Here is a 72089-nt window from a genome sequence, read left to right as displayed (position 1 = left end):
CTTTCTCACTTTAGCAAACACGGCTTCCAGGTCCTCAATACACTTATCCCTCTCATTGATATTCATATCTTTAGGTTCCACCTGTAGATATGAGTAGAAATATTGTTGAACAGTATTTAAATACATTTAATTGAAATATGACTTTAATTACATTTTGATACATTTGTAATTTAGAATTTGTATTGGACTGGAAAGGAAACAAATACAATTTTTATCGCATAGCCGTAATCACATAGCCTGCAGGCCTAATGATGTAAAAATGTGCCCCCAAACATCAAATGTTCAACAGAAATAACAGGACCTGACACACTAAGGTACCGTAGACCCATTCAAATTGTGCTATTGGAATAATAAATTCCAATGCATTCAGTCATTTTAGCTAGTGTTGATTTTGATTCTCGCCACAATTATACTAATAATCAGTGTTACAACTCAGCATGCAAAGTCACCGAACAGTCGACTGTTAATTCTATAGTAAGGAGAATGTAAAACAAACAAACAAAAAACCCACCAACAGTATTTTTTTTTCCTGTAACTGACAAAGATTGCATATGCTAAATGTATGTGTCCTAAATATATTCTAAATACATTTACATTAGTGTTTTTAATTAATTTCTCGAACATTTGTTGAAATGCATTTGTAATTTATATTCAAAGACATTTCAGTGTACTTAAGTACAAGCATTCAATTAGCATCACTGTTCACCATAGCTGTTTTTCCATTTTTTGTGGCTTTTGTCCATTGCCACAGTATGGCTTTAAATCATTTGTCTTGGTTCTACTTTACTTACTATGGCTGATTGAGTTCTCTGAGTAGTGAAGTCCTTCTTCATTAAACGCTTTGGTCTAGTATCTGTTTAAAAAGTAACAGAAAATGTCTTATTAGCATTGTATAGATACTTAGAACACTGCTACGTAGATCTCTCTCTCTCAGACAGACACACACACACACAGTTCATCCAAGAAGTCATCCTCTATTCTGGAAGGGTTCTGGGCTCGTGTTTTTTTGTTTTTCTTTTTCCCATATTTACCAAATATCCCGTGCTTTTCCTTTTCATATTTCTCAGAAGGAACATGTTCCTTGCGTCTTGGATTGCAATTGTAACTACCGCACTGACCCATAATAAATTTAGTGTACCCGTTATCTGTGATCTGTAGTCTAAAAATGGGTCACAGAAATTGTTCATTTGAAAAATCTGTTCTTTGACTACATCATAATCGCTTATGATGTAGTCAAAGAACAGATTTTTCAAATGAACAATTTCTGCATTATGACATCACACGCCACCCACTGAAATAAAAGCTGAGGATGTCATTGCAGAGGTAGGAGGAGCCAGAGTAGAATATTACAGAATATTACATTGCTTGAATAGTGGCTCTGTCTGCCCTGGGGGTATTATTGAAACCCAAAGGCTGAAAGGATGGGGAGAGAGAGAGAGAGAGAGCGAGCGAGTGAGCATGTGTGAACATATTCTTGTCACGGTACGCCCCCCCCCCAAACGTCTCCCCGTGTGTGTTTGCTTGTGTGTGTGTGTGTGTGTGTGTATTCATCCTTGTGGCCATGCTCCCTTGTGTTTCACGGCTGCCCTTCATTGTGTTGTTATTGTTTGCGTATATAAGTCCTTTGTGTAAACGTTAACGTTGTCAGTGTTTGATCCCACGATAGCCTTAGTGCTACGTTGTCTTCCATGTCTCTAAATAAACATCGTTGTATGCATCATTGCTCCTCTTTTGTATCCTGCCAAGCCTCCCTGTGTTACAATTATGATAAAATTTGATAAAATACTAGATCATAGATTGCAGTCTGAAGTACTTATGACCTGCTGAGAGTTAGCCTGATTTGACTTAGCCTGTTCCTAACCTTTGTTTAGTATGTTGCATAAAAGCTCATGGAAATATTTCAGATGTAATATACATGTAACTGACCTAGTAGAGCAAAATTACAGAATTGTAAGGAGGAAGTGACGTTCTTGGGGCATATCATTAAAGGGGGAAATACACACAAGCTGTCTCAAAACCGACCACAAGCCATAATTTCGCTACCTAAACCATAGTGGCATACTCCCCTCTTACTGTTTTAGTCCCACACGCATTACACCGAATACTGCAGGACCAAAGAGTGTCACACTTATCAGCCCAATGGTAGCTGAGATACCACACCACCCTCTTAGATATGCCTAATATAACTGTCAAAAGGTGTATAACACTGAACCCAGCTACACTCCTTCCTACGGAGGAGGATGGAGATCCACAAGACTGCACAGCAGTCTTAGCTGAAGTATATATACCGCGGGTTGATCTCTTTGAAGAAGCCATAAGTAACCCAGACCTATGCCTCTATGTGGATGGGTCAGCATGCAGGGACGACACAGGGGTCAATAGGGAAGCATACGCTGTAGTAACAGATCATGAAATACTTAAAACAGAAGTATTACCATCCTCCTATTCAGCGCAGGCTGCTGAACTAGTAGCACTGATGGAAGCATGCAAACTAGCTGCAGACAAAACTGTTAATGATTTTGGAGCCATATGGAAACATAGGCAATTCCTGACAAGCTCGGGTAAATATATTAGACATCACCATCTTGCTAGAAGCCATTTCGCTGCCAAAGACAATTGCAGTTGTTAAGTGTGCAGCTCACAGGACTACAGAAGACCAAATCAGCAAGGGGAATACTTTTGCAGATAGAGTAGCAAAGGCAGCTGCAACTAAAACCGCTGTGCAAGCAATACAGGAAACCGCTGCTACCCCGCAGGCCACATTACGGGAAATTCAGTCAGGGGCTACCGCCACTGAAGGCACCAGGTGGAGACAACTAGAACCTCCTGTTAACAACCCACGCTGCTGTCAAAATAGAAGGACGAGGAACCTGGGTACATCACACACACCGTAAGAAGGCTCCGACACCAGCCCCAACTCCAAGCAGCAGCACCCAAACAGACTAGGTCAGAACTGTGTTGAGTAGGGTGTTAAAGGCAAGGCCTACCCTTTCGACACTCGGAACCGTCAAGAGACGGTAGAGAAAATCAGACACAGCTAACACAGTCAGAACATAGACTGAATATTAATATGGATGAAGAATCCCATGACTTATGAGAAGACTTGTTACCATTTCAGGGTCCCAACGCCACTGAAGCAGAATGATTAGCAGCTAAATGCCAACAAAATACAGCGTGTATGTCAGCCCTTGTGCATGCCCAACATATCGAGCAAGAGTACCTGGTGTGCCAGCACACCAGTGTTCCAAGGACTGTAATCCCTCTGAAAAACGCAGACGTAGGAGAAGTGAATATGACAATCTCTATGTGCCAGATTATTAACCAGACCTCAAACTGTCCCAGTCCCACTAACCCCGCACCACCGAAAATGATGCTGCATGTGGCAGCTAGTAAGGGTCAGATATTTGTATAGCAGATGAAGCAGCAGGTGCCGGAAGTCTGGTCCAGATGCATCGATTATGTGCAGGTGCACAGCAATGGCACTTGCAGTGACTCCAATAGCAGTTCCCTGTGGAATTGCTCCATGACAACCCTGCAGGGGTATTGGAATGTAATGTGGGTCGGTGGTTCGGTGGCCTATGGCGAATTGCCACAGAACTGGACTGGTTGTTGTTATCCAGCTGTAGTGCGCCCAAGGACGCAGGTGTATACACTTCCCCATGCCAAGCAGCACAGGGTGAGGAGAGACATAACCAGCACAGACTATTGTGGTAGAATTCTGAGGGACCCATGGACCACTCCGGGTGAAACCATTGGTTGGTCCCTTTTCCTGGGCGGTGGCACAGTAGCAGCCCTGCAAAAGATCAATGGCTTAGCTTATCAGTTACTGCAAGTAGTTAATGACACCTTAGCAGCAATAGGTGCCTTAAAGATAGAACAACAAGTGATAAGGGCAGCAGTGCTTCAACATAGAATGGTATTAAATCTCCTAACCATGAAGGAAGGAGGAGTGTGCAAAATGATTAACACTTCCTGCTGTTTTTACATTCCAGATCTCAGCGCTAATATTACTGATTATATGAATCTTATGTGATCTGCCTTCACTCCGCAGCCTACAGTTCCAGTAGCGGCTGTAGCGTTGCCCATTCTGCTACTCATTCTTCTTCTTTTTCTTCTTCTTCTGTGTTTACCTCCTTTTTTGTCATTGTGTGTCAGACGTCTTTCTAGTGTGTTCACCATGCCAGCGTTCAGCGGCCATGCCAATGACCAACCCCAGCTCTTTGAAGACATTCTGCTCCCCAAGATGGGCGGTGCTGGTGATCCACATGAAGACATTGTAGTGCTATTTGCTGAATAAATGTGTGATAATGTGTGATATAGGGGGGAAATGTTGTGGAAATTTACCTTACTTCATTTTGTGGAAATTTACTTTGCTTTATTTTACTTTGCTTTATGTTTCTATAGTCACAGCATAACAGTCTGCAGATAAGCGTGTGAGTCAGGGACACCAGCTGCTCACATACCGTTCTAACCATAGAGATAGAAGAAGCCTTCAGCGCTCAGGCTGACCAAAACATGAATTAGCCGATACTCTGTAGGAGTCGTTTTTCTTTTTTTTCTCTTTCTTCTGTTCTCTGTATAAGGGGAGGGGGACCGTACTGCGCGTCAGTCCTCTTACTCTGTTATACAGGGGACAGAACTCAATAAAATTTTACTCTTTACTACTCAATGCATAAAGCTGTCTATGTTTGATGTGCTCTCATTTTCCCACCACATCCATTTAGCAGTACTTCTGAATAACCGAAATGGCTTAAAACAGCTGAGGGGATGTTTGAAACTGAGTGATAAGATGTTCAGCAATTTATATATGATAATACAAGGCAGTAAATTAAATTTAGCTGAACTGGACAATAGTACCTGGCATGAAAAGTATGTCGTAGAGAGAGTAACAAAAAACTCAACCTCTCACCTCGCGCTCTGAGATGTCTCCGTCACTGTCTGTAGTGTCCTCTAGGATACTGCTGCCCTCACTAAAGTGTGTCACCCTGACCGGGTCAAACATCTCTTGAACATAATAACTACACAATGGAAAATCAGCTTCAAGTGCTGCACTGAGCAAGAGTGCACTGTAAATGGCCAGATATAAATGGCAATGTCAGTAGTAAATTTATATATGCAGTCATGGAACAGGACCTAGCTGTAGAGCACAGCTTTAAGGTGCATATTATGATGTGCTCTTACCAATCATCCTCCTGGCTGTGTCTTGCTCTTTTGGCCAAATGTTTCTCTTCCAAAGCAGACAGACCAGACTTGCTGCATATTACTCCGTGCACTATAAATAAACCACATGTATAATGCCTTGTAAACAATGGAACAAGGGAAATTTGAATTGTGACTACTCTGTTAAAGGGGCGGATAAGGCAACCCACCCAAACCCCCCGAAAGCTGTTCTGTTATCTCTAATTGCTATGCAATAGTCCTGTGATTAACTCAAAGGCTGGAGAAGTTTCACCTTTCTCTACTTGAATCCTGAAGGCTGTTCGGTTCTGTCGCCCACAATCCATCCTGTGTAATTAAACATTCACATCATAACTCGACCCCGTGCAATAGGGCAAACTCACTCGGATGGGGGAAAGGATTACAGCTTACCTGCACTGCTGCCGCAACTGCGACCATTCCAACAACATTCACATACATTCCAGCAACATCCTATTATAGGACACAGTGGGCTTAAGTACACCCATTTAATAGCATGTTGGACCTTCTTTGGCCTCCAGAACTGCAGCAATTCTTTCTGGCATAGTTTCCACTATGTGCTGAAAATACTCTGCAGGAATCTTGGTCCAATCTTCATAGGATATTTTCTCTCAAATTACATGGAGGGAATGACATGTTCTAAACTGCCTGTTATACTCTTACAGCCGCTTTGAAATACAAAGAAAACATATTTATCTTCCACTCCACTCAAGGATGGCCACACTTGGAATTTCCCTTGGCACATTTAAAACATTGTGTGAGCCAGATAGCTTCTGTTTTCAACCTTCCAATGCTCTGAGTATTAGTGTTCCATGCATATGAGATGCTTCAACACGTCCATGCGTGTTGTAAAGAAACAGAGTGTAAGCAGTATTAATGAAAGTGCATCTCTACCTCAAACTCACCAGTGTAACAATTACAGTTTGTGAAATCTAATTTTAAATGGCGATCAGCCTTCTTAACAAATCTCCAATAACAAATAAGCAGAACTCACCTTGTTAAGTGTTTGTGTTTGTGTGTGTGTGTGTGTGTGTGTGTGTGTGTGTGTGTGTGTGTGTGTGTGTGTGTGTGTGTGTGTGTAGTTTTAAGCATAGCAAGGCACTTCAGGGTTGCCAGGTGGAGCCTTCCTGAAGACCCTGATACTGAAACAGCATTAAAAGCTGCAATGGCACTGTAGTTGTATTTATCTGCACTAATACAGCTTTGAACTATTGCACTCTTACATACAGTAAGTTTCTGTGTACCGGTGTACATTTCTGTGTACCTTTAGTAAATAAAGGGATTCTATTCTAATATTACAAGTGCTAGAAGTGCTGAAACTCCAAACAGTGAAGAAACCAGTGGAGCTTAATGACTGGTCAGATGAAGAGAGTGAAGTGAGGAGTTTCCTTCAGTGTCTGCCATGCCCCAGCTGAGGTGAGTGTGAAGCTTTTATTAGTACTATAGGAGTTGTGTTTAACTTTGAAACTGATGGTGTCACAGCCATTTGTGGCCGAGAGTCTAGAAGAGCATAATTGGCTGTACTCTTAGGGAGAGAGGGAGTGGCATACGCTCTCTCTCCTGTCAATTACAGAGACACCGTGCAATCAAGGGCGTCTATAAGTTCACGCGTCAGAAGGGGGAGGAAAAGACTATTTTCTGAGTACTTAGAATAACATTCCGTATTTTTTGGAGAAAGTTTTCTAGAGTGTTTTCATGTAGAGAGAGAAATGAGTGGCTAAAATGTCAGAAACATTAAGGAGACAAATGGGGAATACTATAACAGCTCTTTCCATGTGTTAGTGACACCAGCGTTCCCTCTTTTCCCAGATGGTAAAAAAGAGCCCTGACTATTGCAAACTTCATTTTTTTGTAGAACAAAGAGAAAGATAAATAACTCGCTTTATGGCCTTTTTCCACTCATGCATACCAAGTCCAGTATGCATCCAAACATTGTCAGAATAGTAGGAGTGCAGACTTTGAAAAATGGTCTTGTCAGGTAAACTCAGTAGCTTTGTACCTGGTTGTCTGGTTAGGATTTGGAGCTTTCACCGCTGCGGCCCGGGTTCGATTCCCGGTCAGGGAAAAGCCTCTTTTTATGCTCATATAAAATGACAGATTCTGCATTAAAACATAAAGTTTGTGTGAGTTGGAGTTGAGCCGACAGCCTAAGGATGACAGTTTTAACTTCTACTCTACCAACTGAGTTATTGAAAGCGACATGCAAGTAATCCCACATGTCCAAACACCAGTATGTTGGCAAGAAACACAGCCAGTTTTGGATGTTTCAATTGTTAAGTTCATTTGACACAAAGAAGAAAGATCGTATTGTATAAGTTGTTCAGCTACAAACAGATATATCTTTTGATGACATTTGGAATCATACTGGACTTTGTGTACATGATTGGAGAAAGGCCATAAATGGTTAGAATAACATTCAGTGCTTTTGGAGAAAAGTTTCGAGAGTTTTGTCATGTAGTGAGAGAAATGAGTGGCTGAAATATCAGGCATTAAAAGTGCAATTTGCACTCATGGAAAGAAAATTGCTTTCATGTGGACCGCATTGAGATATCGATCTGCCTGTGGAACATAACACCTCTTAAGAGGCTAGATTTGTGCTCTCAAGCTGCGATGGTGGTCTTCTCATGGCTTCTAAAAGAAGAGGCTGTGGTCAGGGTGGAGTGAGTCTTTGATAACCAAGATTGTTGTTGTTTTGGCCTTCGAATAGACAATGGCATTACCCAGTGTCAGGTCTTTCTCAGTAAACTGCAGAGAATGATATAGAGGGCAAGAAATGGTCAAGCACAGTTTTATTGGGTGTGTGTCTGTAAAAAACACTACAGCTCTCTGATACATTTTTGGTTCAAGATTTAATCATCATGCAAATGATTGTGATTAATGCTTTGTCTGTTTAATTCAAATATTATACTATAAACCTAATATTTTAATAGGGTTGGCAACTTTCTAGTTCCGATTACTACATGTGTGTGAAGTACAGGTGCTGTAGCTATACGGTATACAATTGTCCACAGTAGCCTAATTATAATATATACAACCAAAAATCCATCTAAAATAAACACCAGAAACCTGGACTAAGGGTAATGTACATAAGTACATTAAATCTAGGTAGGACTGCTCAATAGCTAGGATAACAGCAGAACAATTGTCCCGCCGTATAAGCAAAATGAGAGCCTGCTAAGGCCGCCAAGAGGGTGCCAAAGACCATGTATTTATTTCTATTTGTTTTTTACCTATGTTATGTCAGTGGCAGCTCAGATTTCTGCATAGGGCCCCACACAGGCTTGGGCCAGCCCTGGTATCACAGTGTCGTGCACTGGAAAACCATCAAGCCTGTTGACTATGCTACCAGTGTTGTTCATGTAACTGTGCAAATAAACTGCAAACACAATTACTTTTAGAAGTATCATCCAGTTTCTTTTCACAATTGCCAAAATGTAATGAATCACAGCCAGTGTTCTAAAACAGACCTGGAATGTATTCCTGGTTGATGTGCCCTGTTTCTAGTTACAAAAAAAAAAAAAAAAAAAAAAATTGGTGGATGAATTTTCAACGAAAGTGCTTCACTCAGCAGCCATTAATGATTCTTATATCCAGTATGAATAAATTGAAATTCCTATCCTTGTATCAGGTGCAGCAATTATGTGTAACAATTGTGAAGCAAAAAAGCAATAGCAAAATTTTAATATAATTATATAGGTAATATAGAACATGATCTAATGATATTAATTAGGCTATGCAAATAACACAACTACTTCGGTAGCAGATCATTCATGCCTGTTGAATAGGCAGTTTTCTGCTTTGCAGATACTTGAAATCTTTTACTAATCTTTCCCCAAATCCAGTAGGAGCTGCCTTTTACATTAACATGCCAGGATACACACTGACTGGATGTTTAATCTTTCTAATGGGTAAGCTATATTCTTATAGTCAAGAAAGATATTTTTTAATTATTAATCAGTTAAGGAAGTCAAGCTATTGCATTTTGCTGAGATGAAGGAATATTGCATAACCCTGTACTGGCCAAATAATTAGATTTGATGTTCTATTTTGTGGATTAATCCCATAACTGAATTATTCACATGGTTTTATAGCCATGGTTAATACTTGCTGTCAAAATGCTGAGGTTCATAACAACCTCTTTCCTTCATAAGGAAGCTTCCTGTTTTTGAAACAGGTAGTTTCAGCATACTAGCTCTTACTGCTCTCTATCTGTTTAACAAATGTTTTGTTGGATTTAACTACTTTCTACCTGGAAACTGGCAACTTCCATGGAAAACTATTTTATCATCACAAACTATATCTAAGGAACTACCACAAACATAAGTAATGTTAACATTTTGCTTTTTCATCATGACTTATGTTCTGCTTCAGAGCACTGAATGCAGCATGTTTATTCTTCGTCATTAGTGGCAGTTTTATCTGTGAGAAGTGTAGATGAATTGCTAGTCTGACAGACAGTACGCATCCAGACAGCAAGGCGAAAGGGTGACGTTACGGCAAAGTAGACGAGCTTCCACCAGCTCATGGGACCACTACACATCCCCAACATTAAGTAACAAAATCCCAGAGACCTTCTGCCTGTACTGGCCAGACTTCAGATCAGAAGGTGAGAGAATACAGTCATGTGTTGTGTGGCTCAGATTGTTCACACAGTTAGTAACAGTCCAAACACTTTAATTATACTGTACAGCATGAGACCTGGAAATGTGTGTATGTGTGTGTGTGTGTCTTCTCCCCAGGCTGAGCTCCAGCTTTGTAATGTCCATCATCAGAGAGATCTATCAGACTGGCTCTGCTCACTGTGTGTCCAGCTTGTTGAGTTCAGCAGAGAACTGCATCAACCTGAACAGCAGAGAGCTGGACTCTGTCCACTGTGCTGCCCTGCGCTTCACCCTCCAGCACTGCACAGCAGTCTCTCTCAGCCTGCTTTTCACCTCCATACCAAAGGCGGAGTTGGAGAGCATTGAGCCACTGCTCTAACACGACTCCCGTCTCAGGCTTGAACTTTTCTCACAATCAGAATTTTAAGACAGAACTGGTCTGTTTAGGGAGTGTTATATAAACGTTTATGTACGTTTATGTGTTTTTCACGAGTTTCCTCAAAAGTCATTTTGTGCCAGCATCATTTAGGTTTTATTGAGACTCCTGTCAGGTAATCAGCAATATCCATGGATATTTACCTAGAATAAAATGACTTTCTGGAGGAAATTGGTAAATTTAAGTGAAATATTTATATTAATCCGAAATTAACTGCCCAGCCACTGTCTGTGTGTGTTTTATTTTCTCCGTGTTGACAGGAGACACACAGACACACACACCTACTGACTCTGAGCACTGAGGACTGCAAAGTTGTCTCCATGGTCATCCAGAGAGTGAGCTCTCTCACACACACACACACAGCTCACTCTACATGGCTGTGAGGGCAACTCTTCCCCATTTTACACACAGTCACCCTTCAGTAAGCCAATGACTCAACACCACACAAACTAGGGAAACATTCTGGAAAAGGGAAAATAATTTTATCATCTGAAACAAAATGTGTGTAAATAGCATTAATGTTAGTAGTTATGTGAGTGTGTTAGTGTTTTGTGACTCTACATGTTGGAGAATGTTGAGTGTGTTCAGCTGCAATAAAGCCATGCTGCTCCAGTTCCTGTCTCTTCTCTGTGTGGGGACTGATATGGCCTGTAGGTCACTGGCGCTGTTTCTGGAACATTCTGAAGGGCTGTCAGAACTGGACCTTAACCACTGTCAGCTCACTGACCACTGCCTGCAGCTGCTGTTCCCACACCAGCACAAAGCCCACATCCTGGAGTGAGTGGACAAGCGGGAGGAGGAATGTGTAGAGAGTCTTGATTGTTGAGTGCACAGTGAACACTAACATAGATATAACACATTTTACTCTTTTTCTCACAATTTAACACAAAATCCGGCATGTGACTGAACATAGAAGCTGTGTGTGTTCATTGTAAAGCATTGTATGTTCCTTGAAAGGCTCTATATAAATGTAACTTTGCTCATTCAGTCATATCCTGTGTTCCTTCAAGGACTTATTTTTTTCAAAAGCAAACAGCAAAAAGCTTGATTTTCTTGGTGATTTTATTTGGAAATGACGACCTCTCTCACTGGCTGACTGGTTCACTGATCACTGCCTGTACTTGGCAAGATGGACCTCTGTGGTCTACAAAATATCCAGACTGCTTGTAGAAACACATGTTCTCATTAAAAAGAGAAATAAGGCATAACAGACTCTTTATGATTTACAGTGTCATGCCTGATAGATAACAAGTCATGTGTACAAGAACTGAAATAAATGATATTTTGTTTAAAATGTCAGAATGCATAATTATCTGGCCATTAATGACTCAGGTCCACTGACACAAATATACTATTTATTTCTTTGCTTATTCATTGATTTGCTAATTCAATCATTCGTTTATTCATTCATTCGTTCATTACTTTAATTCATTGATATATAAATCTACAGGTATTTGTACTACACGGTGATTTAGTAGAGGGAGGTGTGTTTGGGAATCCTGAACAATGTGGTAATTATAATCCATCTAATTTCAACCTCAGTCACAATGACATCACTGATGTGTCAGCAAAGAGGATCTATGATACTTTCTCCACCAACAACAATATTCACACTGTGAGGTAACTGTGTGTGTGTGTGTTTAGGCATTTAAAATAAGGCTGTATTTATTTGAGTTTAAAATTTCAAATTTAAAAGCCTATTTTGATTTTATAGGCTCTTCAACAACAGAATTACAGGCATACAAATCTTCCTCTCAGACAAGTGCTTTGAAGTCTGGTGATGTTGATGTGTTGTTGGCACTGTAATGATGAGATTTGATTTTTCTAGATTATTGGGACTATCCAAATTATATTTTTGTTTTAAGTGAAAAAATGTAATGATTAAAAAACAAATTTTAGTTATCTTATACATTTTAAGATTACATATAAAAATCAAATACTCAAAATTTATTTATAAAGTACTTTTTAAAATTGTATTTTATTTTATTTTATTTACAACAGGTGCTATTACAAAGCAGCTTTTCAAATGTCCAAGTCCAAGCCCCCAGTAAGCAAGCCAAGGGTGACAGTGGCAAGGAAAAGCTCCCTAGAGCATGAGGAAGAAACGTTGAGAGGAACCAAGACTCAAAGGGGGTCCCATCCTCCTCTGGCTGTTTAAAGAGAGACATAAATAAAAAAATAAAATAAGCATTTAATGTTTAGTCCAACTTTCTGGAGGTTCTAGACTTGTGTGCATGTGTCCGAGACCCAAGTCACAAGAGAACGTCCATTAAGGGCAAAAGAGAGTAGCTGCTTGGGGTGGAGGTGGTGTGGGCTACAACAGGGGACATCAGGGGATGATGGGAGTAGCCAAGGCATCTGAGACAGGATGAGGCTCAGTAACATCACAACATCAGGGGTAGGTGTACCTCGGCAGAGTCCACTATCAGTCCAGTGTATTAGAGCAATGATGTTTGATTCCTACTCAAAGAACATGTGATATTTCCAACATTCACTTTAGGTATCAATGAAGTTGTGACATCAAGCAAAGGAGGACAGTGAGACATGAGTAGACAAGCACAAGTTGGACCTATTAGGGACAATGAAACAAAACCTGAAGACAAGAAAACAGAAATGAAAGCCTGAGTGAGCTGAACTGAACTGAATCAAACTCCTACCGCTATATGGACCTAGCTCTGTAATATAGTTGAAACTGTAAGTTGCTATAGATAAGCGTGTCTGCCAGATGTCTGCTCACATTAAGCAGTGCAGTTGTGCAGTGTGAACATGACATCTGTCTTTTACAGCAAAATCTAATTATTTTATTATTCTTTAAATGTCTTTAAATGTCTTCATGGTCTAGCAACTCATAATGGCATTAGCACTTGAAGGCAAAAAAAAACAAAAAAAACAAAACAAAAACAACAGCAAAACAAAAACATCTCAAAACACACTTATTGCATTGAGTTCTGTTTAGATGACTTTTGATTTTATATTAACACATCTACTGTTATCTAGTTACCTTTTCCTTTTATCATTATATATGTCATTTTATTTTTTATCCTTTGGGCAATTAGTCTCTTCTCAATGTGTTTTATTTTTTGTGTGCAGAGAGAAGGGGTAAGAAGATGGATATACAGAGGTCTGTACTAGCCGTGCTGTCAAAGGTTAGGGGAAATTAAATAAATAAATGTCCCAAAATGTTTTTTTTAAATAGTTTAGTATCCAACATTTTAAATTCTAACATTTATGGTGACCCCCAGCAGTGATCAGTGGTAGCTCAGTGGTTAAGATACTTGACATGTAGTCAGAAGCTTACCGGTTCCAGCCCTACTGCTGCCAAGTTGCCACTGTTGGTTATCTGAGCAAGGCCCTTAACCCTCAATTGCTCAAGTTATACTCACTCGTAAGTCACTTTGGATATAAGTATCAGGTAAAGGTATGGTTATGTTTTTTATAATCTTGTCGACACAAATGTCATATTCAACCAGAATATGTAAAACACACTGTCAAATCGTGTTTATAAAAATACGTTTCAGTTTTAATTAATTTCTATAACTTCATGTCACTTATGTTGATATGGTTGTTGGCTCAGACAACAATGGCCACAAGAGGGAGACAAAGAGCTTCCCTAGTAATCAATGAAAACAGGCATACCCTGTAACTGTATGCTATACTATTCTTTTATTTTATATTTTTCCTTGATGTCCACTTACAATGTCTGCATGGCTTTATGTCTAATCTATTTTACACAAATATTTTCCAACCTGTTTATCTTGTAGAATTAAATAGGACATGTATTACATTACGAATAAAGAATTCTGCGCTGCATACACTTAGACATCGGTAATATAACTTGCAGTTATATAACTTCTAGTGAAAATCCTTGAAGCAGTCAACACCATCATCTGAGTGAGCTCCATTTAACCCTCTGAAGTTAAACAAAGAATTGCAGCTAAATGTGTGAACATTATCACATGTGTCAGTTCATAACAAGTTAAGCTTCATAATAAGTCACGAAGTCAAGAAAACTCATACCTAAGCATTACTTTGTTTGATAAGTTTATGGATGTATTTGAGTATAACCAGGTCATTTGCCTGTTTTTATGTATTGATCTGTATTGCTCCAAAAAACTACTCACGTCTTCCAATGTTCTTGATCCCCACTTCTAAGAAATAGTAAATGGACTAATCCTAGTTGTGGATAAGTATAAGACTAAACAGCTGTGAACTAATTCCACACGAGGGGAGTCATCACTGGAAAGGTGTTCTGGTGCGAGGCGTGCAGTGGTCCCAGTGGCCCATGCTCATGTGACCATGTTTTTAAGCCCTGTTTTAGTTTAGTCTTGTTGCTATTTATTGTAAGTCCAGCTGCTGTTTGTTAATCGAGGCTTCCGTGCATGTGAATATAAGCCTGAATGTTTATCCTCGCCCCAATGTTATAGCCTGCATCCCTGGTTTGTCTTCGTGCACTTTTCTTTACTTTAGTTTATCGTGAATTCTCGGACTCTCCATGTTAATAATTTGACCCTGGACTTTGGATTTGCCCCTAATAAATCTCACTCTTTTCCACACAATGCGTCCGCCTCCTTACCGCTCATCGTTACACTTCCCCAACCTGCTATATTTACATTAAAACTCCGTCAACAGCAGTCTTTAACGTTGAGGGGTTTTTTAATCTGTGTAAAATTACATAATTTCTGCTGTTTCAGAAGTGAAGGATTTGCGTGCTCTAAATTTTCATCATGCCAATGCACAGAGGTTTTGGTATGGAGATTTTATCCCGATCTATAGGAGCAAGTGTGATGGACTATAACGTTGACGAGAAAGAAACCATCCGTTTCCCCGCCGTTTATGTCCATAGATGCTGCTATTACCAAAACTAGTACTGCGCTGATTCTTAGAGGACAGTTGATTTGACCGGATGTCGCAGCAGTACGGCCGACTACTCCTGATCATAACGTATTCATGACAACTCAGCCCTTTTTACGACTGAGGTGCTCACACGACAACGCGTGATCTTGCACCTTTTATGTGTTTTAAGAAAAACGCTCAGTGTTTTAAAGTGCAGCAGCGAATTTTCCTCTAACGCGTTACTAAGCTCTGTGAGCAGAGTAATTTCTCCCATTGTGTTGAAATGAACAGGTGTCTGTTAAACTCATTCATGAGCGTATTTTAACGCGCGTTCAATATCGTCCGAGCTGTAATCTTTTGAATTCTGTAACCATGCGGCGTCATACGTATAACATTCTAGTCGCGTGGTGTGATAGCAACTGCTAGTCAGAATAAACAAGACAAACAGTAGTAGAAACATTTAAAAAAGATACGATTAAAAAAGTGAGATGCATTTTTGGCAGAACAGCGTTCATCCTTTTGAAGTTAGTTGCAGCAATTCTCCCACTTTAGAGCCGACCTACATTGTAAGACATCCTCCTGTTGAGCTGGATATCAGTGTGTTAAGCAGGTTTCTGTTTTGTAGGAGGACGGTAAGCAGCTGGAAGATTCCACCGTGTCAGCGCATCGTAGAGTGAGTTATCAACACAGCTGGCGACTGTTACAACTAACACACCACTTTAAATTTTGATATGAGCCCTTTTTAGATAGAGATTGCCTTTTAGGGATTGGAATGAGGCTCTGCAACATCTCAGATTGAAAAAGAAAGAAAGAACGCAGAGAAGAACAATAACTATATATATATATATATATACTCTTTGTCGGCTGAAGATACCGAATACACATTGCTGGGTCATATGTCTCTGTATGTTCCAAATGGGAATCCATAAGGTGGAGGAGGAGTTGAGCAAAGAGACCCTGGGTGAATGTCGGAGAAAGACATGGGAGGACAACCGACGGAAGGCTGCACGTGTGGGGCGGTGTCTTGGAGGTCTAGACCTCGAGCTAGCAGTGCGAGAACTGCAGAGGGAGAATGTGGAGATCAAAGCTGAACTGAGAAGGCTGAGAGCACAGCTTGAGAAAGTAGGAAAAGAGAAACACTTAGTTACACTGCAGTGCACATCCAATGAAGCAATGTTCTGCTATACACAGCAGATGGTTTTAGACTGAAATAAGGAACTATAATTAAAGTCCAGGTAAATAGTGAGCATAAATGTATTAGGGCATATCAACAAATGGATTGCCTATGGCACTACAATATCACTTACATTATATTTTTGATAGTATATCAAAGTGTGTGCACATGCATGTATTTAATAGTGATGCTAAATTAAATGCTTTTTCACAGTTGGAAAGCCCAAGGCCCAGTTTCCCCCTGGAGTCTCCCAAACCACGAGACAACAGGTTTCCCTCACTCTCCCTCAGACAGCCTACCAGATTTGCACCTGGTGAGCCCCACTGGTTCCAAGAAGCCCCATCATCCAGACCCTACAGGCCTTGCCGTCCACTACTGCCTCACTCAGATGTGAGGCCAGCACCAAATGCACAGGAGAAACAGTTCAAGGAGAAAAAGACACATGGGAAGAAGAAACTGAAACGTCATCAAAAAGACATAGAGCAGACATCGAAAGAAGCGAATGGAGCCTCGGAAGCAAGAACATGTGAGAAGAAGAGATTTCGAATTAGGATTGTATGGAAAGGATTTAAAGGAATTAAGTCTTTCTTTCAAAAATAGCTGTATGGTATAGAATTTCATGTCCTTTCCATATTAACATAACTTTACTCCTTTACTGCATGCAATAAGCCTGCCAAAATAATTTTCCAGGCATTTTTCATAGATATTTAATTGATTTATAATATGAATGTCTTACTTCTCATTTCAAAATGTGCTTATTAGTTCATGTCTGTTTTATAATGTAAATAAAGATATTTTCTTAAATAGGTGCAAAGTCTGGCATCATCTTAATAGGTACAGTTGCATCATTTAAGTCCATTTAAGTTCCAAGTAAGATCATGTCATGATTTATTGACAAAATATTAAAAATGTATAGTTTTGAAAGGATTAACAGCTCAACATTTATTCAGTAAGAGGTTCAGGAGTAGAAAAAATGTTAAGAAGCCCCCTAGTCCCCCAGTCCCAGAGTCACATGCGAGGTTTAACCATCAAATATTAAAACCCTGAGAAATGTTCAGTCTGAGATCTGAATGAATAGTTTAAGGAAGATATTTGTCCAACCGTCCATGTTCTGTCACAAAAATGGGGTTGCGGTCTGGACCTCCTTGACACCAAGAATCGTACAACCGTTTCCCTTTGTAGATGATGAATCTGCCCAACAACATTCCCAGTGATGTGGACGGTTATCTGTTCCCTCCCAATTCCACCTGTAGTCTGCTACATAATCTTACAGGATTTGTCATGGAACAGTGACAAATCCTGTCTCATCTACATTGTAGATATTCTGGGGTTTTGTTGTGAAATCTGTGAGATAAGCATATCAAAGCAGTGGGTGAATATTCCAGTATCAGATGAGGTCCTCACTGTAGCCACAGGAAACTGTTCTGATTTGTGAATGGTCTGCTCAGGATGATCTCACATAAAATAATAAAATCATTTTCTCCCATTGGGGAAAGGGCTCTCAATTCCACTAGCCAGATTATAATCCAGAACAAGATGTAAAACATCTGTTTCAGTAAAGCTCCAACCCCAGTCACACATGACCTGCCAGGATTGTAAGAACACATGGACACATTTGCCTAAGCCATTTTATGATCACATCGTAACTTCATATTTGTCATTCATTTATTCCATCAAACAGCATTTATTTTGCATATCATAATTTCTTACTTGCAGCCAGTACAGTGAAAACTGATGCAAGTTTGTACTTGAAGGAACTCCTCATTAAAACACTCTAAGGTCATCTTAAATGGAGTGTAGTGGGCTTAAATGGTTTCAAAGCGACTAATGGTGAAAATAGACAATGTGTTCATTTTTAAATAAAAGATATATTTACATGCATGGAGCCTAAATATTACGTGGACTAAGAATCATATTATTATTTTGCCCACATACAGAAATATTAATTTATTCTAATTCAAGGATTGCTTGTTGCCTATGGTTGGCATGCTTTTTGTAGTGCTGTATCATTTAAACCCACCTTTTAAAGAATCAAATTTTTGAAAATATTCAGATGTCCAGAAACTAGATGTCTGCTTATTTGTTAATATGTTAATGTAATTAGAAAACTGTGTACACACGTGGTAATGTTTAAATATAGGTGTATCTGCCAGTGAAGTTTATGCTTTGACCTTTAGATTAGCTGTAATGCTGAGACAGGCAGGGCAAGACACAAGCGTGTTGTCGAACTTTGTTTATTAGGAGGAGCAGAAACATTATCCAAGAGCATGTTACCAGAATACATGATAAACAAAAAACAAAGTGAGGCTAACCAGGAAGAAGAAAACATAGAGGTAAAAGTAAGATAACACAGATATTAAGAACACGGGAACGGAGAACAATATGGAAAACGAACAGGCAGAGAAAGAATACATATGGTAGAACTCCAGTGTAGTGATGGGATGTTAGATACTGAGGCATCAAAGCTCACTATTGCAAAGCACATTGATTCAACACTGTATTGAAGATTGTATCAAAGTTACTATTAGCATATGACTAATGAGGTCTAAGCATCAAACGTCGTCTAAACACTGGATGAAGTGGCACTGTTTCACGGGTCTGGCACTGTCCTATAACTTGCAGGCTATAAGAGACTGTAAAATCTCCAGACATCTTTTTCCCACAAAATTTGAAATATGGAAAATATGGAAGCAAATCTTTCCATATGAGGATAAATAACATAAATTGATCAAGTACCATTTCTTAATACACAGAAATTAAAGCATTAAAATCTCATTTGACATAATATAAATGCAGTTACCAAAAAGTGGCTGAAAATAAGCAGGAAACTGGGCGTGTTATAAAAACTTATATACATTTACATACACTTATATATTCATTTATGTGTGTTTTGGAAAGTTTCCAAGATGTCATTTTGTGCCAGCATTGTTTAGGTTTTATTGAGACTCCTGTGTCAGGTAATCAACATATTACAGTCCATGGTAATTGGTAAATTCGGGTGAAATATTTATATTAATCTGAAATTAACTGCCCTGCCACTGTGTGTGTGTTTGTGTGTGTGTGTGTGTGTGTGTGTGTGTGTGTGTGTGTGTGTGTGTGTGTGTGTGTGTGTGTGTGTGTGTTTTGTTTTCTCAGTGTTGACAGGCTGCTGCTGAGGCTGCTCCACTGCTACAGTGTCTCTGACCTCCAGCAGGGGGCAGCAGCAGCAGATCTGCTCTCTGCTCTGCAGCACACTGGACTTCTTCTGCAGCTCTGCTCTGGACCTGACAGCAAACACACAGACACACACTCTGACTCTGAGCACTGAGGACTGCGCAGTCGTCTCCATGGTCATCCAGAGAGCTCACACATACATACCTACATACACACACACAGCTCACTCTGCATGACTGTGAGATAGAGGAGGCTGGAGTGGAGTTACTCTTCCCCATTTTACACACAGTCACCCTGCAGTAAGCCACTGACAAACAATTTAACACAATATCCAGCATGTGACTGAATGTAGAAACTGTTTGTGTTCATTGGAAAGCATTGTATGTTCTTTGAAAGGCTCTATATAAATGTAACTTTGCTCATTCAGTCATATCTTGTGTTCTGTCAAGGACATTTTTTTGAAAAAAAACAGCAAAAAGCCTGACTTTCTTGGTGATTTTATTTCTCTTACTGGCTGCCTGGTTCACTGATCACTGCCTGTCCTTGGCAGGATGGATATTGTGTGTCTCTGAAAATGTATTAATATTATTAGTATGTGCCTAACGCTCCTCTCTATTCCAAAGCTGACCCGATTTCCATAATTCTCGTATTGCATAAGACATTTATTTCCATTATATGTTTTAGCAATCAGGTGGTCATTTTTCTTTTCAACAGTTATTGGCGGGATCCAATAGATCCAAAGTCAAACGAGTACGCACATCATGTGTTGAACCCATCCATAGTATTTTTCTGCTTATCTAATATGCCAATATTTGCTTGTAACCATCCCACCAAGTCCTAAGAACACCCAAACCTAAATGCTTAGTAACTACAGTAAAGCTTGTGTCAGTGTCTTAATTTATATTCTGCATTAGTTCATCAAATGGTTATTTATTGAGAGTGAGTCTGTATTTTGTATTTGAAAAAAAAATAAAACTGTCAGCATTAAGCAGCTTTGTTGTCTGGTTTGAAGGCTGTGGTTGTGCTATTTTTCTGGCCTTTCTGGTCAACTAATTTCTGTACCCAGTCATTCCATCAAGGGAGGTGTGTTGCTATTGAAATGTCTAAATTCCTTCATCTAGGGAATTCATGACATACATTAGAATTACATTTATTATAGCTGCAGGTGGCAATTAAAGGGTCCAATCATTTTATCACATCTGCACAACTTGGTTGCTGATGACATGCCATATTAAGTTCACCAGCCTTTGTGGTTGGTTTTGACATTTTGTTTCCAGGAATGTTGTATTTTGAAACCAATCTCTCAATTTTCTCTGCTGAATTGCTTTATATAAACATTATTTTTCTGATTCGACATGATTAAGAAATATAGTTCCCCCACAAGGTCAGTTCACCCCAAATGTACTTGCATTCACAGTATGTTCATATACACCATTGAAGTTTGGTGATAATCTAACACTCTATGGCTAAGTTTTAGCCTATTAATAAAAATCCTGCTCTTGGGGATTGATAGTTAAATACACATATTTTTGATCATTATTTACAAGAAGATCTGCATTTTTTACATTTAAAAGGTATCTCTAGATCAAAAGGTCACTGACTTGTTTGAAAGGTGCATTTGCCCAACTAATTTAGGTATCAAAAATCAGGCTAAAAAAAGATTTACAAAACGTATTGAACTTTTTTTATGAAATAGTCACAAAGTATTGCACTGTATAAACTGCATTTCTCATGCACAATTGGTACACAATGGGATTGACTCATTTTTCTTTTTTTAAATACCTTTTCATATGTCAGAGGGGCTGTTGGCAAAAATGTCCTATAATTGCCATGCTAGCTCAAAGTCCATAAATCAATACTCATGTCAAGTTTCATAAGAATTACTCAAAGAAGTCTTAATTTTTTTTCAGCTGTTTTGAATGAATCAGTACACCTTGGAAGGATTGATAGGTATGTAGGGGCCATATACCATACAAATATCAACATGTTTCAGTCTCATCAATATTTTGATACCAAATTTGTGAAGATTGGAGAAAGGTCCTACGACTAGTGTGTTACAGTTCATCAGCAACATAAAAAGTAGTAGGATATTTAAATTTAAAGTAATTTCTACAAGAATCAACGTTATAGCAGTCCACTGAAGCCAGTTCTATGATTAGCCAATTACTTGAAAAACATTAGCCAATGTTTGAGTCATCCTTAGGAATCCTTCAGCTTGCTTACAGAAGCAGTATGCAAAATTTCATCTTGATCAGAAGAGCAGTCGTTGAGAAACAGTTATTTGCAATATTATAATGCCCCATATTGACAAAACTGCTACATTTGGTAAGCTACCTCAAAGTCAATACTGGTATAAGTCTTTTAAATTTCATGAAATCTGAACATGTCCTTCAGGAGTGACAGCTAGTTAAAGTTAAAGTTAAAGCCTGACCTTTGTACTACTAATTTGTACTACTAATATTAGACTGGAATAGGACAACTGTATTTTTTATGTCAGGTTTTTGTTTAAATAATTATTGAGATTCAGACTCTTGCAAATATTTTGACACCAATTTCACTCAGATTGTGTGAAAATCCTAGGACAGGTTTGAAATTAGCAAAAAGAAATTAAAAAACAAACAAACAAAAAAGTGAAATCTAATGGGCAGAGCCTATCTGAATTCACGAGAAGCCAAGGAAGAATAAAATAAAAAATAAATAATATTATTTCTATATTCACCTCTGTCTTTTCTTTTGAACATCTGCAAATGTTAAATATAGTTTTGTCTGCAGTTCATAAAGGAAAAAGCAAAAATACATTAGAGTCAGAACTTGTTTCTTTGTCACACAGTTTTATTATTTTTTTTGAATTATTGCATTGTCTTTTAGCACACGTTGGCAAATGTGTCCATCCTCTTGTCGATTGTCCTTGGACTTGTCCTCGGCCTCACACAGCCAGGTGAAAAAGGCTGTCACGGAATTGAGGGCCACACCTTTGCCTCTTGTTGTGCTTGGACAGCAGCTGCTGGTGCACCTTCCTCTGCTCCTCCTGCTCCTCAAGTTTGGCCTCCTTATGAATCTGCTCAATGGTCTTGGGCCCGTGGTCAGCTCGCCGCGACACCCAGTTATTCTAGAAAAGCAAAATCAGCAGATGCATACTTTTGCATCACCATGCGCTGGAATGGCAAACACAAACACAGGCAGAGTCTCTAACCAGTCGCAGGTCAATGACGTCCTGGAGCAGGAACCGAATGCGTGAAGAACCCCTCCTCTCCTTCACTGTCTTTTCTATATATTTAAAGTAATGATCCATTTTTGGCTGAGAGAGAGAGAGAGAGAGAGAGAGAGAGAGAGAGTGTAAGAGAAACGTCGACAAATTTCAGATATTCTTCACCTTTCGATTCGATCAGGTGTGCTCTCAGCTGAACTCATGTCGCAAGACGTTTATGACTCTTATGTAAACCCTGCTGCCTTGCACGTTGGTCAGTGCTGTAAAGCAGTTCACTGCCACTGTGGGTGTAGCTGTGCTGTCATCAGCTGCGCTTGGCTTTGGGGAATCCAGGGTGCAGCAGCAGGAGGCGGCAAACGTGGAGGAGGCTGTGAGAGCAAAACCTTCTAACAGCTGACCAGTCCTGAATAAAAGCCTTTCATTTTGTCAGCTGCAGTAGGAGCAGAGCTAACAACCACACTAACAACTTCACTAACAACATGAACTTGGACACTTTCAAAATCATTGCCAAGGCCTAATAATACACTGATATCAGCACAGCATGCTAGTCGCACTATAGATGATGATCCTAATTAGTTGGCTACCCTGTAGTCAGAGTGCAGGCAACAGGCAAGCAACAGAAAACACTGACGGCAAAACTTTTATAAACAACATTTCAACATGCTTGTTTTTTGGTTAAAAGCGTGCATGGAAAAAAAAACCACAATAAAAAAGACCAGGAAACTTGAACACAAATAACTGTCACACTAGTTGGTGACTGAACTGTCAACATCACAACTGCCATTCCTACTAGAGACAAAATTGACAGTCAATATACAATATCCAAAACTTCTTCATCCAGTTTCGATGTGTAAAGTACTTGTTGTGAAAAACGCAACACAGACCAAATCTGGACAAAATCCGCACAGTCGCTGCACTGCACACTAGCACTCATCTACACATGCGCCGTAAACCTTTACATGACATATTAAAGATAAACCGATGCAAGTGCTGAGCATCTGCTGAGAATATTAAATCAACCCAGACCAGGCCCGCGGCCTGCTTACCCTGGCCTTCTCCAAGTCCAGGTCTTTGCCGATGGCTGTGAGGAGGTGGCACAGACGCTCCAGGCTCTCCTCGCTGTGGTTCATGAACAGCTTGACCACACAGTCGTGCATGATGGCCTCTGACAGCATGTGCAGCTTGAACAGCTCCCCGATGAACTTGATGTTACCGATGGACCTCCTGTGGGCCTTGTCCTTCGCCTCCTCCAGATCCTCCTCCAGCCTCTCCCGCTCGCTGGCCTTGCGAGGAGTAACCAGAACAAAGACAAAAGCAAGAAACAGCGCGTTTGGACCCGATAACGACCAGGCCGCCTCCCAGCACTGCTGCCGATTTCAGTCCCCTTTCTCCTGATCTGTGGGTTGGTGAGTCGGGTAAACTAGACAGGAGTGCTGCTTACTGAAGTGGCCGCTTCCAGCTGGTGCCGCAGCTTCTCCAAAACATCATCGTTGACCTTGTCCTTCTCAAACTCCTTCTGACAGCGGTTCAGCAGCAGCTTTTGGAAACCCACAGTGCTGGTGGGCTTGTCTGCCATGGGCACTTTTAACTACACAGGAAAGACATGTAGGAGAAACACTTGGGTATAAGACAGTGTTGAGAGTTCTGTTACTAAATAGAAGCTGATTAAAGCTCCATGTCAGTTTAGAGTGGTTCAAACAGAGTTCACTTCTGTGTGGCATTTGCCTTTGTATGGAACTTCAGCAGCAATGTATGGGAACATGTTACTCACCATAGCCAGGCAGCTGCACATATTGCCATAGACCATAGAGAAGCTGGGCTCATCGATGGCTTTTTCAAAAACCAGATCAACCACGCCTTTGAGGCGCTCCTCTGTGTCGATGGTGAGGTCCATCACCTGCTTCATCAGCTGGTTAAACATCTGCGGTGTCAGTTTGTTCAGGATACTGCGCACCTTCTGGAAAAGCTCCTGGAGAGGAAAACAGACTACCGACTAAGCTTTCCATTACAAAGATCCCAATCTTTTGTTAAATTCAGCAGTTCTTCCACATAATGACTAACTCCTCACTTTCACCAAATATTTACTCTGCCATTTGGAACTTCGTCATGAACAAAAATCACTCAACTTTGCTATATAGACCGATAAAGGCATCATACATCAATCACACTTTCCGAGAAGTGTAGCACTGGCAGCAAACAGTTTATCAAATCTTATCAACTAAAACCCCTCATGTGCTCCAAATTCAAATTAAAAGAAAACCCATTAGAACCAGCTACAAGAATTTAAGATTTAATCAACATATAACTCCTACAAAAAAAAAAATATATATATATACATAATAACCAAATCTGATCCAATAATAACCCTACCGACCAGACAATGCAATGAAGATCTGTCAATCTCTCCAAATGCTGAATTGCACACAAATTTGCAAGAATATTTTTAACACAACCATTGGGTGTTAACCTATAATATATACAAGATCATCCACAGAATACACTACAATATCTACAATACTCTCTCACCAAAATCAACACCACAATCAACACAAGGAACAACAAGCACACAAGATCTGGTCCTAAGTATCATCACACCCCCTGTTTACACTAGAAACCAATGTCCCCCTGCATAGCTACATTCCTGCACACTCCCCGCACACCCACCCAATTAAACAACGACTCTATAATTTAAATATCCAATTCTTGAAGAGCATATCGCAAATAAAATTAAGTAGCTTTCAAGCCAACCATAACAGGCTGTGACTCTGAAATCTGAAAACAGGGCATGGCGGAGTGAGGTGCTGACCTGAGTTTTCTGGGTCTCGGGGTTCTGGGTGTTCTCCCTTTTCATGCCAGGCTTCCAGGCATTCTCGGCCTTCTTCAGCTGCACCTCGTCGTTCATGGACACGTTGGTGATGATCTTGCGGGGAGGCAGCCGTCTCGGGCCTACACTGAGCAGCTGAAGCAACAAATGGGTGCTCTTTATTATGGGCGGTAACATTGTCACAAAGACCTCGGTCACAAAAGATGACCAGGCGCTCATTTATTTGTGACAGAAGAGAAGGGATGAGCGGAGAGACCCACCGGTGCACCCCTGCCTCCAGGAATTGCCCTGCTGAAGTCTGCAGAGGCTGGGTTGAAGCCTGGGTCTCTGGCGATAAGGCGAGGGCCCACCTGCTGCAGGGGCAGCTTGTTTTGTTTGATCTAGAAAAGAACAGAGTCAAGTCGAAGTCCATCAGCCCCTCTCCATGGAATGGTTTTAAAGCTCCCCTAAGGCCAATGTTTTAGCAGGCTTACCTTGTCCAGTACCACATCAGAGATGGGAGGAAGCCCCTCTGGCTTCTGCATGCAGGCAGGCATGAACTGGAAGGCCAACAGGAAGTCTCTATCATACTGCCTCTTCCCATCCTTCAGCTCTGGCTCTGCATGCAGAGAGGGGTACAGTGAGCACCTGGAGAGAGGAATCACCTCTCTGTCAGGACACTGGGCCTGCCCCACAGGAGTGTCCTCTTTTGGCTTCTTCCAGGTGTTGGATAAACTAATAGCTGTAAAACATAACAAATCGGTCTGGTGTCTTTTTAGTGTCCTAACATAGCATGTCATGCATGTGGTTATTTACCTTGACTCAAGCTTTGCCTAAGCTTGGACTGTAAGATGGACTCCACTTTATCCTCCAGCAAGACCTCTGGCTCCTTCCCAGTCTCTTTCAGCTCTGCCCCAGTGGAGGCTCCACAGGCCTGGACTGCCTCTATAACAGCCTGGCCTGGGAGAGTGAGGCCTGAAGGAGCAGCAGTGCTGGAAGGCAATGAGGGCGTCAGCGTGCCTGAGGCAACCGCCTCTCCGGCTGCTGGACTTGCAGCCTTCGCCGGACAGTGGGCCTCCAGGGCCAGGCTGACACTGACATTCCCCTGCTCTGCTACCTGGCTGTTCAGCTGCTGGGATTTGAGGTAGAAAATGCGAGGATAATGAGGGTGTGGACATAAAAACTAGCAAAAGACAGAAAAGATGGAGAGAGAGAGATAGAGAGAGAGAGAGAAAGAAAGAGAGAGAGAGAGAGAGAGATACTGCACACACATGCAGAAGAAGGGGAATGGCAATGAGGGTGGGGGGGTGAGCACAGCACAGCACAGCACAGCACAGCACAGCACAGCATAATTAGAGAAGTGAGTAGAGAAAGAGACAAAGAGAGAGAGAGGAAATGAGAAAGCACAAGAGGGCAAAAGATCCAGCCGCAAAGGCACAAAATGTGTGTGTGTGTGGAGGAGGGGGGGGGGGGGGTGAAGACACAAAGACAGCAAGAGATAGCAGACAAGCATGGGGTGCTTAAATAAATGGGCAGGAGAAATAGAGAAAGAGAGGAAAGAGGAACACTGTTAACATTTAGGGAAAGAGGACACAAAGTAAGTGCAACATCGCAGTAGTGAGTGTTCTCTTTACAGAGAGGCCTTTCCTCAGAGGAGCTGAGGTGCTCAGGGTTTGGCTGAATCCTTCTTACAGGGCCTTTACGTGGGCTGTCTGTGTAGAGGGAACACGAGGGAAGATCAGGAGGATTCGAGTGGCTGTGAGGGAGAACTAAGATGGAGGCAGACGAAAGAATAGGCACGGCAAGTCGGAACATCAAAACACATCTGAGAAGCCTTCTTAAATCAGAACAGCCACAATCACACAAGCTACTGGAACCAGTCAAATATGACGGAGGAGGGTCAACGGTGTGACCGAATCACTGAAGAAGGAAGAGAGAATGGCCGGAAATCAAACTACACCATCAGATTTTGTTGCTGATTGTATGATGCTTTTAATAGGACAAGACAATGAAAGCCAGCCAAACAACCAAACAATCAACTCAGAGCTCATTATGAGGGAGGACTAGATGAGAGAGTACTTTGACCTGTGGAGTGGATCACGCGAAGCAGCGGCCTGCAGCCGATCAGGGGCTCGGGCTGCGGGACTGAATGGCTTACCTGTGGAGCAGTAGGGGTAGTGCAGGGACGTCCCACTGGTGGGCTTGTGCTCTGGCTAATGCCTACTCCTGACATGATCTCCTCTGTGATATCCTTGCCATCCTGGTTAGGGTCTCGGATACGGATCTTAGCGAACAGCAAGTTATTGCATCTATTAAGTCAATCTACAATTAAATTAATTTCACCTCTGAGGCATGGGGAATACTCACTGTTTTCTTTACCCTCTTAGTGGGTGGAGGCTGCTGAGCTGTATGCACTATTATAGATGGAGATTTGGTGTATATGGTCTGACCAGGATAGTATGAAGGCCCTGCCACTAGTGGTGACCAAAAAAAAGCACTGGTTTCAGTTAGAGAGCAAAAGAAAAACCAGTTTCAGCCAGCGGGAATACCCAGAAGAAAGGTCTCTTTATCGGTGAGAGCACGCGTGTGGGTTTCCCAGGTGGGGGTAGAGAAAGGGAAGTCCAAACTCACCATATGCTAGTGGGCAGTCTGCAGGAAAGAGCCCAGGGTAGAATGTACTGGGTCCTGTGGGCTGGACGGAGTACTGCTGGGGATGTCCCACGTAGGGAAGGCCACTGTGGTGATACTGAGAATGAAACAGAACAGCAGAAGTAAAGGGCCTAGCACCAGACATGGCCATTCATATAGGACACTCCTAAAAGAGATATTCGAAGCAGTAAACAAACAAAAAATACAAAAACATTTAGTTTTTACACTGAAAAAAAACTAAACTAGAACTTCTCATTTCTGCTTCCAAGATAAAACATATTTTTATCTACACATTTTAGGAGCAGTTTATTTATTGCTGGCCAACCTGTTTATAGACAGATTTTCAACCCATTTGCTACACTGTGTACATATTTGCACAGGCGCTTTTCTCTGCTCTGGGTACCTGAGGCACGTAGTACTGGAGTACGTAGTACTGGCCGGTCTGGGATGAGGTGAAGGGCATGGGTGTCAGGAACATCATGATGGGCTGGCTGGACACGGGTCGAAAGGAAGCGCTGTTACTTGGAATGGCAGGCTGGGCTGTCTGCATCTGAGGGATCTGGAAAAGCTGGGAGAGGAGAGGAGTGGAGAGTGAGGGTCACAGAGCAGCGTGGCGTATGCCGCAGCAGCCGGCTCAGACGCTCGGAGTGAAGACTTTAGTCAAGAGTTGAGTCGTGGACTCTACAGCAGTTGTACTGGGAATGTTGAGGAGATATATACATAAAAAAAAAAAGTTTAAAATTTTCAAGGGATTTTGAATGTCCTATTATGCTAGGCATGCAAGATACAAAAAGAAAATCTTTCAAGAGTCTGTTTCACATGCATGGCACTAATACAAGGGTGAATGAACTAGCATGAAAAATTAAACAATTACAATGATGGATGCAGCTAATTAGCCATTATTGCAGGAGAGAGGATATATATGTAAAAGACAACTAATCTTGAATGTAAATTTGTACTGATAACCTGAGTCTATCAAAGCCAATGCTGACAAAATATGACATGAGCTAGAATTCAGAATGTGACAAACCCCCATCCCAGTTGGCTTTGATGCTCAGAATGGGAACATAGTGAGGGAATTCCTTCTACATGAGAAACGGTAAAATGAGCCTAAGAGGTGATTCTCACATACTGTCTCCCACCGAGCTGTTGCCATCTTAACATTTTCTGGACATAAAATCCTCCCTCCAGCAGTTATGCATGCAGGCAGAAATGAACCTTTGTATGGGCTCCTGGGTAATGGAGCAGCCATACCATGTCCAAAACAGATTATTAAAAAGCACTGGAGTCCAAAGGAAATAAAAAGAAACAGACTAAAAAAGACTAAACATAAAAGACTAAACATAGGTGCTGGCATCCTCCGAACTGGGGAGCAGAGTGGAGCGCAGGTGCACCACTGAGCTACTGGAATGTCTTTCAATGCATTTTTTGAAGACTGCAAAATTACCTGAATGGATCTCAATCCTCCCTTGAATATTGAAGCAGGAACGAGAGAGAAGCTAGTGGAAGAACGCACTAATGGGTGTAAAGGGTCAGAGAGACTGTAACACACTCAGATACACTGGCACACACAATTTAAACAAATCTTTAAACAAATTTAAACCAAAACAAGTTTGTTTGTTTTTTTTAAATGACGGAATTGAACACTGTTGTTACAGTGGAATTGTGAGGTCAGAGGCAGAGCAAATGTGTTCCACTAACCTTCCTGGCCCTTTAAGTGCACTACTGCAGATAGACTGAAAACAAATTTCACCTAAATAAAATCACACTGCAACACTGAAAACATAAACACAGACAAGCACTGAATGAGTGGTAAAGGGCATTAAAGCCTAAGTATTACATGGAGATCACCGCTCACATTTTCAATTCTTTCCTTTGACAAAACAACTCACATCAACAGCCAAGGCACTGCACTGCCTTTCTAAAAGGAGATGGCAGATGGCACTATCAATTAGCTTCACTCAAAAATGGGAGAAAACAAGGAATGCGGCATGTTATGCGCTCGTGCACATAGTTCGGTCACACGTCTCTGCTATGGTCTTCCAACGTACACTGCCCTTGATATGAGGCAATATGGCCACCTACTGTAAGCTCAACCTTGGGTCACGATATCATGCAGAGCCTTCATAATACCCTATGCTTCTGTGCATGTGCTAGTCGGATTCAAGCTCAAATATCGTCTCTCTCAGCTAGCACAGCCCGGCCTCATCTGTCTACAAAACTTCCAAGAGGTCTCCGGTACACTAGACAAATGTTGCTGTTTTGTATTCACAGAGAACATTTATCCAAGTATGTGTACAGGTCAAAAAGTTGGGATGCGGCTGGGAGACAGGAATCCATCTGCCTCTGAGATTGATGTGTGAGTTGGGGAGGGGAGTGCAGTGGCTAGAACACTAAACTTGGCGAGGTTTTACCACAGGCACACAGAGGAGCATGCAGCATACAGTGGGAGGTGCTGCGCTGCGGCGGCGGACATTAGCTGCTGGTGGGCAGGATGAGAGAGCAAACTGGGGGTGGAGGAGGGTGGGGGGAGCCAGGCAGAGACTGTGGGGGCAGGATGCGTGCAGACGCATGTCACATGCTGCAGGAATCTGGACCATGTTGCTGACAAGTTCATTGAATGTTTTGAAGCCAACTACAGCACATGCATGTCTGTGTTGTATCTGGGCTTGGTGGATTAGGGTCAAGGAAGACTTATTTTTAGCTGAAGATGTCTTTCAATAGCAACACACTTAACTGCAGATAACCATATTTACTGCTAAACTTTGGCTGACATCTCAAGTGAGGCGCACTTCATACAGAATGAATACAAGAGTTAATTTACTGTCTTGTGCAGTTCAATATAACAAGCTCATGGTTCATTGCAGGTGGAGCCACCGTCCTTGTTGATTGAAAACCTTAAGAAGCAGAAGCAACAGTCCTATTCCAAGCTAGAGAAAAAAGGCACAGGACTCTCACACAGCAGACTCTGAAATGGAGGATCTCTCACATTAAGGTATGGCTATGCAGCCTTGAATTTTTATCTCCAGACATTCTTGTGTGGTTCCTAGATTTTTCCCACTTTCCAGTCCTTTTCTCAAGTACACTTTAAATAGAAAATAAAGTAATTAATTGAAGGGAATAGCCGGTGCCATCTTTATTCTGAGCTCAATGTTGCATACAGACGAGGTATTGACCACAGAATGTCTAACAGTCTCAGGTGGGTTCAATATTTATACATTTTCATCAAGTTACAAAACCATTTTTTATTAAAATTGTATCTTTAGGTGGTATCCTGGCCTCAATCCTGGACTTGCCACAGAGGCCATATTTGGTCATTCTCACTTCCTGCTTACTTCTGAAGCCTAATTTGGTCTTTTACAATTCCTGCCATCATATTATTTACATTAATAATTTCATTTTATTACCTCACTTGAGTACACCTCTGGCTGGATATTGAACCACTTGGTTGTAATCCTAAATGAATCATGAATGATACAATCAAAGGATCACTGCTTGAAGCCAAGCAAAAAAGTTTGATTTTTCACATTCACAGACATGAAGAACCAGCAGGACGAATCAAGACTCATGTGAACTGTGTGGGAAAGTAGACTTTGCACATACTGTAGAACAAAACCGCTTTGATGAAGTTGTAAGCAAAGAGCTATTAAGAACATAAGCCTGTGTAAATCCTGATAAGCAATTGTAGTTCAGAAGTGTTTGAATATGTGTATTGTTTGTTTGTATTTTCACAGGCCAAAAACAAGTACTGATTAGCAAGATTTACTACCTCCCAGTACACCATTTCTTTTTACTGCCTGAGTAGATGTTGATGGAAGTCAAAAGGGCAACAGAAGCAACAGCCATCTGGTGGTTGCTTCCAGACTACCAGATCAGCTTGATATTCTCTATTGCCTCTCTCTGGCAGAATACCCACCAGGTCATTCCACATTTGCAGTTTTGGTGATGCTCTTTGCTTTGGCTTCAGTGTCATTTTGGTGGGCTTCTTTGGGTGGGATGATTCCCCCGCTGAGAGTGTGCGGGCTGTTGTGGAGAGAGGATGTGTCTCCAGAGTCACATCCAGACCCACATATGGCCACCGCAACCAGAAAAGCACAGGCGAGGAAGGCAAGGCTTCTGAGAGCTACCAGCCAAGCAGGTGTGGACAGAAAAGAGGTGCTCTGTAGCAAAGAGAAAGGAAGCTGATTGCTTGGTATGTAAAAGGACAGAAACCTGGAAGCTGGTGTGGATAGTATGAAACCCACCAAAAATGAAAACAACAGCTTCATTTGGAAAGAAAACAAAACAAAAAAAAACCAAAAAAACCCACAAAATGCAGCAAGAGAGAACAGGTCTTTGCTTATCTTAGATAAATCAATGTTTGAAATAATCAATGCTTTAAAAAGCATGGTAGCCAGGAACAAAAAAGTAACCAAAAGTATTCAAGTATCCATTTTTTTATATCAATTTTTATCTCTGACAAGGAAGATGTGGAGGGGAACCTGGGAGCCTGTTGGACAGGGTAATGAACTGGATTGCAGGCTCAAACACTGTATGCACTTATATGCACTTGAAGGACAGTGTTCACTACCAGTTCCGTGTACGCCTTTTTTTCTATCGTCACTTTGCATCAACTGGGAAGGAGCAACTGTCATTCACACCCAACAGGAATGCAGCTAGATGTGATCTTGAGAATTCTTGGCTATAGAATCGCCAAAAACTATCTTAAGCACTTTAGCACCATTCTAAGACAACCATTGACAATAATTACTCACCTTAATGAATTCTTTGTCTGCATCTTGGCTGCATCTGAGCTGGTGGTTGAAAAGCAGGGCCCGCAGCTGTCGGTTCTGGTGCTGGATGTCATACTGCTTAGCTGTCTGACAGGCCCGCACAACTCGTAGGTCTGTTCAAGGTGGCACTTGTACACCTCAATTTCCATCGTAATTGTCCTGTACAACCATTAAAAAATTTGACAGAAGTTAAAAAACAGCAGAACGGTTTGTTACAACTGGAAAAAAATAAATAAGAAAATATTGTTTGTTGTTGTACATGAAAGTCAGAGAGCCATGAGGATAAGCCCTCTTGTCCAAAGTTCTGATCAGCAGTTATGACCTCCTAACACTGCAATCAAAATGCACAGGCAAAAGATGCGTTACTGAAAAAACACTCTGCAGATCTGGATTTCATGTCACCACAGTCAAAGTTGAAGGCTTTGTTCGGTGAAAAGAAAACAAATATATCAAAGTTGACGTTATACTCAGTAAGAACTCAGTACAGTAAGAAACTGCAAAATACTCAGAAAACTCTGTGCATGAGTCAGTGGCTCAATAGTCCAACTAAAATCAGCCAGGACCACAGTTTAGTTGGGTTAAACATGAGTCAACTAAATCCTTAGTCAGAGAATGATATTCTGTCTTTGCTGCTTACATGATCAGCTTCTTTCAAATAGCCATGTAAACTTAGTTATTTAGGAATAATATCAAACTACATGTGGGCCATCAGATCCTGTTTGCCCTTGAAGACCCACTCACAATCTTTGCCCAAGTCCAGCACTGGACATGCATTACCTTGCACAGTTTCACAGCTCTGGCACTGCAATCAACAATGCATACGTCTTAACTAAGAAGGCAACAGTTCAAATGGAAAACCTACTTCCTCTCTGGGAGTGAAGGAAGCCAGCTGCTTGATCTTCAGTGTCTGGTTGAGTCTTGGATGCATCAAGCACAGGGACACCAGCTGATACCCCATGGTTGAGGTGCTCCATATATTGTGCAAGGATCGGTTCGTTATAATCACCATTCTGCATTTTTTAACAGCAGCAACAGCATAAAATGGTTCAGGTAAGGGTGCATCATTGGAAGACTTTCACTAAAATATGTCCTCACCATGTCTCAAATACAGCAATACCTCTTAGAAGCCATTGTACTGCACACAGAATGGACAGTCTCAGCAGTTTCTGTTCTCATATGGAACCTCAGTGTTTTGATTACAGAACCAGCAATTCACAATGACATGAACTGGTTTCTTCCCATTGAATAGGGAGTTTATATATATAACTGAATTTGATCAAACTATAGCAATGATTGTGAGCAAGGAGCTTTCATTTTACAGCCTAAAAATGAAAGTGGCAAATAAATGTATGTTACAAATAAACCAAACTTGAAACGTTATATGAATAGCTTCATGTTGAATATACACAGTTAATCAGTCATTACAAACTACATTCTATTAATACAGAATGTTTATGAAAGTTAATTTAATCTAATTAACAATAAATGAACAGTCGAATATTGTAGTTCAAACAGTCCGATAGCTGTAGTAATGGCTTAACTCATTTTGCTTATTTAGAGAGAACGATACATTTGAAAACCCACAGGTTTGTGAATTTGGGTCTCTAAATCATACAAAAGTAGGTTTTCTATTGCTGAACAGTTAGCTAGCTAACAAACTACCAGCACCTAAACGATCAAAGTTGAAAGCTGAACAATGAAATGGTTCCACAAGGAATGGTTTATAGCCCCGAGTTTCACACTCGCTGACCTCAACTGTTAGCTAGCTAACTAGCGTATCGCTGTGATAAAGCGATACAATCTTTAGCAATGAGGACATGAATAAAGTATCCTTTACAATTTTCACAATATTGTGAAATTTAATTTGCTGGCATTGGAGGTTATTAAATATTCACAATATCAATAATAATTCCTTGGCTCACAGAATCAGACATTACATTTTTGCTGTTATGGCAGCTGTTATAAAGATCATATTTATACAGAACCCTGTTCAGTTAGTGCTAGTATTGAGGAACCATTGCATAACTAATAGCGGTACAGAGACAGAAACATCATGTGTTCAGATGAATAACTGGATGTGTGTGAGACAGTCTGTGAGAGGTTTGCATTTGTGTGTTGCATGACTATGAGTGGGAAAACCATATAAAGGTAAAAACATTACCTCTGCAACAAGGATCTCTTCTATTTGAAGGAAAGGTTTAAGTTAGACACAGTCTCAACAGAGTAAGTTAAATCTGTCTGTGTTAAGACCAGTTGACATATCAGTGGTTTATCACTGATTATGTCTGCCACTGAGATACCACAAATTAAGCTTTCCAGATTCCAAGACATACAGTTGTGCAGTGTGAGCCATACATCAATTTGAAAACTTCAAAAGTCACGTAATGTGTGCATGGCATAAGCGTATTAGCAGGTCCCGAAAACATTTGCTATCAGAAAGGATTTCATCATAGAAAAAAAACTACAAATTCTAGACTTGAGAATGTGAGCATCAATCCCACTAACACTCACATACTAAAAGAGCACTCTACCACTTGACCTAGTTCTCCTAGAGTGGGACTTGTTTGCAGATCGGACAAAAGCTGAAGACACAGTGGAATGGCAATTCTCTAGGAGATCATACCAAATCCTGCATCCACCCTAAATATTTCATCTAGCTGTGAAGTCAAAAAAGCTTATTCCTGAAATGACAGGAATAGTTCTTGCAGATTCTGATATGCTATGCAAACACTATAAAATGTGAGCTATGTTAGATCTGGCAGCCATTGGCTCTAACTGTCTCTTTTTATTGAGTTAAGCAATGCTTACAGAATAACTTTCTATGGCTTCAAATACTTCCAAGAATTAAACCTTGCAGAGCTCTGTAGCTAGACACATTGTCTCTGTAGGTTTGACATGTTCATTTGACAAACTAGCTAAAATAGCATCTTTTGGTTTGAATAAATTGCCCCTTAGACCCAGACAAAAAATTGCTCAAAATCTTTCTGCTTATTCATGCAGCAATGACACAGATTTCCAAAGAAAGAGGACGTATGGTTAAAGCTAGAAAAAAATGCCTACTCTGTGCTCAGGCAGAAAATCTGATATTTTAAATATGTCCCTAAAAGGTTTATATTCCTTGGCTCACAGAATCAGACATTACATTTTTGTTGTTATGGCAGATTTCATGGTGTAATAGACAGCACTATGTAACTCGCAGCAATAAAGCTCAGTGGACTTTGCAATTGATGATTTCGTCACTGTGTACAACTGCACTGAATTGCTCTTTAACAAAAGCTTCTCCACATTTGCTTTTGAAGTTTAATTCAAAAGTTGGCTACAGAATAACCATTTGTCAGAGGGAACAATAAGTGTCAACTTTCACCTATGCTCGGTCGAAAAAGTGGCCGTAATCTCGTTGACACCAAGTCTACAATTTCATGGAAAGGTTCCCTTCAGTGCTGCACCAAAAACTGCGAAATGAACGGAGAAAGGCCGATTAGCTCAGTTGGTCAGAGCGTGGTGCTAATAACGCGAAGGTCATGGGTTCGATCCCCATATGGGCCATGTGGGTTTTGTTTGATGAATGACCCCTTGTCAACAAACCACCTGTTTGAACTTGTGTTGCTTATAACATTGCTTGTAAATCACAATCTGCTAAGACATGTTCCAAGTACATGAGAGTGTGTTCTTGATTACAAAACTTTGCCCATGGATTTGTGCTTGTTTACAAATCTTGGACAATGCAGAGAAAAGTATGAAATCAGAGGGACTCTGGCATTAGTGTAAGGCTCTCGATCGCTGTGTGAATAGGTCAAAGAAGCAATTCCAGAGGCATGCAGACAACCTGCATCCTCCCCATCAAATTATAGCCAGTTAGGTGTCTGGCAGTGCCAGGGAGTTCAAATCCTTTAGTCTGAAATGTGTTGGGATATGATTATGCCTGCCACTGAGGTCTGACAGCTCCACAGTTGCCTTGTGAAAAGAATACAGTATAGACCGGCACCCACATACATTACTGTACACATCAGAGATCAGCGCAGGAATATCAGTTTGTAAACCCGCCAAATCTGCCCCCACAGGCTCCCTGAGTTCTACTAATCGCTCCAACACCTTGTTTCAACCTCAGTTTCTTTTTTTTTGAAGCGCATGAGGCAGCTTCAGCTATTTCCACAGGCAATCATATTAGATGTGCCATCAGTAACCAGACATGTGACTTTATTTTATTCCCCATTCTTCCATAAGAGAGGATTTCACACAGGCCAAATTTTCAGCCGTATGCGCCTGCAGGAATTTCACAACACCAAGTAGTGTAGACTTCAGAAATGTGTTGTCATCTATAAAATGGCAGGTCACAGCCAAGAAGGCATCCACATTAAGAGATGTCCACATATCTGCTGACAAACTCATTGCAGGAATTTTCTGGACCTCAGCTTTGGCCTTCTCTTTCTCTTATTGGCATTTGGCCTCAACCATGGCCTTTACAGTCTAAAGGGAAGGAAGAAAATAATTATATATATTTTTAATACTACTCTCATAATGTATCCATGTCACCACACATACCTTCCTAGTTAGGAGAATATAAGTTGAATCCAATTTTGCTACCAAGTCCCTGAAGCTTTTATCCTCAACTATGCTAAATGGCTGTGTGTCTCTAACTATCATGGGGACCAAAGCCTCATCCAGGTCTTCCTTTCTGGTCACTGCTTTGTAAAGATTAGATTATACTTTGTCACCAAAAAATATAGTACTCACCAATGAAATTCACTTTATAATCCAATCCAAACTGCAAATAACATGTAAGGTGCAGAGAATAATGCAATATATATATATATATATATATATATATATATATATATATATATATATATATATATATATATATATATATATATATATATATATATAGTATATAGAGTATATACACATTTTATATACATGTGCATAATAACGTTAACACCTTGTGACAACTGATAAATAAGCCAAATGACATTGGCAAGGGTGACAGTAGGAAAAACTCACTGGAATGGTGGAAGGGACTTGGAAGGTGTCAGACTCAAAAGGGAACTCATCCTCCTTCGGTTAACCCTGGATAAACCTGGGCAAAGATGAGTTGGGTAGAGGATGGCTGACAAATTGTAAGCATGAAAGATACACTACAGCATTCCTACACAAAGACATCATAGGAGATAGAAACAGAGCACAGTTCACCTGGATAGAACACCTGGGTAGAAATACAGTAACTCATTATTATAACAGTACAAAGAAATGAAATGTGGATCATCCAGGTGAGGTTCATCTGCTAATCTGCACATAAATATTGTTTGTGACAGTGCAGAATGTTGCAGGTAAATGGAGGGCAAGGTGCTGTCATTTTAAGCATTTTAAGGCAGGTCCAGGAAGGAGAAACCCCAGCAGGTAGGAAAAGTTAGTGGGGAGCACAGATAGCACAGCACTCCAGAATCATGTACTGGAGCATGGTGTGTCCACTGGGAGGAGGTGGGGTGGTTGGAAGAGCATAAAAGACTGTTGTTACTGCAAAGATTCATTTAGACCTTTCATTTGGACTGTTATTCTTTTTTTAGGGGGCGGGGGGGGGGCATGTATTTAATGAAATAATAACGAAAAATTAATAGATGAATTCATACCAACTCAAATTTGCTGGTAAAGAAATCATTTGTAAGGTAAAAGTTATTTTAAGAGTGATGTTAAGGAATTTTTTTAAATGTTAATTATAATTTCATTAGAATAATTCTAACATCTACGGGATGATCTGAGGGTTAAAGAAAAAAGAGGTGGACCTTATGGGCAATAAAGCAAAAGTCGTTATTGTAGTACAAGACCCTTTGTTCTAGCTAAGTGATCTGCTGCATCTCAGTTTGAGTCATGTAGAATTCTAAAGACAGAAAGTCTTTATTCTGGCATAAAATAAAACTGAAGGGGGAAACATACTTTGAGTTAGTACCAGTAGTTATTGATTGTACACAAAGTCCAGTATGCATCCAAATGTAATCAAGAGATATCTGTTGGAGCTGAACATCTCCAACTCGTACAATGCAATGTTTCTTCTTTGTGTCAAATGAACTTAACAATTCAAACATCCATAACTGGCCGTGTTTCTTGCCAACATACTGGTGTTTGGACTTATGGGATTACATGTCTGTTGCCTTCAATAGCTTAGTTGGTAGAGTGGAGGACTGTAGAATTTAAAACTGTTATCCTTAGTCTGTCAGTTAAAATCTGACTCAAAGGAAGTTTGTTTTTTCACATACAAGCTTCTTTTTTAAGTGAGCAAAAAGAGCGTCCCCTGACCAGGAATCAAGCCCAAGTTGCAGTGGTGAAAGTGTTGAATCCTAGCCACTCACCCACCAGCAATAAAGCTCAGATGCTTCTGACAAACATTTTTCAAACTCTGTATTCCTAGTATACTGACGATGTTTGTATGCATACTGGACTTGGTATGCATGAGCATTAGGAGGTCATAAAGAGAGGTATTCATATTTCTTTTTATTCCACATAAAAATTAAGTTTGAAAGAGAATCCTAGCCACTAGCTCACCAGGGATAAAGGTGACAGTTTCCTCTGACATGAACATGACCTACATTCATTGGTAACATTTTGATCGAAACCAGGCAAAAGTATTTAGTCACTAGCTGAAATAGCTCAGCTGGGTGAGTGTTAGATTGAATATCAAAAGACTCCTAGTTCAGTCCTGGGTTTTGGTAGCTGTGCAAGACCAAGCTCCTCATCAAACTGTCCTCTTTTTAAGAATATTTCATAAACTTTTACATTCCTTTCCTAAAAACGAATGACATTACTGTTTTTACGCTATTGTTAGAAGTCATAGTGTAATAGTGCTCTAGACTTTGAATTCAGTGATCCTACTTAAACTTTAGTGGAATTTGCACTTCCTTATGATATGTTTCCTCACTGCACAGAGAGCCATTTGAACATTGGCTTCTGTATAAACGCTTTTGAAATGTTTTTCATTAGTTGTCTACTGGCCAAACCACTGGACAAGGGGAGGGTAGGTGTCAGCTTGCATGTATGCTTGTGTTGGTATCCTGGTTCACACACTCCCTGTGTTTTCATGGAATGGGGCCTACCTCAGCTTCCTTTGGCTCATGGATGGGCTTTGTCCTACCAAAAAAGGTGATGCAAATAAGTCATCTGCTTACTAAAGTTCTTGAAAATCACACTCTGCGAAGAGGCATTGCATAATGCAAAAAAACCTTCAGAAACAATACACTCTAATGACAGCAACCAACATACTTAATACAGGAGTGACCTCAGGGGTGATCTCATCCAAAGGCCACAACAGGAACAACAGGCTTAAGAAGGGACACATGAAATGACCTCAAAACACAAAAGTGAGCAGGTAAGTTGAGTTGATATGTGACTTCATTAATGTGCTTGGTCATTTCATATGGACCGATATACTTGGGACCTAACCTGCGACATGACCCCGGCTTGCGGTAGTCCTGTGTAGAGAGCCACACTCTGTCACCAGGTTGGTATATCGGGTTCTCCCCTCTGTGCCTGTCCGCAATTTCCTTATACGTTCAGAGAACTCATACAATACACTGATCTGTTTCCTCCCATACCCTTTCGCTCCGCTGCATCCACTCATCCACAGCGGGGAAACCAGCTGATATGGAAGTCCATGGGACATTTGAGGCTGATAACCTAAAATACAATAAAAAGGAGTCAAGCCAGTGGATGAACTAGTAAGTGAATTTTGGGCCATTTCTGCCAATAAGAGGAACTTGGACCGGTCTGATGGATTGTTCATATAAAAACAATGTAGGAATTGGCCATTTGACTGTGGATGTAAAACTAATAGCTACCCCGATGTGTTCAATATAGGAAGCCCAAACTCGAGATGTGAATTGATGTCCCCAATATGATATTATGTCCTCTGGGATGCCAAATATACGGAACACCTGGTTAAACAAGGCTTCCACAGTTTGGCAGGCTGTAGGCATACTCGGAAACACAATGAACCACACACCCCTGGAGAATCCATCAACTACAGTGAGGACAGAGAGGTCAGTAACGCAATCTAAGGTGATGTGAGACCAAGGACTTTCTGGTACGGGAAGAAGCATGAGCTTTCCTGTGGGTAGGGTCTTAGGCATCTTGCTTTGACTGCAAATTGAACATGAAGAAACATACTTATAAATATCGCTTGTCATAGCCCTGAACCAGCGAAGAATGAGCCCACTTCAACAGATGGTCACAGCACAAGGTAGGTAATGTTTTCCCGACAGACATTCCATTGGGATGACTGTGTCTTGTATGGCTTGTTTATTCCATCATCTATTTTATATACACTTGTCTATTTAATCATCTATTGTAACTTGGACTTGTCGTATCGTTGTGAAAGTACAGCTCCTACCCCGATGTTAGCAGCATCAGCTTCCACGACAAATGGAATGGAAGGATCAGGATGTCGACGTATGCTAGTCGTGGTAAAAGCTTCTTTCAGTTTCCTGAATGCTTGATCAGCCTCCTGATTCCAAAGTAGCTTGGTCATTGCTCCTTTCAGGAGGGCTGTGAGAGGAGCTGCAATGCTGCTAAAATTCCATATGAAGCATCGGTAAAAGTTTGCAAATCCCAAGAATCTCTGGAGTTTTTTAACTATAATAGTAATGGGCCACTGGAAGATGGCATTGATCTTCTTATCATCCGTAGTGATTTCACCATGGCTGATCACGTATCCTAGAAAAGTTATAGTTGGAAGGTGGAACTCACATTTCTTTCCCTTTACAAACTCAATAAACTTTTACTCTTTACTACTCAATGCATAAAGCTGTCTGTGTTTGATGTGCTCTCATTTTCCCACCACATCCATTTAGCAGTACTTCTGAATAACCGAAATGGCTTAAAACAGCTGAGGGGATGTTTGAAACTGAGTGATAAGATGTTCAGCAATTTATATATGATAATACAAGGCAGTAAATTAAATTGGGCTGAACTGGACAATAGTACCTGGCATGAAAAGTATGTCGTAGAGAGAGTAACAAAAAACTCAACCTCTCACCTCGCGCTCTGAGATGTCTCCGTCACTGTCTGTAGTGTCCTCTAGGATACTGCTGCCCTCACTAAAGTGTGTCACCCTGACCGGGTCAAACATCTCTTGAACATAATAACTACACAATGGAAAATCAGCTTCAAGTGCTGCACTGAGCAAGAGTGCACTGTAAATGGCCAGATATAAATGGCAATGTCAGTAGTAAATTTATATATGCAGTCATGGAACAGGACCTAGCTGTAGAGCACAGCTTTAAGGTGCATATTATGATGTGCTCTTAGCAATCATCCTCCTGGCTGTGTCTTGCTCTTTTGGCCAAATGTTTCTCTTCCAAAGCAGACAGACCAGACTCGCTGCATATTACTCCGTGCACTATAAATAAACCACATGTATAATGCCTTGTAAACAATGGAAGAAGGGAAATTTGAATTGTGACTACTCTGTTAAAGGGGCGGATAAGGCACCCCACCCAAACCCCCCGAAAGCTGTTCTGTTATCCCTAATTGCTATGCAATAGTCCTGTGATTAACTCAAAGGCTGGAGAAGTTTCACCTTTCTCTACTTGAATCCTGAAGGCTGTTTGGTTCTGTAGCCCACAATCCATCCTGTGTAATTAAACATTCACATCATAACTCGACCCCGTGCAATAGGGCAAACTCACTCGGATGGGGGAAAGGATCACAGACTACCTGTACTGCTGCCGCAACTCTGCGGCCATTCCAACAACATCCACATACATTCCAGCAACATCCTATTATAGGACACAGTGGGCTTAAGTACACCCATTTAATAGCATGTTGGACCTTCTTTGGCCTCCAGAACTGCAGAAATTCTTTCTGGCATAGTTTCCACTATGTGCTGAAAATACTCTGCAGGAATCTTGGTCCAATCTTCATAGGATATTTTCTCTCAAATTACATGGAGGGACTGACATGTTCTAAACTGCCTGTTATACTCTTACAGCCGCTTTGAAATACAAAAAAAACATATTTATCTTCCACTCCACTCAAGGATGGCCACACTTGGAATTTCCCTTGGCACATTTAAAACATTGTGTGAGCCAGATAGCTTCTGATTTCAACCTTCCAATGCTCTGAGTATTAGTGTTCCATGCATATGAGTTGCTTCAACACGTCCATGCGTGTTGTAAAGAAACACAGTGTAAGCAGTATTAATGAAAGTGCATCTCTACCTCAACAGTGCATCTCTACACTTTCGAAATGCGCTGCAAATTTAGAAAACGCATACAACTTCAGGAACAAAGTATCAAGCACAGATGAAGACGTTTCTATGGTTATCTCGGTTTTATAAATATTAGCCTATAGAGTTGGGCTTAGTACGTGAATAAAAGATGGAATTAAACATGCATAAATTACGGTGTCCTGGAAAACCCATCGTGCTGCAAATAAACAAAGCATATTCATCAAAGTGGTAACACACTTTAGAAATGCGGTGCAAATTTAGAAAACACATACAACTTCAGGAACAAATCCTGTCACAACATAACGGAAGTGCTGTTTCCGGAGGACACGGAAAGGGGTGGACTTCTATGAGATTAGCGTGAAGTCTATTGGAAGTAGTGACAACTGAGTAAAAAGGGTTGTTTTTTTCCAGTTACCACGGTGTTATCAAGGGTAGGTATGTGATACAGAATTGAAGACTGACCTATTCATGCTCTGCATTCTTGCATATTTATTTATACATAAGGCAGCCTTAAAAACATGGGATGGAAATCCCATTTAACACAATATGCACTGTTTTACAGTCAGAGTGAAATGAGTAACATTCTCCTTTTAATATATATATTTTAAATGTTAAAATTCTTAACTATGTCAGTTAAGCTGCCAAAAATGCCCCTTTTGAAATTTGTATTTCTAATGTCACAAGAACACTTTATTGACCTATCTCTGCCTATTCAGCCTATAGAGGTTTAGCACACCCACTTAAATTGCCTTTCTCAGGCATTTCAGCTCTGAGTACCTTTTGAATGAAGCACAATACAGGGCAGCCAATCATAAAGGAGCTCATTTATCTTACATCCGTCTTAAAGGTGCAGTAGCAACAGGTGCCTGTTGAATTCCAAGCGATATATATATAGAGAGGTTGGAAATTGGTTGTGCAAAAAAAAAAAAAAACCAGGCTGAAAACGAGTCGTTTCCGCTCTGTGAATTGGGAGAAAGGGACAGTGTGTGGAAGCCCAACCCCAGTCATATAGGTTTGCTTCTAACAGTACCATTACCATCACCCACTCTGGTGCACTAGTTTGAGTGTATTAGAACTAGTAGCAATGCTGAAGCATTACATGTATCTATAACAAATATTCTGACCATGATGAAGTGATAGGTTTGTTAAGGCAAACTGTGTATGCAATACATGTTGCTTAGGTCACTTGCTCTAATTGTACACAACTCTAAAGCTACACAACTGTACATTAGTTAAAGTCTACACAGTGTCAGTCATGTGAAGTACAACTGAAAGTTCCCCTGTTGTATTCTTCCAACAATCAAGTTCTGCGTAAGTTGGGGCAAAATAATATGAGCTTCACATCAAAGAACATTTTAAACAAATGGACTGTATGTACATCTTTTTTCTAATGTTACAATTGAAGTCTAAAGTTATATCTCTTATCAGTGGAGGATGCACTTGCTCAAACCTTTCCTTTAGATTCCTTTTGTACACACTACAGACTGTGACCTCGAGATGCTTGAATGAATGTTGAACATTCACACTTGTGCATGAGTGCAGACTGTTAGCTAATGCATCATGATGAGCCTATCCTTTTTGAGTTACTTATTGAGATCATTCTCATAGCGAGTTCATTACACCTTGTGTACTCGATGTAGTGCGGTGAGCAGTTTCAATCTTAGTTACAATCTTAGTTATCAAAGACTCACTCCACCGACCAAAGCCTCTTCTCTTAGACAACATGACAAAACCATTGCAGCTTGAGAGCAAAAATCGAGCCTTGTAAGAGGTGTTATGTTCCATAGGCAGATTGACATCTTAATGCGATACACATGAACTCAATTTTCTTTGCATACATGTACATTGCACTTGTAATGTTTCTGATATTGCTTCTCTCCTGAATAGCTCAGTCAGTAGAGCATCAGACTTTTAATCTGAGGTCCCTGTTCAAGTGAAAATATTGTTCTTTGCCACTAAAGTGCGCTTGAGAAGTTTCTTGAAATACCTCTAGATCAACCTAAGTCAAGGGACAGGACCCTGTTGCCTTGAGCCTTGTCGGTAGCCGACAAGCTCGCAAAATACACCAAGCCCGTTGTCATAGCAACCAGCACTTAGCTTGCTCGGACTAGCCTAGCTAAGATAGCCTTAATGGGCTAACAAAGACTCATTTCTACGCCAGGCGCACATACTACAAATGCATATTAGCTACATAACTGTTCCAATAAATGCGTGTATTACCATGCTATTCATTAATTTTCCTGTATGTGCACAACTGTAGACCGGGGGTTCTTTAACGTAATCCTCTTCGCAATTAGCTTAGCTAGCTAATAAAGCTAAGCTAGTTAGCCAGCCTAGCTAACTAACTGATATGTTTCAATGTGGAGACGCAGTAAGAGTGTCTCTAATAATTTGAGTTTGTTTTCAGTCGGTACGTACGCTCAAACGGTGTCATACAGTTATTGAATAAATCAGCAGAAGCTGTTATTAAAATAAATTTCTGCGTCTTTTCGAGGTCTTATCTTGACAGTGGTGAAGCTTAGCAGTGGTAACCTACATACGATTCGCATTAAATAAATTAAATACAAAAAAAAACACAAACATCTTTCTACGGTCAACTGAGAAGTCCATGTCTTTGTGAAATTTATTCTATGAGAATAATTTAATACTACTTGCTTTGGAAAAAGCAAACACTTCATGCCAAACTTAAGGTGTGCACGGCACAGTAATTGCTGTAGAAGACACATACATGTATTTTACACAGGCTGTTTATGTCTGTTCAGTACATATGGTTATATTACACCTTGGTTATGTGTAATATGGATATAAATGTTAAAATGTTCTATTACAGAACACGACACCTGTTGCGTTTTATATTGGTAAATCTCTGATATGACCACTGTAACATAAAGTTGCGGTTATAAATACGTGAAACATTTTTGATCGACTGAAATGTAGCTGTATGTACATGCAATATATTTGTGATTATGTAAATTAAACAGCTATTCTTATTCTTATGGCTAGCTAAATAAATTGCAATTTCGTCGTCTTCAAGGCATGGCATGGTGTTTATTCATTCTTCGGCATACAAAATGACGCCTTTTCACGTTGTGGAACTACAAATATGGCGGCCTTTTTTCTTTAGCGTTTTAATGACGTAAAAGCAGAGTCTCACCGTAAAGTCGGGCAGGAGGAGCTGGACTCATTTATTTCTTCGTATCTTTCCCCATCTAGCGGTCAATAACGGGTAGTCTTGAATTGATTTCTATCGCGTAATACTTTGGATATAAATGTTTAAATTTCCTGTTGCAGGACAGACAAAGTATAGTCAACCAGTTCTAACCTTTTGATAAAAACTTGAACTTCAAAGTAGGTGAATCTATTTCCTTAAACCAATCAGATCACAGTTCATTTACATAACATCAATGCTTTGAGTGCTTTAGATATGAGAACATCACAGTGATCTTTCTGCTCAAACATCAGTCAGTCTATAATTCTGTATTATGTGTTTTTATAGCTTCCAACTTTCATGAGTTCCTTGAATCTGTGGAGAAAAGTGCAGACCAATGTAGTTTCTTATTTGTGAACATTTATACATTCATTGTAATTTATTTATCATTTAAATGTTTTATTACTTTTAATTTATAGACATAAGGACACAGAAAACAGTTCATATACTGAATGAATTGTTACAAGGTAATATTTTCTAGATTGTGTTTACCATATGTTTTTATTTCTAAACGTTAATGCAGTGTGTTAATCTGTCACACCGAGGCAGAAGGGGTGAATCTGATATACCCCTCTTCCATTGTCAACTATTCAGAGTCCTCCAGTGGAGCTCATACAACTAAAGAAACACATACAGAGGTCACTGGAGGTTCTAAGTTACATCTAAAGTGGTCTAGTTGTGACGTTGCGAGGATAAGCAGGATGCGGGGACGAGGCACGATGAAACGCACTTTTATTTTTGCAAACATGCAAAACATACAACAAAGCTCAAATACTATGCACATCTCAAACACCAACACACGTACTATGACACACGAGACATATATACACCCAAGCCGATTACACATAACAGAGAACAGGTGAACGACACGAGAGGGTGTGGCAACACAGACGAACACACACACACCAAGATGTTTGAGGAGGGGGCGGGGCCACAACATGACACTAAGCCTGTACACACTGTTCCAACACTACCCTGTAGGGCACCATCTCCATGGAAGTATATTTTTAAAAGCATGTTTGATAACCATATTTATACTGGAACAATTTAATCAAATGAGTTGTGTTTTTTGTTCCTCTCTAAGACGGTTCGGATGCCGATATTGAGATTTGAGTCTGAGCAAGTTGAGAAACCCACTGTGAGGGTTTCTGGGTGCTCTGGAGGAGCACCCAGAAGTCGTACACCTGCACCAAGCCTGAGACCCCTCTGCCCCTGACACAATTGCCCAGGAATGCGGGCATGTACCTAGACTATGAGGATGGACAGCTGTCTTTCTATTACATACTAACATATCTACATATTTATCGGAAACCTCCGGGAGAAGAAGCTGTATCTCCTCTTTGCGCTGCTGGACAGACACACTTATGACACTGTACTCATCAAAAGCAGCACCAGAGATGCACTGAGTCATATCCCGCTACACACCTCTCAGGCCAGCTTGTTTGCACATTTTGTCATAAAACTTAAGCTGTCATTTGTTGCTGTTATATATAAAATTACCAAATTAAAAAATAAATAAATCAAAAAGTACTTGTGGCTAGAGAAGCACAGCCAATCACATAAACAAGATATAATGTCAGTAATGTTTGCGGCAGGTGTTTCAAATGTGCCCAGACTCATATTCAAAAATATCCATGTTTCAACAGTTTGAAGGTGGCCATGACACTAACAGTTTGGTGGAAATTCCACAAGATATCAAACTCCACACTCACACGAACTATTCATTCTCCCATTTGGAACAATCCAGGCTTTACCATGAACAAAAATATTAAACTTTACATCTTGGACAGAAAAAGGCATTACAAACCTTAAACATATTTATCCTAAGACTTGTTTCATGTCACGCCCACAACTAGCCACAAAATATGCTATAGAAAGCCCCCAGTTCCTACAATACCATCAGCTAAGATCACCTATGTGTTCAAAAATCAATTCCGATACCTACATCCATATCAGAATTTATAAACAAACATTCTTAATACAAAAAACCTATTATCTAAGATATACAAAATAATAGTGAAATCAAATCTCACAGTTACTCTCCCATTGAGACAATAGAAGGAACATTTATTACTAGCCCATGACGCTGCAGTTTGGATTAAAATGTGTAACAATAATTACCACATGACAGCAACACTGACCTACAATGCATTCAGTACAAAATAATACAGAGTACATTATACTACACATTGGATGTTTAAAATTGGTTTCACAAGCTCAGCAATCTGTACATACTTTACTCAAATCACAGTTGACGATTACATTCACGCCACGTGGCAGAGCACACCTATCAAGCAATTTTGGCAAGTCGTCATCAAGTTCGAGTTCAAGTTCAAGTGGTTTTATTGTCATTTCAGCTATATATACAAGTACACAACAAAAACGAGACAACGTTCCTCCAGGGCCATGGTGCAACATAAAAACAACAGTGCAACAGACAACATGCTACACAAGTGCAAACAGTCCAATATAGTGCATCACCAACATATCCCATGCTTTAAATAACCATATCCATCCAACACCCTCTTTATGTCTCCTAGGAGACATATCATCAACCAATATGACAGGATACTATGTATAACATTATTATATTGATATAATAAAAATATTCTTGCAAAAAAACAACAAACAAAAAACATATTCATGAACTGGAAAACAAAAAATAATATTAGTGTCACCCAATAGAAAAATCTATTGATAGAGTATATATATCAATAGAATAATTCTCAGAATTAATCAATAACAGAACCAATAATCTAGAGTGGACACCTTTGATAAAATCCATACAGAGCCAATCCATAAACGATAAATATCACACTCTAATACGTGTACATATACAATCCAACATACATGTACTCACACATAACCATATACATAGATACATACATACATACATACATACACACACACACACACACACACACACACACACACACACACACACACACACACACACACACACACACACACACATCATTCCTGTAATGGTGCAGATGGCGAATACTTAAAAATATTATATATACATTTTGCGTTTGTCTGTTCATCTGTCTGTCTTATTTTGAATAATAAAGCTCTAAAGGTCCACTGATGGGGGGTAATAAATTCATATATTTATTTCTCCAGATTTCTAACTCTGAGAGAAAAAAAACGTCCTTTTACAAATTGCACCTCGTTGTGGACCTCGGCTAGGTTTACATTCCAGGTGATTATTTTTAAGTTATAAATAAAAAGAAATAAAAAATAAAGTGTAACAGTTCCCGATGAGGCGGTATGGTGGAAGCGGGCCAAAAAAATCAAAATCTTCAATATGTCGCATGTAATTTACTCTAAATAAAAATATTTAGATATGATTTACATACGAGTTATATTTTTAGGCCTACTAAATGTATACTTTAAATACGTTTATTAATTAGCACAGATAATATATCTGCTCTTTATACTTGGATTTCTAACCTACATATTTAAAAATTTAACTGATGTATTTATTTCTGCAGATTTCTAACTCTGAGAGAAAAAGACGTCCTTTTACAAATTGCACCTCGTTGTGGAACTCTACTAGGTTTAATTCCAGGCGAGTATTTTTAAGAGGCTAGATTTGTGCTCACAAGCTGCGATGGTGGTTTTTTCATAGCTTCTAAAAGAAGAGGCTGTGGTCAGGGTGGAGTGAATCTTTGATAACCAAGATTGTTGTTGTTTTGGCCTTCGAATAGACAATGGCATTATCCAGTGTCAGGTCTTTCTCAGTAAACTGCAGAGAATGATATAGTGGGCAAGAAATGGTCAAGCACAGTTTAATTGGTTGTGTGTTTGTGAAAAACACTAGAGCTCTCTGATACATTTTTGGTTCAAGATTTAATAATCATGCAAATGATTGTGATTAATGCTTTGTCTGTTTAATTCAAATATTATACTATAAACCTAATATTTTAATAGGGTTGGCAACTTTCTAGATCCGATTACTACATGTGTTGTTCATGTAACTGTGCAAATAAACTGCAAACACAATTACTTTTAGAAGTATCATCCAGTTTGTTTTCACAATTGCCAAAATGTAATGAATCACAGCCAGTGTTCTAAAACAGAGCTGGAATGTATTCCTGGTTGATGTGCCCTGTTTCTGGTTATATAATATATAAAAAAAAAATAATAAAAAAAAAAAAAAAAAAATTGGTGGATGAATTTTCAATGAAAGTGCTTCACTCAGCAGCCATTAATGATTCTTATATCCAGTATGAATAAATTGAAATTCCTATCCTTGTATCAGGTGCAGCAATTATGTGTAACAATTGTGAAGCAAAAAAGCAAAAGCAAAATTGTAATATAACAATATAGGTAATATAGAACTTGATCTAATGATATTAATTAGGCTATGCAAATAAAACAACTACTTCGGTAGCACATCATTCATGCCTGTTGAATAGGCAGTTTTTTGCTTTGCAGATACTTGAAATCTTTTACTAATCTTTCCCCAAATCCAGTAGGAGCTGCCTTTTACATTAACATGCCAGGATACACACTCACTGGATGTTTAATCTTTCTAGTGGTTAAGCTATATTCTTATAGTCAAGAAAGATATTTTTTAATTATTAATCAGTTAAAAGGATTTCTTACTGTAGGCCTATTATAAACAACATGGAGGAAATTAAAATAAAAATACTTGAGTTAGACAGTGGACACAGGTTGCTAATAAATCAAGTAAATGAAACTGGATGGACTGCTTAATTATGTAACAACACAACATTTATGGCGACGAAGATGTTTCACACATATACATTCTTACGTGATGCTGACCTCGATATCCATATTTCACATTGATACTGTAACACTATAGATGAACCTAAACCTCACATTCTCGTCACATTGATAAGCTTTTTGAAAGTTTGATCATGATCAAAGATCATGATCTTTGTTTTCTAAGTGTGTTTCCAAATTGCCTTTGACTGCTGTATGCCTAATTGCGGCATTTAGCACCTCATTTCGTCTCTAATTTTTGACATGTACTCTTGACATAAGTCTTGCATAAGTGGAAAGTCAATCAGCCCCCGTTTAAAAATGGTAAGCTTTTACTGTCACGTTAATAACATCACACACACGCACACATAATGCTTCGACTGTCCTACACTTTAAATATCTTTTGCACATTATGGAGGGTGAGCATAGTTACCAGTTCCCTTCATGCAAAAGGGTTGTCTTAGGTTACTGTAAAGTCTAATGCACATTTGGAATTATTAAAAGTAGTTTATAATCAATACGAAATTTTACTGGGAGCTAAAGTAAAGTAGCTAAGATATGATTGATGTGATCAAATTTTCTAGCTCTATTAAGAACTATGGCTGCTGCATTTTGAACTCGCTAGGCACTTTAGGCACTTAATAGCACAGCTAGATAGTAAGGGATTACAGTAGTCCAATATTGAAGTAATAAATGCATGGACTACCTTTTCTGCATTATGTGTGGAGAGCATGCTCCTAATCTTTGAAATGTTTCTAAGGTGGAGAAAGGGGGTCCTAGAAACATTATTTATTTACGTGAGCTTCGAACGAGAGACTGGGATCCATAACTCCAAGATCTTTAACTGTTAGAGAAGATGTGATTGGGAGACCATTGAGGTTCATTGAGTAATTAGAGAGTGGAGACCTAGCTGACTCTGGGCTTAATAGAAACACCTCTGAATGTCTCTGAATGTTAGAAATTAATTAAAAATACTAATGTCAATGTATTTACAACGCATGTATTTAGGACGTAATTTTTTCAATCACAACAAAATATGTTGTTGTATTTTTTGCATTATGCTTACTACAGAATTAACAGTCAACTGTTCAGTGACTGCATGTAGAGTTGTAACACTGCTTATTACTAGAACTGTGGCTAGAATCAAAATCAACGCTAGTGTCGTTCCTAAATCCCCAATCAGCTAGTCGTAAAGTTAACATTCAAATAGAAAATAAAGATGCAGACTTCAGAATTAGTTAAAGAGAATAGCTGAGAGAATAGAATAAATTATCCATTACTACCCCTGTCTTTTATCATCCTTCCATCCCTCCATCCCATGCCATCTTCCTCTATTATTTGCTTTTCTATTTTGTTCTGGTATCTCCTTATCTCTTTTTAAAAAAGACATTGGCCAAAAGACTAACTAAAACACTGACATACTTAAGACCTTTAATATTTTTATAAAATATAACATTAAAAGGAGAATGTTACTTATTTCACCCTGACTGTCCACTTATATATCTGTTTTGAGTATGATTTTCCTTGTTCAAGTGAAAACAGTAACAAATGTAGCATGTCACAAATATATACATTACTATGTATGAAAAATGAAAGACATCAACATGAAACACCGGAGCTGATTTCAGTTAAGCACCTAGTTATGGAAACTATAAAGACTAACATTGTCATAAAAATGTTGTGAAAGTTAATGCTTAGAAGATTACAAGTGGCTAAGACATACGTTGTTATAGGCTGTGCTTACTGATGTACACCAGGTGGACATAGTGTCAAAGCAGAGGGTCTGATGGAGCAGGTGGAACATCAACATTTAAAACAAAAATGAACTGCTTGTACTTAGTGAACTAAATAAAGCATAAGCGTCCTATGCATGGCATACAGATCCATATAAGCTTTGATAAAATCCATCCTCATGTAAAAGATGTATTGTCCCAATCATAGTAAGTGAAAACTATGACATAAAAAACTTTCCTTACCTAATACAAGCAGGCAATTATCTTTTAATTTGACCTACCCCAGTAAATCACGGTACCTAAGTTGATGAATAACAGGAATAATCACAAACTTCTAATGAAGCAAAGTAATATATAATTACAATTATAAAGGACTAATTTGGTTTGTCTCCCCCAAAGGCATTAGAATGTTCTTTATATAACAGGTGAAAACGACCTACACCAATGTGATATACAAACCAATCCTGCTTTTATTACACAGAAGAGCTGAGCAATTATGGGGAGGCACCCTAAAAAGTTGAGGGTGGAATTACCTGTCAATAAACAAAGTACAGAATAGATAAGCAAAACTATTCTGTTGCATCATCTTTGAAATGACTCTGCAAGGAAAATGTTGATATGAATAAATGCTTGTATTCCTTTCTGATACAAGTCAAAAAATATCTTTAAAGTGGCTCAAACATGAGAACTATGTGCATTCCTTCACAAACATATACAAATCAATGAAAAAAATCTCCCCTATGTTTATATACACAAGTGTCTGTGGGAGCCCCAAAGCTATATTATGCATTCAAATAACAAAATATATATCACAGTCCCTACAAAAAATGAAAGTAAAAAAGCAAACAAACAACAAAAAGGGGAAAATCATAAATGAAAATATCCCATTTACTAATGTTATGTTTGTAAGCAGCCCTGCTTTCCTGCTTCCTAAAATGGTGACATATTTTAGGTACTCAGGCCACTGGAAACAAAAATATACACAGCAGTTCTTCCACACATTTAGAGGAACCTGATTTTTTTGTTAGATAAATATGTGTCGGTTATGACCGTTAAAAAGACCTGAACAAAAAAAATGTTTGGATTTTTATTCGCTGTCACCTTTCATCACGGGCAACATAAAAATTCACACTACTACAATATCGCTAACATGTTACTGGCATGCGAATAAGACACCTGAGCACAGAGAGAAACCCAGTGTTATGAGTACAGTTGACATTGGAACTAGCTAGATAGCTCATATTAAGACACTTCTTTGGAGAACACGTGCTCAAGTGTTTTCCCCACAATCTATATGCACAATTTATTTGCCAACTGTGACCAGAGAGAGAACATAGCTCACAGCCTAGGACATGCTCACATAACATTACTCACAGCCTAGGACATGCATGGATTTTGATGAGGACTGCATATGCCTGGGATCAATTCAAACACGTCATGACGATGATATAAAACCTGATGAAACAAGCTTGACAAGCAGCAGTTCCGTTTTTCCGTGAAAGTATCAAGCACAGATGAAGACGTTTCTATGGTTATCTCGGTTTTAGAAATATTAGCCTATAGAGTTGGGCTTAGTACGTTAATAAAAGATGGAATTAAACATGCATAAATTACGGTGTCCTGGAAAACCCATCGTGCTGCAAATACACAAAGCATATTCATCAAAGTGGTAACACACTTTAGAAATGTGGTGCAAATTTAGAAAACGCATACAACTTCAGGAACAAATCCTGTCACAACACAACGGAAGTGCTGTTTCCGGAGGACACGGAAAGGGGTGGACTTCTATGAGATTAGCGTGAAGTCTATTGGAAGTACTGACAACTGAGTAAAAAGGGTTGTTTTTTTTTCCAGTTACCACGGTGTTATCAAGGGTAGGTGTGTGATACAGAATGGAAGACTGACCTATTCATGCTCTGCATTCTTGCATATTTATTTATACATAAGGCAGCCTTAAAAACATGGGATGGAAATCCCATTTAACAAAATATGCACTGTTTTACAGTCAGAGTGAAATAAGTAACATTCTCCTTTTAATATATATATTTTAAATGTTAAAATTCTTAACTATGTCAGTTAAGCTGCCAAAAATGCCCCTTTTGAAATTTGTATTTCTAATGTCACAAGAACACTTTATTGACCTATCTCTGCCTATTCAGCCTATAGAGGTTTAGCACACCCACTTAAATTGCCTTTCTCAGGCATTTCAGCTCTGAGTACCTTTTGAATGAAGCACAATACAGGGCAGTCAATCATAAAGGAGCTCATTTATCTTACATCCGTCTTAAAGGTGCAGTAGCAACAGGTGCCTGTTGAATTCCAAGCGATATCTATAGAGGTTGGAAATTGGTTGTGTAAAAAAAAAAAAAAAACAGGCTGAAAACGAGTCGTTTCCGCTCTGTGAATTGGGAGAAAGGGACAGTGTGTGGAAGCCCAACCCCAGTCATATAGGTTTGCTTCTAACAGTACCATTACCATCACCCACTCTGGTGCACTAGTTTGAGTGTATTAGAACTAGTAGCAATGCTGAAGCATTACATGTATCTATAACAAATATTCTGACCATGATGAAGTGATAGGTTTGTTAAGGCAAACTGTGTATGCAATACATGTTGCTTAGGTCACTTGCTCCAATTGTACACAACTCTAAAGCTACACAACTGTACATTAGTTAAAGTCTACACAGTGTCAGTGATGTGAAGTACAACTGAAAGTTCCCCTGTTGTATTCTTCCAACAATCAAGTTCTGCGTAAGTGGGGGCAAAATAATATGAGCTTCACATCAAAGAACATTTTAAACAAATGGACTGTATGTACATCTTTTTTCTAATGTTACAATTGGAGTCTAAAGTTATATCTCTTATCAGTGGAGGATGCACTTGCTCAAACCTTTTCTTTAGATTCCTTTTGTACACACTACAGACTGTGACCTCGAGATGCTTGAATGAATGTTGAACATTCACACTTGTGTATGAGTGCCGATTGTTAGCTAATGCATCATGATGAGCCTATCCTTTTTGAGTTACTTACTGAGATCATTCTCATAGCAAGTTCATTACACCTTGTGTACTCGATGTAGTGCGGTGAGCAGTTTCAATCTTAGTTACAATCTTAGTTATCAAAGACTCACTCCACCGACCAAAGCCTCTTCTCTTAGACAACATGACAAAACCATCGCAGCTTGAGAGCAAAAATCGAGCCTCGTAAGAGGTGTTATGTTCCATAGGCAGATTGACATCTTAATGCGATACACATGAACTCAATTTTCTTTGCATACATGTACATTGCACTTGTAATGTTTCTGATATTGCTTCTCTCCTGAATAGCTCAGTCAGTAGAGCATCAGACTTTTAATCTGTGGTCCCTGTTCAAGTGAAAATATTGTTCTTTGCCACTAAAGTGCGCTTGATAAGTTTCTTGAAATACCTCTAGATCAACCTAAGTCAAGGGACAGGACCCTGTTGCCTTGAGCCTTGCCGATTAAACTGACATTTCACATCCGTTTCCCCCAGCTGTGATGCTGTGCATTGGCTGTCATCCCAGGTTAGGCTAGCTAGTTCTGCTGGCAAGCTTGAAATATCAAAATCCTTCCTACTTAAAAAAAAAAAAAATCACTTCTGAGCCTATCCTTTTTGAGTTAATTACTGAGATCATTCTCACAGCAAGTTCATTAGACCTTGTTCACTCATTGTAGTTCGGTGAGCAATTTCTATATTGGATGAGAGAAGGAGCAGACTTGTTCAAGTCACAGAATCCATTCACACTTAAACAACAGGAGCTTGTCAGTGGAGGGTGTACTTGCTCACACCTTTCTTTTCAATTCCTGTTGCATAAGGGAATAAGGGACAAGGGAAGTCATTTTGGAACAAACCTGTGAGGCAACTGTCTTTGAGGCAAAGTGTCTGTATCCAGGGAAGAACATGTGCATGTTCAAGTGCTTGCCCTGTACTTCATTCTCTGAAGTTTACTGAGAAAGACCTGACAGCAGTTGAACACGTTTGGTTGTTGTCTGCTACCTTGTCTCTGTCTCTCTCTGTGTTCGCATGATAGGCACCACTGCATGCCATGCACCAGGCCTCCTTTCTTGTGAGGCTGTCCCTCATGACATCTATGGAGTGCATAATTGAAGACTAAGTGAAAGGATTCCCTTAAGATCTGAATACCTTTGGTTGTTGTCGTACATCGTCTCTGTCTCTCTCTCTCTATGTGTTAAATGCAGACTGCTCAGGTCATGGTGTTGACAGCTTCTAGTATTTTCACTAGATCCAAAGCAGTGTCAAACCTGTTTTTACATTTAAATGTTTTCACTTGGTTTTACATTTTAATGTTAACAAAATAAGAAACAATACACATTATAAATGTTAGATAGCTACATATTTGTACTTCTTGTACAAACTAAGAAAATAATAGAACACTAATTTAGTTATGTGACATATTGACACCTGAGCAAGACATGGGTGAGGGATAAAAAGGCAGGATATTAGTCACACAAAGCACTGCCAAAAAGTTTTAAAAACACAGATGTGGGGAAGCTCATGAAGACAGGCTCAGCTTTAGTCCACAGTATGCTAAATGGGAAACACTGGAGGATGGTACATGAGGGGTTTAAATAGGGAGAGAGTTAATTAGAAGCAGGTGATCGTGATGGTTGATAAGTGTGTGATTGTGAACCGAGCAGTGGTCGTGGTAGGTGATTTGTGCGGATATGTGTGTACGTGTCTGTGTGTGCGTTCCTGGTTGGGTGCGGACCAGAACCTGACAACTTGTTTCCACTTGATATCAGAATTAGTTGAAGAGAATAGCTGGTCCTGTCCTTTATTGCAACTTAAATATAAACATGCTTTTGAGGGACCCTCTGGAGAATGTCTGAGGGGTACACAAGAGTTTAATTCTTATAAACTTTTTCAAGGGCAATTATGTAAACAACCCTCCTTTTTTTCCATATTGTTCTTTGAAGTTTCCACCATTATGCTCAAATTACACATGACATTATAAAAGCTAGTCACCTATGAACCTGCGGGCTTATATAGAAGGGAAAATAAACTATGGACTATTTGTGCTCTGCATTCTTGCGTATTTATTTATGCTAGGCTGTACATAATGCAGCCTTAAAAACATAGGATAAAAATCCCCATGTAACACAATTCAGGTTCTGTCTAAATACATGGCTAGCTAGCTAGTTATTTTACAATCCCATTTAGAACATATATCGTCGTGAATGTCCTGAACAAAACACGCTGTACCTAATCCCCATAAATGACATATCTCTCACTGAATAAAAACTTGTATGCTTCAACAGTATACAGTGGTAGAAATGGCGATCACCTTTAAAAGGATTTCTTACTGTAGGCCTATTATAAACAACATGGAGGAAATTAAAATAAAAATACTTGAGTCAGGTGTCTGTTGAATTCCGAGCGATATATATATAGAGGTTGGAAATTGGTTGTCTAAAAATGAATTGTGATTGTTAAGTCACATAGATGTAAGTGGACATGAAGGGAAAAAATAGTGTGGGTGCCAAGTATGGTGATTGTATTTTTAAAGTTGTAGGAAATGTTACATTCAGAATGTTTGTGAGACAAAAAAAAAAAAAGATATAATTACTATCCATGGTATAATTGACTGTGTTGCAGACAACATAGGCAGGGATTAGACTGAAAAATGTCAGAGTATTTTTAATGCTCTTTATTGCTGTCATCAGAGGTTATGCAGCCATATCCTCCCGAGCAAGTACGGCTTCTAATCCTAACAGTTTGGCCGCCTGCAGACACAAATACCGTGTTGAGCAATATTTAATTACATCTACTTGAAATGCATATTTAATTGCATTGTTAGTATTTATGGAAAACAAGTGTTAGGATTGCTCTGCTCCATTGCAGACTTTCTCACTCTAGCAACTGTGGATTCCATCTCCTCAATCAGTTGGCCCATATCATGTTGACAGGAACCATATTCCATCTTTATAAAAGAATTCAATTTCACCTCCAACTATGAAGAGAAACAGTGTTAAGCAATATTTAATTACATCTACTTGAAATGCATAGTTCATAGCATTGTGAGAATTTATGGAAAACAAGCGTTAGGATTGCTCTGCTCCACTGCAGACTTTCTCACTTTAGCAAACACGGCTTCCAGGTCCTCAATGCATTTATCCCTCTCACTGACATTCATATCTTTAGGTTCCACCTGTACATATGAGTAGAAATATTGTTGAACAGTATTTAAATACATTTAATTGAAATATGACTTTAATTACATTTTGATACATTTGTAATTTATAATTTGTATTGGACTGGAAAGGAAACAAATACAATTTTTATCGCATAGCCGTAATCACATAGCCTGCAGGCCTAATGATGTAAAAATGTGCCCCCAAACATCAAATGTTCAGCAGAAATAACAGGACCTGACACACTAAGGTACCGTAGACCCATTCAAATTGTACTATTGGAATAATAAATTCCAATGCATTCAGTCATTTTAGCTAGTGTTGATTTTGATTCTTGCCACAATTATACTAATAATCAGTGTTACAACTCAGCATGCAAAGTCACCGAACAGTCGACTGTTAATTCTATAGTAAGGAGAATGTAAAACAAACAAACAAAAAACCCACCAACAGTATTTTTTTTTCCTGTAACTGACAAAGATTGCATATGCTAAATGTATGTGTCCTAAATATATTCTAAATACATTTACATTAGTGTTTTTAATTAATTTCTCGAACATTTGTTGAAATGCATTTGTAATTTATATTCAGAGATATTTCAGTGTACTTAAGTACAAGCATTCAATTAGCATCACTGTTCACCATAGCTGTTTTTCCATTTTTTGTGGCTTTTGTCCATTGCCACAGTATGGCTTTAAATCATTTGTCTTGGTTCTACTTTACTTACTATGGCTGATTGAGTTCTCTCAGTAGAGAAGTCCTTCTTGATTAAATTCTTTGTTCTAGTATCTGTTTAAAAAGTAACAGAAAATGTCTTATTAGCGTTGTATAGATACTTAGAACACTTCTACGTAGATCTCTCTCTCTCAGACAAACACACACACACACACAGTTCATCCAAGAAGTCATCCTCTATTCTGGCAGGGATCTGGGCTCGTGTTTTTTCGTTTTTCTTTTTCCCATATTTACCAAATATCCCGTGCTTTTCCTTTTCATATTTCTCAGTAGGAACATGTTCCTTGCGTCTTGGATTGCAATTGTAACTACCGCACTGACCCATAATAAATTTAGTGTACCCGTTATCTGTGATCTGAAGTCTAAAAATGGGTCACAGAAATTGTTCATTTGAAAAATCTGTTCTTTGACTACATCATAATCGCTTAATTGATGCGGCTGCATGATGACATCACACGCCACCCACTGAAATAAAAGCTGAGGATGTCATTGCAGAGGTAGGAGGAGCCAGAGTAGAATATTACAGAATATTACATTGCTTGAATAGTGGCTCTGTCTGCCCTGGGGGTATTATTGAAACCCAAAGGCTGAAAGGATGGGGAGGGAGAGAGAGAGAGAGAGAGCGAGCGAGCGACCATGTGTGAACATATTCTTGTCACGGTATGCCCCCCCCCCCCCCAAAGGTCTCCCCGTGTGTGTTTGCTTGTGTGTGTGTGTGTGTGTGTGTGTTCATCCGTGTGGCCATGCTCCCTTGTGTTTCACGGCTGCCCTTCATTGTGTTGTTATTGTTTGCGTATATAAGTCCTTTGTGTAAACGTTAACGTACTTTTGACCTGCTGAGAGTTAGCCTGATTTGACTTAGCCTGTTCCTAACCTTTGTTTAGTATGTTGCATAAAAGCTCATGGAAATATTTCAGATGTAACATACATGTAACTGACCTAGTAGAGCAAAATTACAGAATTGTAAGGAGGAAGTGACGTTCTTGGGGCATATCATTAAAGGGGGAAATACACACAAGCTGTCTCAAAACCGAGCACAAGCCATAATTTCGCTACCTAAACCATAGTGGCATACTCCCCTCTTACTGTTTTAGTCCCACACGCATTACACCGAATACTGCAGGACCAAAGAGTGTCACATTTATCAGCCCAGTGGTAGCTGAGATACCACACCACCCTCTTAGATATGCCTAATATAACTGTCAAAAGGTGTATAACACTGAACCCAGCTACACTCCTTCCTACGGAGGAGGATGGAGATCCACAAGACTGCACAGCAGTCTTAGCTGAAGTATATATACCGCGGGTTGATCTCTTTGAAGAAGCCATAAGTAACCCAGACCTATGCCTCTATGTGGATGGGTCAGCATGCAGGGACGACACAGGGGTCAATAGGGAAGCATACGCGGTAGTAACAGATCATGAAATATTTAAAACAGAAGTATTACCATCCTCCTATTCAGCGCAGGCTGCTGAACTAGTAGCACTGATGGAAGCATGCAAACTAGCTGCAGACAAAACTGTTAATGATTTTGGAGCCATATGGAAACATAGGCAATTCCTGACAAGCTCGGGTAAATATATTAGACATCACCATCTTGCTAGAAGCCATTTTGCTGCCAAAGACAATTGCAGTTGTTAAGTGTGCAGCTCACAGGACTACAGAAGACCAAATCAGCAAGGGGAATAATTTTGCAGATAGAGTAGCAAAGGCAGCTGCAACTAAAACCGCTGTGCAAGCAATACAGGAAACCGCTGCTACCCCGCAGGCCACATTACGGGAAATTCAGTCAGGGGCTCCCGCCACTGAAGGCACCAGGTGGAGACAACTAGAACCTCCTGTTAACAACCCACACTGCTGTCAAAATAGAAGGACGAGGAACCTGGGTACATCACACACACCGTAAGAAGGCTCCGACACCAGCCCCAACTCCAAGCAGCAGCACCCAAACAGACTAGGTCGGAACTGTGTTGAGTAGGGTGTTAACGGCAAGGCCTACCCTTTCGACACTCGGAACCGTCAAGAGACGGTAGAGAAAATCAGACACAGCTAACACAGTCAGAACATAGACTGAATATTAATATGGATGAAGAATCCCATGACTTATGAGAAGACTTGTTACCATTTCAGGGTCCCAACGCCACTGAAGCAGAATGATTAGCAGCTAAATGCCAACAAAATACAGCGTGTATGTCAGCCATTGTGCATGCCCAACATATCGAGCAAGAGTACCTGGTGTGCCAGCACACCAGTGTTCCAAGGACTGTAATCCCTCTGAAAAACGCAGATGTAGGAGAAGTGAATATGACAATCTCTATGTGCCAGGTTATTAACCAGACCTCAAACTGTCCCAGTCCCACTAACCCCGCACCACCGAAAATGATGCTGCATGTGGCAGCTAGTAAGGGTGAGATATTTGTATAGCAGATGAAGCAGCAGGTGCCGGAAGTCTGGTCCAGATGCATCGATTATGTGCAGGTGCACAGCAATGGCACTTGCAGTGACTCCAATAGCAGTTCCCTGTGGAATTGCTCCATGACAACCCTGCAGGGGTATTGGAATGTAATGTGGGTCGGTGGTTCGGTGGCCTATGGTGAATTGCCACAGAACTGGACTGGTTGTTGTTATCCAGCTGTAGTGCGCCCAAGGACGCAGGGTGAGGAGAGACATAACCAGCACAGACTATTGTGGTAGAATTCTGAGGGACCCATGGACCACTCCGGGTGAAACCATTGGTTGGTCCCTTTTCCTGGGCGGTGGCACAGTAGCAGCCCTGCAAAAGATGGCTTAGCTTATCAGTTACTGCAAATAGTTAATGACACCTTAGCAGCAATAGGTGCCTTAAAGATAGAACAACAAGTGATAAGGGCAGCAGTGCTTCAACATAGAATGGTACTAAATCTCCTAACCATGAAGGAAGGAGGAGTGTGCAAAATGATTAACACTTCCTGCTGTTTTTACATTCCAGATCTCAGCGCTAATATTACTGATTATATGAATCTTATGTGATCTGCCTTCACTCCGCAGCCTACAGTTCCAGTAGCGGCTGTAGCGTTGCCCATTCTGCTACTCATTCTTCTTCTTTTTCTTCTTCTTCTGTGTTTACCTCCTTTTTTGTCATTGCGTGTCAGACGTCTTTCTAGTGTGTTCACCATGCCAGCGCTCAGCGGCCATGCCAATGACCAACCCCAGCTCTTTGAAGACATTCTGCTCCCCAAGATGGGCGGTGCTGGTGATCCACATGAAGACATCGTAGTGCTATTTGCTGAATAAAAGTGTGATAATGTGTGATATAAAATAAAGGGGGGAAATGTTGTGGAAATTTACTTTGCTTTATTTTACTTTGCTTTATGTTTCTATAGTCACAGCATAACAGTCTGCAGATAAGCATGTGAGTCAGGTACACCAGCTGCTCACATACCATTCTAACCATAGAGATAGAAGAAGCCTTCAGCGCTCAGGCTAACCAAAACATGAATTAGCCGATACTCTGTAGGAGTCGTTTTTCTTTTTTTTCTCTTTCTTCTGTTCTCTGTATAAGGGGAGGGGGACCGTACTGCGCGTCAGTGCTTTTACTCTGTTATACAGGGGACAGAACTCAATAAACTTTTACTCTTTACTACTCAATGCATAAAGCTGTCTGTGTTTGATGTGCTCTCATTTTCCCACCACATCCATTTAGCAGTACTGAATAACCGAAATGGCTTAAAACAGCTGAGGGGATGTTTGAAACTGAGTGATAAGATGTTCAGCAATTTATATATGATAATACAAGGCAGTAAATTAAATTGGGCTGAACTGGACAATAGTACCTGGCATGAAAAGTATGTCGTAGAGAGTAACAAAAAACTCAACCTCTCACCTCGCGCTCTGAAATGTCTCCGTCACTGTCTGTAGTGTCCTCTAGGATACTGCTGCCCTCACTAAAGTGTGTCACCCTGACCGGGTCAAACATCTCTTGAACATAATGGAAAATCAGCTTCAAGTGCTGCACTGAGCAAGAGTGCACTGTAAATGGCCAGATATAAATGGCAATGTCAGTAGTAAATTTATATATGCAGTCATGGAACAGGACCTAGCTGTAGAGCACAGCTTTAAGGTGCATATTATGATGTGCTCTTACCAATCATCCTCCCGGCTGTGTTTTGCTCTTTTGGCCAAATGTTTCTCTTCCAAAGCAGACAGACCAGACTTGCTGCATATTACTCCGTGCACTATAAATAAACCACATGTATAATGTCTTGTAAACAATGGAACAAGGGAAATTTCAATTGTGACTACTCTGTTAAAGGGGCGGATAAGGCAACCCACCCAAACCCCCCGAAAGCTGTTCTGTTATCTCTAAACATTAACATTAAATATTCACATCATAACTCGACCCCGTGCAGTAGGGCAAACTCACTCGCATGGGGGAAAGGATTACAGACTACCTGTACTGCTGCCGCAACTCTGCGGCCATTCCAACAACATCCACATACATTCCAGCAACATCCTATTATAGGACACAGTGGGCTTAAATACACCCATTTAATAGCATGTTGGACCTTCTTTGGCCTCCAGAACTGCAGCAATTCTTTCTGGCATAGTTTCCACTATGTGCTGAAAATACTCTGCAGGAATCTTGGTCCAATCTTCATAGGATATTTTCTCTCAAATTACATGGAGGGACTGACATGTTCTAAACTGCCTGTTATACTCTTACAGCCGCTTTGAAATACAAAAAAAACATATTTATCTTCCACTCCACTCAAGGATGGCCACACTTGGAATTTCCCTTGGCACATTTAAAACATTGTGTGAGCCAGATAGCTTCTGTTTTCAACCTTCCAATGCTCTGAGTATTAGTGTTCTATGCATATGAGATGCTTCAACACGTCCATGCGTGTTGTAAAGAAACACAGTGTAAGCAGTATTAATGAAAGTGCATCTCTACCTCAAACTCACCAGTGTAACAATTATAGTTTGTGAAATCTAATTTTAAATGGCGATCAGCCTTCTTAACAAATAAGCAGAACTCACCTTGTTAAGTGTTTGTGTTTGTTTGTTTGTGTGTGTGTGTGTGTGTGTGTGTGTAGTTTTAAGCATAGCAAGGCACTTCAGGGTTGCCAGGTGGAGCCTTCCTGAAGACCCTGATACTGAAACAGCATTAAAAGCTGCAATGGCACTGTAGTTGTATTTATCTGCACTAATACAGCTTTGAACTATTGCACTCTTACATACAGTAAGTTTCTATGTACCGGTGTACATTTCTGTGTACCTTTAGTAACTAAAGGGATTCTATTCTAATATTACAAGTGCTAGAAGTGCTGAAACTCAAAACAGTGAAGAAACCAGTGGAGCTTAATGACTGGTCAGATGAAGAGAGTGAAGTGAGGAGTTTCCTTCAGTGTCTGCCATGTCCCAGCTGAGGTGAGTGTGAAGCTTTTATTGGTACTATAGGAGTTGTGTTTAACTTTGAAACTGATGGTGTCACAGCCATTTGTGGCCGAGAGTCTAGAAGAGCATAATTGGCTGTACTCTTAGGGAGAGAGGGAGTGGCATACGCTCTCTCCCCTGTCAATTACAGAGACACCGTGCAATCAAGGGCGTCTATAAGTTCACGCGTCAGAAGGGGGAGGAAAAGACTATTTTCTGAGTACTTAGAATAACATTCCGTATTTTTTGGAGAACATTTTCTAGAGTGTTTTCATGTAGAGAGAGAAATGAGTGGCTAAATTGTCAGAAACATTAAGGAGACAAATGGGGAATATATAACAGCTCTTTCCATGTGTTAGTGACACCAGCGTTCCCTCTTTTCCCAGATGGTAAAAAAGAGCCCTGACTCTTGCAAACTTCATTTTTTTGTAGAACAAAGAGAAAGATGAATAACTCGCTTTATGGCCTTTTTCCACTCATGCATACCAAGTCCAGTATGCATCCAAACATTGTCAGAATAGTAGGAGTGCAGACTTTGAAAAATGGTCTTCTCATGTAAATTCAGCAGCTTTGTCCCTGGTTGTCTAGTGGTTAGGATTCGGCGCTTTCACCCCCGCGGCCCGGGTTCGATTCCCGGTCAGGGAAAAACCTCTTTTTATGCTCATATAAAACGACAGATTCTGCATTAAAACATAAAGTTTGTGTGAGTTGGAGTTGAGCCGACAGCCAAAGGATGACAGTTTTAACTTCTACTCTACCAACTGAGTTATTGAAAGCGACATGCAAGTAATCCCACATGTCCAAACACCAGTATGTTGGCAAGAAACACAGCCAGTTTTGGATGTTTCAATTGTTAAGTTCATTTGACACAAAGAAGAAAGATCGTATTGTATAAGTTGTTCAGCTACAAACAGATATATCTTTTGATGACATTTGGAATCATACTGGACTTTGTGTACATGATTGGAGAAAGGCCATAAATGGTTAGAATAACATTCAGTGCTTTTGGAGAAAAGTTTCGAGAGTTTTGTCATGTAGTGAGAGAAATGAGTGGCTGAAATATCAGGCATTAAAAGTGCAATTTGCACTCAGGGAAAGAAAATTGCTTTCATGTGGACCGCATTGAGATATCGATCTGCCTGTGAAACAAAACACCTCTTAAGAGGCTAGATTTGTGCTCTCAAGCTGCGATGGTGGTTTTCTCATGGCTTCTAAAAGAAGAGGCTGTGGTCAGGGTGGAGTGAGTCTTTGATAACCAAGATTGTTGTTGTTTTGGCCTTCGAATAGACAATGGCATTACCCAGTGTCAGGTCTTTCTCAGTAAACTGCAGAGAATGATATAGAGGGCAAGAAATGGTCAAGCAAAGTTTTATTGGGTGTGTGTCTATAAAAAACACTACAGCTCTCTGATACATTTTTGGTTCAAGATTTAATCATCATGCAAATGATTGTGATTAATGCTTTGTCTGTTTAATTCAAATATTATACTATAAACCTAATATTTTAATAGGGTTGGCAACTTTCTAGTTCCGATTACTACATGTGTGTGAAGTACAGGTGCTGTAGCTATACGGTATACAATTGTCCACAGTAGCCTAATTATAATATATACAACCAAAAATCCATCTAAAATAAACACCAGAAACCTGGACTAAGGGTAATGTACATAAGTACATTAAATCTAGGTAGGACTGCTCAATAGCTAGGATAACAGCAGAACAATTGTCCCGCCGTATAAGCAAAATGAGAGCCTGCTAAGGCCGCCAAGAGGGTGCCAAAGACCATGTATTTATTTCTATTTGTTTTTTACCTATGTTATGTCAGTGGCAGCTCAGATTTCTGCATAGGGCCCCACACAGGCTTGGGCCAGCCCTGGTATCACAGTGTCGTGCACTGGAAAACCATCAAGCCTGTTGACTATGCTACCAGTGTTGTTCATGTAACTGTGCAAATAAACTGCAAACACAATTACTTTTAGAAGTATCATCCAGTTTCTTTTCACAATTGCCAAAATGTAATGAATCACAGCCAGTGTTCTAAAACAGACCTGGAATGTATTCCTGGTTGATGTGCCCTGTTTCTAGTTCCAAAAAAAAAAAAACAAAAAAAAAATTGGTGGATGAATTTTCAATGAAAGTGCTTCACTCAGCAGCCATTAATGATTCTTATATCCAGTATGAATAAATTGAAATTCCTATCCTTGTATCAGGTGCAGCAATTATGTGTAACAATTGTGAAGCAAAAAAGCAATAGCAACATTTTAATATAACAATATAGGTAATATAGAACTTGATCTAATGATATTAATTAGGCTATGCAAATAACACAACTACTTCGGTAGCAGATCATTCATGCCTGTTGAATAGGCAGTTTTCTGCTTTGCAGATACTTGAAATATTTTACTAATCTTTCCCCAAATCCAGTAGGAGCTGCCTTTTACATTAACATGCCAGGATACACGCTGACTGGATGTTTAATCTTTCTAATGGGTAAGCTATATTCTTATAGTCAAGAAAGATATTTTTTAATTATTAATCAGTTAAGGAAGTCAAGCTATTGCATTTTGCTGAGATGAAGGAATATTGCATAACCCTGTACTGGCCAAATAATTAGATTTGATGTTCTATTTTGTGGATTAATCCCATAACTGAATTATTCACATGGTTTTATAGCCATGGTTAATACTTGCTGTCAAAATGCTGAGGTTCATAAGAACCTCTTTCCTTCATAAGGAAGCTTCCTGTTTTTGAAACAGGTAGTTTCAGCATACTAGCTCTTACTGCTCTCTATCTGTTTAACAAATGTTTTGTTGGATTTAACTACTTTCTACCTGGAAACTGGCAACTTCCATGGAAAACTATTTTATCATCACAAACTATATCTAAGGAACTACCACAAACATAAGTAATGTTAACATTTTGCTTTTTCATCATGACTTATGTTCTGTTTCAGAGCACTGAATGCAGCATGTTTATTCTTCGTCATTAGTGGCAGTTTTATCTGTGAGAAGTGTAGATGAATTGCTAGTCTGACAGACAGTACGCATCCAGACAGCAAGGCGAAAGGGTGACGTTACGGCAAAGTAGACGAGCTTCCACCAGCTCATGGGACCACTACACATCCCCAACATTAAGTAACAAAATCCCAGAGACCTTCTGCCTGTACTGGCCAGACTTCAGATCAGAAGGTGAGAGAATACAGTCATGTGTTGTGTGGCTCAGATTGTTCACACAGTTAGTAACAGTCCAAACACTTTAATTATACTGTACAGCATGAGACCTGGAAATGTGTGTCTGTGTTTTTGTGTGTGTGTGTGTGTCTTCTCCCCAGGCTGAGCTCCAGCTTTGTACTGTCCATCATCAGAGAGATCTATCAGACTGGCTCTGCTCACTGTGTGTCCAGCTTGTTGAATTCAGCAGAGAACTGCATCAACCTGAACAGCAGAGAGCTGGACTCTGTCCACTGTGCTGCCCTGCGCTTCACCCTCCAGCACTGCACAGCAGTCTCTCTCAGCCTGCTTTTCACCTCCATACCAAAGGCGGAGCTGGAGAGCATTGAGCCACTGCTCTAACACGTCTCCCGTCTCAGGCTTGAACTTTTCTCACAATCAGAATTTTAACACAGAACTGGTCTGTTTAGGGAGTGTTATATAAACGTTTATGTACGTTTATGTGTTTTTCATGAGTTTCCTCAAAAGTCATTTTGTGCCAGCATCATTTAGGTTTTATTGAGACTCCTGTCAGGTAATCAGCAATATCCATGGATATTTACTTCAGAATAAAATTAAATTTAGGTGAAATATTTATATTAACCTGAAATTAACTGCCCTGCCACTGTCTGTGTGTGTTTTGTTTTCTCCGTGTTGACAGGCTGCTGTTGCTGAGGCTGCTCCACTGCTACAGTGTCTCTGAACTACAGCAGGGGGCAGCAGCAACAGATCTGCTCCTCGCTCTGCAGCACAGACTGGATTTCTCCTGCTGCTCTGCTCTGGACCTCACAGCAGACACACAGAAACACACACTGACTCTGAGCACTGAGGACTGCAGAGTCGTCTCCATGGTCATCCAGAGAGTGAGCTCTCACACACACACACACACAGCTCACTCTACACGGCTGTGAGGGCAACTCTTCCCCATTTTACACACAGTCACCCTTCAGTAAGCCACTGACTCAACACCACACAAACTAGGGAAGCATTCTGGAAAAGGGAAAAGAATTTTATCATTTGAAACAAAATGTGTGTAAATAGCATTAATGTTAGTAGTTATGTGAGTGTGTTAGTGTTTTGTGACTCTACATGTTGGAGAATGTTGAGTGTGTTCAGCAGCAATAAAGCCATGCTGCTCCAGTTCCTGTCTCTTCTCTGTGTGGGGACTGATGTGGAGTGTGTGAGACGCGCTGTGGCTCTCTCCCGGGCTCTGGGTAAGATGGTGATCCTCAGTCAGACCCGGCTGGACCAGCAGGCCTGTAGGTCACTGGCACTGTTTCTGGAACATTCTGAAGGGCTGTCAGAACTGGACCTTAGCCACTGTCAGCTCACTAACCACTGCCTGCAGATGCTGTTCGCACACCAGCACAAAGCCCACATCCTGGAGTGAGTGGACAAGAGGGAGGAGGGATGTGTAGAGAGTCTTGATTGTTGAGTGCACAGTGAGCACTAACATAGATATAACACATTTTACTCTTTTTCTCACAATTTAACACAAAATCCGGCAGGGTGACTGAACATAGAAGCTGTGCGTGTTCATTGTAAAGCATTGTATGTTCCTTGAAAGGCTCTATATAAATTTAACTTTGCTCATTCAGTCATATCCTGTGTTCCTTCAAGGACTTTATTTTTCAAAAGCAAACAGCAAAAAGCTTGATTTTCTTGGTGATTTTATTTGGAAATGACGACCTCTCTCACTGGCTGCCTGGATCACTGATCACTGCCTGTACTTGGCAGGATGGATCTCTGTGGTCTACAGAATATCCAGACTGCTTGTAGAAACACATGTTCTCATTAAAAAGAGAAATAAGGCATAACAGACTCATTATGATTTACAGTTTCATGCCTGATAGATAACAAGTCATGTGTACAAGAACTGAAAGAAATGATATTTTGTTTAAAATGTCAAAATGCATAATTATCTGGCCATTAATGACTCAGGTCCACTGACACAAATATACTATTTATTGCTTTGCTTATTCATTCATTTGCTAATTCAATCATTCGTTTATTAATTCATTCGTTCATTACTTTAATTCATTGATATATAAATCTACAGGTGTTTGTACTACTACACGGTGATTTAGTAGAGGGAGGTGTGTTTGGGAATCCTGAACAATGTGGTAATTATAATCCATCTAATTTCAACCTCAGTCACAATGACATCACTGATGTGTCAGCAAAGAGGATCTATGATACTTTCTCCACCAACAACAATATTCACACTGTGAGGTAACTGTGTGTGTGTGTGTGTGTGTGTGTTTAGGCATTTAAAATAAGGCTGTATTTATTTGAGTTTAAAATTTCAAATTTAAAAGCCTATTTTGATTTTATAGGCTCTTCAACAACAGAATTACAGGCATACAAATCTTCCTCTCAGACAAGTGCTTTGAAGTCTGGTGATGTTGATGTGTTGTTGGCACTGTAATGATGAGATTTGATTTTTCTAGATTATTGGGACTATCCAAATTATATTTTTGTTTTAAGTGAAAAAATGTAATGATTAAAAAACAAATTTTAGTTATCTTATACATTTTAAGATTACATATAAAAATCAAATACTCAAAATTTATTTATAAAGTACTTTTTAAAATTGTATTTTATTTTATTTTATTTTATTTACAACAGGTGCTATTACAAAGCAGCTTTTCAAATGTCCAAGTCCAAGCCCCCAGTAAGCAAGCCAAGGGTGACAGTGGCAAGGAAAAGCTCCCTAGAGCATGAGGAAGAAACGTCGAGAGGAACCAAGACTCAAAGGGGGTCCCATCCTCCTCTGGCTGTTTAAAGAGAGACATAAATTAAAAAATGAAATAAGCATTTAATGTTTAGTCCAACTTTCTGGAGGTTCTAGACTTGTGTGCATGTGTCCGAGACCCAAGTCGCAAGAGAACGTCCATTAAGGGCAACAGAGAGTAGCTGGTTGGGGAGGAGGTGGTGTGGGCTACAACAGGGGACATCAGGGGATGATGGGAGTAGCCAAGGCATCTGAGACAGGATGAGGCTCAGTAACATCACAACATCAGGGGTAGGTGTACCTCGGCAGAGTCCACTATCAGTCCAGTGTATTAGAGCAATGATGTTTGATTCCTACTCAAAGAACATGTGATATTTCCAACATTCACTTTAGGTATCAATGAAGTTGTGACATCAAGCAAAGGAGAACAGTGAGACATGAGTAGACAAGCACAAGTTGGACCTATTAGGGACAATGAAACAAAACCTGAAGACAAGAAAACAGAAATGAAAGCCTGAGTGAGCTGAACTGAACTGAATCAAACTCCTACCGCTATATGGACTTAGCTCTGTAATATAGTTGAAACTGTAAGTTGCTATAGATAAGCGTGTCTGCCAGATGTCTGCTCACATTAAGCAGTGCAGTTGTGCAGTGTGAACATGACATCTGTCTTTTACAGCAAAATCTAATTATTTTATTATTCTTTAAATGTCTTTAAATGTCTTCATGGTCTAGCAACTCATAATGGCATTAGCACTTGAAAGCAAAAAAACAGAAAAAAAAAACAAACCAACAGCAAAACAAAAACATCTCAAAACACACTTATTGCATTGAGTTCTGTTTAGATGACTTTTGATTTTATATTAACACATCTACTGTTATCTATTTACCTTTTCCTTTTATCATTATATATGTCATTTTATTTTTTATCCTTTGTGCAATTAGTCTCTTCTCAATGCGTTTTATTTTTTGTGTGCAGAGAGAAGGGGTAAGAAGATGCATATACAGAGGTCTGGACTAGCCGTGCTGTCAAAGGTTAGGGGAAATGAAATAAATAAATGTTCCAAAATGTTTTTTAAATAGTTTAGTATCCAACATTTTAAATTCTAAC

General features: G+C 39.8%; 2 non-coding genes across 2 annotated transcripts; both read left to right on the top strand.

The window, feature by feature from the left end:
* The first annotated feature begins 36297 nt into the window (after positions 1–36297).
* On the top strand, positions 36298–36371 carry trnai-aau (transfer RNA isoleucine (anticodon AAU)). Its single transcript has one exon. It is a non-coding gene; the product is annotated as a tRNA-Ile (tRNA).
* Positions 36372–65609: 29238 nt separating this feature from the next.
* On the top strand, positions 65610–65681 carry trnae-uuc (transfer RNA glutamic acid (anticodon UUC)). The gene has a single exon. It is a non-coding gene; the product is annotated as a tRNA-Glu (tRNA).
* The last annotated feature ends 6408 nt before the right edge of the window (positions 65682–72089 follow it).

Source organism: Electrophorus electricus, unplaced genomic scaffold (genome assembly GCF_041902795.1).
Source record: "Electrophorus electricus isolate QZ-2024a unplaced genomic scaffold, ASM4190279v1 Scaffold83, whole genome shotgun sequence".
NCBI lineage: Eukaryota > Metazoa > Chordata > Actinopteri > Gymnotiformes > Gymnotidae > Electrophorus > Electrophorus electricus.
The sequence above is the reverse complement of the archived record's forward strand: the minus strand, read 5'-3'. Positions and strand labels throughout refer to the sequence as shown.